The sequence below is a fragment of the Mixophyes fleayi genome, chromosome 5 (assembly GCF_038048845.1).
Source record: "Mixophyes fleayi isolate aMixFle1 chromosome 5, aMixFle1.hap1, whole genome shotgun sequence".
NCBI classification, from domain to species: domain Eukaryota; kingdom Metazoa; phylum Chordata; class Amphibia; order Anura; family Limnodynastidae; genus Mixophyes; species Mixophyes fleayi.
Window position 1 is genome coordinate 36,685,679 of NC_134406.1, and position 72,089 is coordinate 36,757,767.

The 72,089-nt window shown below is 39.5% G+C and overlaps 1 protein-coding gene across 2 annotated transcripts; it reads right to left on the minus strand.

The window, feature by feature from the left end:
• Window positions 1-2,253: 2,253 nt before the first annotated feature.
• On the minus strand, window positions 2,254-56,261 carry EPC1 (enhancer of polycomb 1). 2 transcript variants are annotated; one of them, XM_075212048.1, is made up of 14 exons: window positions 56,048-56,261; window positions 22,191-22,350; window positions 21,587-21,732; window positions 21,278-21,484; window positions 20,234-20,382; window positions 18,281-18,428; window positions 17,822-17,992; window positions 16,384-16,473; window positions 16,096-16,244; window positions 15,271-15,623; window positions 7,219-7,337; window positions 6,514-6,655; window positions 6,056-6,431; window positions 2,254-3,832 (listed from the first exon to the last, which is right to left on the minus strand). In XM_075212048.1, exons 2-14 carry the CDS (start codon window positions 22,327-22,329, stop codon window positions 3,760-3,762), a joined length of 2,262 nt encoding a protein of 753 aa, XP_075068149.1. In that variant the 5' UTR covers window positions 22,330-22,350; window positions 56,048-56,261; the 3' UTR covers window positions 2,254-3,759. The 2 variants fall into 2 exon arrangements, with proteins under 2 accessions (XP_075068149.1, XP_075068148.1); XM_075212047.1 differs by lacking the exon at window positions 56,048-56,261 and adding an exon at window positions 35,248-35,732.
• Window positions 56,262-72,089: the final 15,828 nt, after the last annotated feature.

Genomic DNA, 72,089 nt, shown 5'->3' on the forward strand with positions numbered 1-72,089 from the left:
CTATGAGAGGAAAGCAGCTGAAAACTGGCAGGAGATTCAGTACCTTTTTCTATTTTTAATAAAATAATAAACAGTTCATCCAATTTGCAGATCTTCAATTAACTGATACTCAGATGCAAACTGGGAAGTATTGTACATAGAGGTGCAACTGCTATTTGGCTAAAACAAAATGTGTAATCACTGCCTCTTATAATATATTCCAAGATTTATTGTGAGTGCAAACAATATAAACATTTTATGTGTTTATTGATAAACACACATAAATAACAACTAAACCAAATATATTAAAGCTGCAGTGCATACAGTGGCCATAAGTAGTATTAAAACCCTGTGGCATTATCTGGTGGTCGTGCCCGGTCATCTCCTTCTGGGAGAGGATTGCTAGTCTCCTCTCCTCCATTAGGAAGGATCCGTGGTCCTTCCTCCTGTTACCCTATACCAGACCTCGATCCCTATTCAGCAAAACTGGCTTCACATGTCTTAGCGGCTGCCAGGTGTCTGACAGCTAGGTCATGGAAGCTACAGAACCTCCCCACATCTCTTAAGTCCTATATCTGGTGTATCACCAATATGGAGAAAGTTACCTCCCACTTGCATAATAAGGAAGCCAAGTCTGGGCTCCCTGGCTTTGGAGTAGCCTCTCCCCCCCAATGTTATTATGGATCTACCGGTTTTCGAACGTTTCGTGACTTAGCTCTGGCAGCTTCCCCAACTGTAGGGTCCCTACTTTCCCTGGCATGCAATAACGGATTACCAATTCCCCCCTCAACTTACATTGCTATAGCTTAATTTAGTTCCCTTGTATTATCGTTTACTTGTTTTACTACAAATAGCACTTTTACTATGAAATGTGACACTGGTTACTACTATTTCCTTTATACTTGTTGTCAACCTGTGGCATATTTGGGGGCTCCCCAAGGACAGGATTTGGGAAAAACTGAATTAGTATTTTAAACAAAATAAGCAAGAAAGCAGAACTAATGCAAATTTATTTCGAACATAGCGTCCATCCACTATAATGGAACATCTGTGTGAGATATAATTTTTATGGACTCTGTAAGAGGAGTAGAGTTGCAGACTTCCATGGCAGAGTTGGGACAGCTATAACTCAGGCACTTTACTATTCCTACCATGAACAATTGTGGCAGGAGCAGAATGCTTCCGTCTCATTGTCTGGAAAATTTGTCAAAATAGAGGACAAAACAAATGGAGCATGATGCAGAAAAATATTAAGAGACCGATTACAGTCTACACAAGACATAGTAGAACATTTATATTCCAAGCCAGACAACTGCTTAATTTGAATGACTTAAATATATACAAAACAATGTTCTGAGGTGACCTAGTCAAAGCCCAGACCTCAATCCTATCAAAAATCTGTGGAACGATTTCAAAACCGATCATCACCAATTGTCCCAATCAACCGCATGGAACTCCAACAAAATTGTAAGGAATGGGCGAAAATTGCACTGTCGTGATCTGCAAAGCTGGTACTGAATGAAGGTGAAAGCGACTTTAGCTACACTATGTATTAAAACAAGGCAGAGGGGAGTAGGTTTGAATACTTAAATTTGATTATTTGTAAATCAAGAAAAAAAAAGAGGCTTTAGAAATGTTTTGACAATACAGAGTATTTTGCAGTGTTGACCAGTGGAACAAATGTCTGAATAAGTTCATTTTGATTGCATCCTCACTACAATGGTAAATGATCAGTATATACCATACAATACCTTGGTAATCCTGTGTTTTTGTAAGGGTTCACATTATCTTTGAAAAGACATTTTCATATGGCTCATTTTAGGTTTAATGACAATGTAAAGTAGTTCATCACAGATTGCGGAAAGGTTGGGGAAGGACTCCATGATCAGCTGTTTGATCGGTCAGTTCTAGGCATTTCTTTCTTCTTCCCGATTCCACAAGGTAAAAGATATTTATAGTCATGCTGTACACATAGGACTGTGGATAAATATCTTGCTAAATTGTAAATAATGTGTTGTCATATGAAACAGAGCTTTGCACAAGCGTTATATACCATGTACAATGAAGCCATTGATTAAGGCAACGGGTGCTTCTCCAGATGTTGTGGAACTACAAGTAAAAGCAAACATTGCCATGCAGAGCCTACCATAGCCTTCCTCGACTTGTAGTTACAGAATTCAGAATGCAACAGATTACGTTAAAATGATACAATGTTGAGTCCCCTTCAAATGTTAATAAAGAAGGCCATAGCAACAGCTAAACACAACTCATTGATTTGTTTTTTTTTACGTATTTTAATATTTCCTTAATTTAGTGGGAGCTTTTCTTTCCTTCCATTTAAGAAACAAGTGCAGAACATTGAATTGAAATGGACAATGAACTTAGAGCAGAAATTAATACAGAAAAAAAAAAAAAGAAACATCACCACACATTTTGTTTGTCAACATGTAATGCCCTGGGTTTAATTTTGTGACAATTCATTCACAATGTATTTCCAGGCGGGATTAAAAAACCTCAAGGATAATGTATGCCGGTGGATAGGGCATTCAGACTTCGGTACTGACAAAGCATTAGTAGTCTGTAAAGTACCATGCTCTTCACAGAAGAGAGCTCATATTTCCAAAGGAAGGCACCCGATAGTTGTGGTTCTGGATCTGCAGCCTTTTGGAGAATCGGAAAAAGGAAAAAAGCTGGCTGTTTTTATAGAAACTGGAATGATGATACACGTACAGCAATTACTGCATTCTTCTCCCTTATATCCTTTTTTTTCTTCCTTAAGAACAAGTAAAGAATGAAGTCTTTAACAATTACACAATAAAAAAAAAATTTTTAAAGTGTTTTTTTTTTCTATTTTTTTCTTTAAAAAAAAAAATTAAATAAAAAATAGGGCAGACAACATAAAAAAAAATAAAAAAAATACAGTTGGATGGACTCCATTTGCATACTTGATTTAACACTTTTTGGTGTAGGAGGAGATGGGGCAGGAGGGATTTGTTTATAAAGCAGCAACAAAACCTTAGTGCCTGAAGTACCAGAAACCACCCACATGGTGTACAGGTGAATAGGGGATGGGAAGATTCGAGAGACTTCATTATTATCTTGTAACTTCTGATAGTAAAACAAGGAAGATCCCTAGTAGTACATTCCCCATTTATAAATGATGCCTTTTCTTAGATTCTGTATGTATGTCACCATTTCTTCACATGATACACAGAGAACTCAGGGACCCAGTGGGGAACCAAGTTATGTTATACCATTTACAAAATACCAAGGAGTCCACAGCTACCTAACACATTTACTACAGCACAGGAACCAATGAAGGTACAGTGTACAAAAAACTGTAAACACGGCACAATAAATAGATAAAACAGCAGGTTCCGCACCATGCACATGATGTGATGACACTTCTCATCTCTATACAATCTCACACTCTTACTTTGTTGCAGTTTGTTTCCCGTCCCACCCCCCCCCCCCCCACCCCACAGTGCAAAGCATCACAAATGAACAGTTCTGTATTCAAGTAACATATATACAAGGGTATTACAAATATGCAGTACTGTACAGATAATTGCTGTATTCATAATTTACAGATGTTTATTTTTTCCTATTAACAGTACGAAAAAAAGAAATCAAAGCATGAGAGATGTGCATTGCTGTTGAGTCCCCACAGCTGCCATGGAAACGCAGTGTGCCGCTTCCCACCATCCCTTGCATTCATAATGCTACTGATGCATAGCACCTAAACAAGTTCCCAAGGCTGCAGCCCCGTTCCTGTGGAAACTACGTCACTTCCATAGCTACTGTGTTGTCTGTTATACTGTTCAATGCTGGCTTTTCTGTTTCATGGTTTTCCCTACAAGAAAAAGAAAAGGCATTAATGACACATGTAGATCATATTGAGTATGCATAAAAGAATTAATGAGAAGCAGCCGTGGGTACAGTTGGCTTATGTGGCATTAGACCTATTAAGTAAAAGGATAAGCAAATACATGGATACAGCTGAATAATTGTAAAAGATAGCTTAGAGACATGATTAATGTAATGGAAATTACACAAAGGCTGAATTTGTAAGGTCTATGATGGTTGTAGGCCCTGCAATCACACTGCAACGTTACACATCTGATAATAGTCTGACACCCAGTTGAGCAAGTAGCAAAGATCAGGTGGTAGTATCGCACATAACAGCTAGGCAAATCAACGCATCCACATTAACTTAAAGGTGTGTTACACTAGGGTGTCCATGCCTCTTGCATTAAATCTGAAGCTGGTTATGTCTATGTTGGCCATGTAAATTTTGATGCACTGAGTAAGGAGTTATGTTCTGCATCTGCACTCTTAGGGGCATATTCAATTAGCTTTTGGATTCGCGGTAACGCGCCGGAACAGCCGCGAAACGTAATACACGGTACCGTAATAACGTGGATTTTCGTTTGCAGCCCATAGGGTTGCGAACGAAAATCCGCGTTATTGCGGTACCGTAATACCAGCAAGAACGCGCACTTTTCGCGGCAACGCGCGTTACCGCGAATCCAAAAGCTAATTGAATATGCCCCTTAGGGTTTGTACACACACGTGCCATTTCCTCCGTCATAGCCGTGTTCATCTAATGGCAAAACTCTGCTTAACTGGCTCTTCATATAGTGGACAATGAACCCTACAAGTAAAGTGCCAACGACAATACACACAAGCATTCAAATTGGCCTCTAGCCAAACCCCAGATGCATTGTATCCTATTTTCCAGAACCCTTCCTTCCTCACTTGGTCCAATGACACCCATCTGGAGTGCCATATGAGCCATGCTCACCAAGCAGTGACTGCATGAGCTCTTTATGCACTTTTTGACAAACTTATGCTTTCTGCAGGATTCAATGGATTCCGCCTGAAAGCATCAAAACGCATGTTTATCATGAAGGTCAGCAGGACTCCCTTAATTCAGTTGAATACTGCAAGTAGCTGACTCCACCTCTCTTCCTTACTTCACTGCATATAGAGGAAGCACATTTAATGCTACCTTTACAAAAACTTGTTTTCAAGTGTTCTGTTATCTCAGTAAGCAATGAGACTGTACTACTTAAACTGAGGAAATAAAAAAAAAGGACAAATGGAAAGAAACTGCAGGGAGCCTACAATGGTTAAAAGTGGATGATAGCTTGTACTCCACAACATAGACAGTGATCATACAATATGAAATATCTCAAGTCTATACATCATAAACTTTAAATATATTATGTTCATACAACAAGATGCTGCATATTTGCTCAGCTTGTATTTCATGTTTACAGGACATTTATGTAGTATTTTAGAATTTCCAGTCGGTGATGGATAATGTAAGAGGAAACAAGAGTGAAAATGAAAATGCAAAAAGGATAAAATTAATGGAACTGGAATGGTGAAAAGTGCTGTAATGTGACTGGTGATAAAATAATGGACCTGTGTAATATAGATCATTGCAGAACAAGCCAATACACATGTAACAATGAGGTCATTCCAAAATTATTTTAATTTTTCCAGGTAATTTCTGTTATGAATAGATACATTTTTGAATGGTTTACATAATATTTTAAAGCGGCTCCTTAGTTATTTGAAGAGTTACCAATAGAGTATAGGCACACAAGCCCTGCTTTACTGTAGCCTAACAATCCATAGTGGTTCTACATGGATGCAGGTATATGCAATTTTGGTAAATAAATCAGATAACCAGCTATATTAGTCATAACCTTATGAAAAACCATAAACCTGCACCCCTAATCAGCAATAAAGTAACAGATCATTAATGGTCTTTAGTATAGTACAATGTATAGAAGCCACAACTTTCACTCCTGTGTCTAATCAAAATGTCCTTTCCTCTGTTCAGTTACAAGTGTTCATTCCCTTATCAAATGCAAGTTTGTTTTTAGTGTCAGAGGTACATATTACCTAACCCTCAACAGCAACAAATGCTGAAAATAAGGAGGAAAAGCAACCAGTGGTAAAAAAGAACAGTAAAGAATCTGTCCAAAGTGAGTGAAAAAATAAAAATAATGATAATCTTAGTGTCTAAAACAGCAATTGATCACAATCTGACAGTGATTCTTACCTTGGTACTCCATCCACAGAAGATGCTGCTGGAATCTTGGGTACCTGACAATTTGCTGCTGCTGCGGCAGCCAGCTTTAAGGCAGATGAGGGAACAGCACTTAAAGTCCTAGGTAAATGGCGTGCATTTAGGGTGTTTATAGAGTTTACAGTGGCAACGGAGGAGGGTACAGTTAATCGGATGTTATTCCCAATCAGGACCTGAGTTGTTGCAGAATTGGCAGCAGTTACTTGGTGACTCAGAGTGCTGTGGGAACTAGCAGTCTGTGTTATATTGGAAGGCTGTAGCAAGGCTGAACCAGTTGATGAGGACGACTGACTTGTATGTACGAGTGCTGCAGGCGTATTACTACTGAGGTGTAAGCCCTTGTATACTCCTGTTAAATAAAAAATATATATAAGTACAATAAAACACAGACACGATAAATTGAAAATTTATTTTTTTATTTTAAATCGAACCTGAGGCTTGAAGAATGCCATTCATTCCAATGCCAAGGACAACATCCTCCTTCATTTTGAAGGCCATCAGCTGTTCAGATGTTACCAAAGCTGTAACAGCAAACTGAGCGCTAGCAGAGTCTAAAGTTTTGGAAACAAAACCCTAATAGAGAGAAGAAAAAAAAAAAAAAAATAAGACTGTTAACTGTGCAATAGTGTGTGTGTGTGTGTGTGTGTGTGTGTGTGTGTGTGTGTGTGTGTGTGTGTGTGTGTGTGTGTGTGTGTGTGTGTGTGTGTGTGTGTGTGTGTGTGTGTGTGTGTGTGTGTGTGTGTGTGTGTGATCTATTTCCATGCAGTAGTCACTTCAAACGTCACATCTGTTTCTGCGGTCTTCAAATACAATTGAGAAAAAAGGAATTAACGTTGTACACGCCTGTGTATGCAATCAATATATGTAGAACTGTAGCACTGAATGCTGTACATTCTATGATTATACGCTAATTATAATTTTTGCTGCCCTATTGCTTGGAAACAAAACTTTGCATGTCCCTTTAAGAGAAAAGCAACTCATTTGGTCTTACTTTCTCTCTTAAAATAGATCTTCAAAAGCTTAGCAAATGCTAACATCCAGGAATAACTAAAACTTAACTGCCAAAATATTTTGGTTTATGCTTAAACTAAACCAAGTGTTTGGCTACACAACATGAAGTTAGAAAACTGCATTACCTGTGAAGTGTTGGCAGAGGAATTATTATTTGCCTGCTGTTGATGTATTTGAGCAAGCTGTTGTTTCTGCATTAGTGCCAGTTGTTGTTGATGTTGCTGGTATTGTTCGGCTGTAAATGCTGAGAATAACAGTGCTGTATTAGAATAGGTGACCTTAGTAAATTGTAGCCCTATTTCAGAGTACAAGGAATGAAATCAATCTGTTGTAGTACACTAGTTCAAGCTGAGAAAGAAACAAAATTGGCAAATTTATGTTGAAATCACACATTTCAGTGTCTATCGTTATGAGCAGTTACAAAAAATTAAACACTTTTTTAAAATAAATGTAAAAAGACTACAGCAGCAAATATTTAAATGCACAATATTCACCTACTACATCCACAAACTGCATTCATCATTTCACTGTCCTGTAAAATGCAACTTGCTAATTTTATTGATCATTACATTTTGTTTATTTGCCATGCTCCCTGCCATTCATTTTCAAACCACTATCAAATCCCACAATGTTTTACAAATGGTCTTGCGCCCCCTCTGTGGAATTATATTTAGAATTACAATATCATTTGCACAACATGGGGCAGCAGTGGCTAGCACTTCTGCCTTACAGCACTGGGGTCATGAGTTCAATTCCCAACTATGGCCTTATCTGTGTGGAGTTTGTATGTTCTCCCCATGTTTGCGTGGAGAGATTATATATATATATATATATATATATATATATATATATATATATATATAAATTTAGACTGAGCCCCAATAGGGCAGGGACTGATGTGAATGAGTTCTCTGCAAAGCGCTGCGGAATCAGTTGCGCTATATAAATAAATGGTAATAATCATAATAAGCAAGCCAGTTAATCCATAATGTCCCCTCAAACTTCATCTTATTAAATTAGAACTTATTTTATTTCTTATTATCTTGGGCGATATGAACATCCCGACTGATGATGCACCTTCCTCCACCTCCCTCAGTAGACAGACTCTTCTACACACATCATGATGGCCATTGCCCTGATCTAGGTTTCTCCAGTTACAATAAATCCTAACACTCCTTTACTTTTCTAAGACCATCTTACTACCTGCAAGCTCTCCTCCACCAGTTTAACCTCTGTCCAACTCAACCAAGCCTTCACATACCTTCAAATATATCAGTTCTATTAATTTCTTCCAACTGTCCACCTCACTGGTGAATGTAAAACATGGTGAGGGAAGTTGCAGATCTTGTCTGGCAGTCCCACATCTTAAATCACACCCTAGCAACAGCCCTTGATCAAATGGCTCCAGCAATTGTCATCTTAACCTCAGATGCTCGGCCTTCAAATACTGTCTTGCAAATTTGAACGTCATTTGCAAAAGTCTCATACTTCCGATTACATCTTCAAATACACAGCTAAATCTAAAGGCCGCTACTCTCTTCTAACTTTTCTTGACCGCTCATCTGCATTTGATGCTGTAAACTACTCATCAATCCTGTTACTCGCATTATCATCATCTTTTATTTATAAAGTGCCAACAGATTATGTAGTGCTGTAAATTGAGATCACGACACAAATAAATAGCATACAATAACTTGAAACAGAAGGAAAAGATGGCTCTGCCCATATGAGCTTACAATCAAAGAGGTATGGGGAACAATTGGTATATAAGGTAGTAGAATAACAATTGTAGCTGTCTGACCATTTAGTAGCTGCACGCACACTCCACAGTCAGCAATGTTTAAGCTACCATTGACAAATGGTATTTCTGTACCGCTATGGTTTGGTTTGAATGAAGAAGTTATGGACAGTCAAGGCTGCCACGTCAAAAATGACTAGTGCATCTTTCAGCTTAACAAAATCTCTTTCCTCTTCTGTTTCTGGAGAAGGCTTTCCCTTTTGTGCATGGGCACTCTTCTGGGTATATGCACAGCAGCTATGTTGCCCAGTATTGTTTTTCAATGGTATGCTCACTGCCACAGAGTCATGGTAACAGAAGTCGTGGTGGCAGCTGCAGAAATCACACAGGTGGCAACAGCAATAACAGGTGACCTCAGTAGGTCCAGCAGCTGAATGGAGATGGTTTTCCAGTACATCTAAGAACTATCTCCAGAATATGCATGCATCTTGATTCTGCAAAAAAACTTTAAATCATTCACTCAATCTACCACATGATCTACTGCAATTTCCTTCTGATTTTCCCCTAACCAGACTTCACCCATACAATCAATTTTGAATACAGCATTTAAACGAACTTTCCTTCCCAAATGTTCCTTCTACCGCTTCTCTGCTCTACCTTTCCCTACCTTGGTTGCCTGTACTTTACAAAATCCAATACAAAATGCTTTAAACATTCAAAGCTAATAAAACTGAATCATTGTACTTAGAATTCCAACATCTTTAGTGGTTTCAAAATATCTCCCAACTGAATACCTCTGGTCCTCTCAACCTGTTGCATTACAGCCTCCCGGTCACATGACTTATGAGGGATGGACTGCACCCACTCTGTGGAATTTGTACTACAAGCCTTTCCCCTAAAAACTCGCCTCTTCAGGCAAGCTTACCAAATTCCCAAAACATCTGACCCCCAAACATACATTGCTCTTCTAATGGACTATATATCCCCACTAAGCACAATTTCCCCCATTGCAATCTGGCTGGACCAATACAAGGTGTCAAACTCCTATTTTACTATAGAATCAGGGCAGGGCCCCCATAACTCGGTTAACGTTTTTGTTTTACTACAGCGTTTGTTCCCAAATGTAAAGTGCTGTGGGTATGCTGGCACTATACAAATATTTACACATATTGTGGTTTTGAAATACTTTGTACGCCCAACGGTCCTATGCTGGTCACATAGGCCAAAAATGTCATTCATGCAAATGTCTGCAAATCAACTTTTTGATATTTAATCTGGATGCTATCCTAAAGAATTGGGAGGAACTTCAGCTGTCTGAAATATACTTTTTTTTTTTTTCAAAAAAGAGCTGCATTGGAATTTCAGGGTAAATCAAAACTATGGATTTTACCTTAAGTTTTCAAATAAGAATCACAGCGTTTTGAGGTTTTGCATATTTTAAGTTTGAATAACTATATATTATACAGCCCAAATTGCCAATGCGATATAACAACCATTGAACTTAGAAAAACAAGATTGCACCTACCTCACCAGACCAGTGTTTCTTAAATCTGGTCCTCAGGACCCCTAACTGCATGTTTTCCACCTCTCCTTGCTTTAGCACAGGTGTATTCTTTACTGACTGACAGATCCACATGTGGTAAAATGATTTCCCTTGTCACCTGGAAAACCTGCACTGCTAGGGGTCAGGAGGACTGGGTTTGTGAAATACTGCCTTAGACCTTCCTTTACAGACTACAAGCACATGAACAAATTACATGCACAATTTTTTTTTTTTTTTCTTTTAAAGCTGCCTTGGTAACTTGGCAACAGGAATTTGTACAGCGCTGATTTATATAGGCTGTAAGACTGGGTATTACAATGCAGCATAATGCTCCTAGATTCACTAGACACATTAATACTACCATAAACATATACACATGAAAGGGGGTTAATGGTTAAATATCAATCGCTTGACAAACAAAAAGCAGCCATACTAAAACACAGTATATTGACAGTACTTATTGCTTCATTATAACAGGTTGTGCTCATACCCTGCTGCACACTATAAGTGGACAGAATAATAAAAACCATTACACTCCTAGATCAGCATAATTGCTTGAATACTGATAATTATCTATACATGCAAGAATGGCCGAGGTGGTCTACATGGAAAGGATGTGTTTATTGTTGTGCTCATTTCCTTCTCCAAACATTTTCAATCTCTAGTTCCCTGAATTAATATCACTGCAATTACAAAAAGTAACCTGTTTACAGTAATTTACAGCTGTTCATAAGACAATAGGGAGCTGATAAGCATGAAGCTGCAAAACTTGCAGTTTACAAACTTACGAACATTAGCGAGTATGGGAGTAGTACATAATGTGGGGTATCTGGTTGGAACGGACAACAAACGGCATACTTGCAGGTTGAGGGAAATACTAGTAATCTTTGCGAGATCATACCAATACTAAAGATATTGAACAATGAAACAGACATTTATAAATGAATACAAAAAGAAAAACAGCACACTGCACCGCGCATAAAATCTCTTTACAAAAGAGAGCAACAGGAAACTTGCAGATAATTTCTTGATACTTTAGATCATTGCAGCCCATACGATTAGGAAGAAACCAAGCAACCACAGTTTCAGACACATAAAGACATTGAGCCCTTCAAGAAACTGTTCTAGCAGAAACATGAAACTTTTAAAGTAGTCAGTGTTGGTCCTTTAAATTATAAAAAAAAAAAGGGAAAAAAAAAAAAGGGGGTGTTAGGACAGTATGTACCTCTATGGCAAGTATCTCTCTTAAATGGATCACTATTTGGCAGTCAAATGTTGCAACAAAAGACCTAACATATCTACACTCCCTTTAAAATGCTCAAGAATAACCAAATAGGCCTGTGAGTGTGGTAATTTTCCAACTGCACAATAGGCCACAGAGAAACCAGGAGAGATCTGTCCATTCAACGGTCATATACTGTACAAACTGTACAGATTTTGTTACTTGGAGAGGTGTGGCCTGCATTGCAGCTATATGTAGTAGCTTCAGGTGCCTGTCAAACCAGTTGAGATAAGGCTTTGATCATGGGGTGGGGCGATTCACTGTCAGTAAACCCAGTGCAAAACACTGCATTCAGTCTTTAAGAAAGTAATGAACAACACAGTTTACTGTGAAGAAGATAATCTTACATACAATATCAAGTAGTTTGAAATATTCTTAAGATTTTTGAATCACTTTATGGTTACACAGAAGAAAAAATGTTGTAAAGACAGTGCAACTATCCCTAAATATAATAAATTCCACATGTTTTTTCAGAAAGTGGTTTTGACATTCATCAGACGCCACTGGGCAAATGTCAACAGCTACATTTTGAGGGTGACTGGATAAACTTCACAAACTAATGCTATGGTAAGTAATGAGGAAGGTCTACTCAATTAAGATCTTCTCTATAATCAAGGACATATAGATAATTTTGATCTGCCTATGGCACATTTCATTTCTTTGACTCTGGATGTAGGAGGGGTGGTGGGTGGCCACAAAATATAAAAAAACAAAAAAAAAAAAACTAGGTAAACATGAAATGATGAAAAACATCCACACTACCATCCCTTTCTGTATAATAGCAGATTAGCAAAGTACATTTAGGTTTCATGATCATATGATGGGTTTTTGTTAAAGATAAACATAGAACATTAAAAACAGAAGCATTGTATACTCAACTCAAGCAAAGACTAGCTATGGAGAAGGGCTCAATAATAATGGAAGCAAACAAAAGAGATGACAAAGAGGTAACAAATAATCTTGGTATTATAGAAAATAAGCAGCAAGTAGGTACAAACGCTCACTATACGTTTCCCCCATATGAACTATAGAACTCATAGGGGGGTATTCAACTGACGGCGGGATCGCCGAAAATCCCGTGCTCAAAGAATATTACCGTTAATACGGTAATCCTGCGCGTAAATACCGTTAATACGGTAATTTACTCAGGGAGCTGCGAGCTGAAATCCAGCGAGTAATTACCGTATTAACAGTAATATTCTTTGAGCGCTGGATTTTCGGCGATCCCGCCGTCAATTGAATATGCCCCATAATGTACAAAAAAATTAGTAACATTTACTGCTCATGATCACAATATTTTTTTTTTTTTATTAACCCTGAAACAAGTATTGTAGAGTCCCAAATCTTGACCAAATAAATTACTTTTATGAGGAGTGCACTGAATTTACAGCACACGTTGTAATCAGTCATCCATTCAGAACTACGATGATAAACGGAGCTATAGCACATTGTGTTTAAGTGCTCTCTTATAGCATCACTTTATCAAGTTAACAAACCCATCCCAAACCACTCCAGACTTTGAAGTACTAGAAATGTAAATGTACCATTGTCAAAGAATTTAAAAAACAAAACCCATTTTACACCTGTATGGAACATTGTTTGGAAATGCATACTACTGAGATTACAGTATGCTTATAGTTAAAAAATTACTTGCAAAATGATTTCCAATTTTTTATCAAAGCAATTATGCTCATTGGTTATAAAATATGGATAATTGGATTTATCTGCCATTAGCAGTCCATTGTTTCTATGTAATTTAGAATGGATTGTTCTCATGCAGGGACACAAGCATGTAGCACGCATTAAAGACGTTACACCTCTCTCATCTAGGTGCTTAAATAGAGTTCCGCCTTCCCAGTGCATTGCTCTTCAGCTGCGTGCTGCAAGCCACAGCAGGCAAAGTTTTAATTCTGGTAATAGTGGGGATTTAAAAGAAATTAGTGATCTCAATAGCTTAGCAGGAATGTGTCAGACACTACAAAAAGAAAGAAAAGGTGTACTAAAATAGCCTTCAACTAAATACTTTTTTTTTTTTATTAAGCATAAGTCACTGTTTGCTTTGGAATCTATGCTCTATTTTTCATCCTACTATCTATTTGAAAGATGGTGTACTTTCTTTTTGACTATACTTCAGTATATTGCTCTCTTTTTAATATATCTAGTCTTGAAATTTTATAAAACCTAATCTCATGTGACAAATGAGATTCAACAGATTTTACTTGCACGTCATTATTTGATCATGGAGTACAGAACCTGTGTCGGTTTAATCTAGAGCATTCAGGTTTGTGTTAACACCATGATAAGGAGAAAAACATCTGCAATGATCTCAGATAAAAGGAGTTGGTGTGGAAATGTTATTACTATCCATTCCAAACAGTTGCATTATTCTGCAGTGAGAAAAAAATATTTACAAATAGAGAACAGTGAAGACTATTGCCAAGTGGGTATGGCATAAATTTACCTAGAGATCAGCCCGTATGATGCTTTGGGGGAAAAAAAACAAAAACAAAAACAAACAAAACCCCACAAAGTTAGGTTCCAGAATCTACAAAGTCTATGTAAAGAAAACTAAAACGATGAAGGTTACAGACTCCTCACCATCAGAGAAAGGCTGAACAAGGTTCTTTCCACAGCTGTTAAGGTCTCAACATATTAATCATTGAGCCCAACATGAACTCCTCTTTATAACAGAGTACTCTAGAGGAGAGTGTGAGGCTGACAGTGGACACTTGGCATAAAATTGATCCTGCCGCAAAACCATGAGCTGAAACACACCAGCAAGTCTACAACCGAATGGCTGAAAAATGAAAAGAATCAATGTTTTTGAATGACGTAATTATTTCCAAATCTCTACCTTACTAAGATGATGTCCTCAAACATCTATAACTGAAGCAGATACGTCTATGTAATGCAAGAGCCTAATAAACTGATGCAGTTATTAGCGCCAATGGTGGTTCTACAAGCCACCAAACCATGGGCTATCCTTGCTTATTCCCGATTGCTTCATCATGATGGCTTATTTTTTTGTTGAATAATGAGAAAGTAACAATCATTATATTTTGTCACCAGATTAGTTTTATCAAATTCATCACTTGTGAGGACTACATGATTTTAATGATGTTCTGACATGTACACTTTCAAACAATGGTCTCCACTCCTCATTGAGCACACCTTTCACACTAGAAGACAGGTTACAGCACATGTTGCATTAAGAAACAATGAGAACTTTTTGTTCTAAACCTCTAAAATAAATGCACAACATCCAGAGCTCATGAATTAAGTGCCACAGAAGCACATGTGAATCTGCACATTTCCTTGAGTGGCAGTTGTCCACTTGAACCTTGATTTTTATTTATGTTATGAATTTAAATTGCAGCTTGTGCTCAATTAAATATACATGAAAACAGAATGAGCCAAGTGAAAGCCGTTATTAGCAGATGTTTTAGAAACAAATGAGTATGAACAAAGATTATGGAACCAAACACAAAAGATGGATAAAAAAATGTAATAAAACATTTTTTTTTCTGTGGAATACACAAGTTGACATTCATCCCTGGCGTCACATGCCTGTTTCCATGGAAATGACTGTATAAAGAGAGTAGTAGACCACATACCAAAGTGTGCTGAACCACTGCTACTTTTACTTGATGTCGAGGTACTGCAAGTCTGGGTCCCAGGTTGTGCTGTGCCTGTTCGAGTTACACCCTTGTGAAACGTTCTACAGGAAAAGTCAATAATGTCACTGTCATGTAGGGATGTTGTCCGAGGCCTAAAATGGCGCCACCTACATGATTTTATATTGACTAATATCTGGCTGAGGTCTTTAGAGAAACATTTATCCGAGGTATTTGTTTCTGAGGTATTGGCAAATAAATTGATTGAAGTGTGTTCTGGAGAGGAGAGCATGTCAACGTCCAACTGAGGAAAAGCATTGTCGTAGTCTGAACGCGCTCTGTCGAGGAGCACCCTGCAGGGAAAAATCAAATGAAAAGGATGAACGTTACATTGCAAGGCCAAGAAAACTCAGACCACATCAAAAGCGGCATTTTCCTGCAGTAATAATTCTATGTAGGTTCCTGTACAAGATATCAATTACATCCAAAGTATTTGTCATCATAACCTGCAACCACCAAATGGATTTAGCTTTTATTTTAAGCTAGCAGAAAACTGTGGCAAAACACTGAACTCAAGAAATAAGAAAACATTAAGTTCAATAATTGTATTCCTATATTATCATCATCACAGATTTATAAGGCGCTACAGGCCTCACAGTAGTGTACAGTACGGAAACCTTTATTAAGTGGATGCGCAAAAAAAAAAAAAGTAAAATGAGAAACTCATCCAGTATGTTTTTATGTTTTGTGTGATAAAATGTGTTATTGTGTATAACAGATTTTGTAACGATTAATAATGAGTTAAGAACAAACTAACAAACTCACCTTCCACCACGCCCAACCCGTCTTCGTGCAAACCCAATACACTTGCGGGGTACAGTGAGGGTAGTGAGGCAGTATCTATAGCGAATATCTCCTAATCCTCCTTGCTCTGGACTACACCATGGCCAGTTGCCAGTTTGGTCCAAATGTGGCTTGAAGAAATACAAAACAAAAAAAAAAAAGTCAGATGACATAAAAATAAAATTAAAAAAAATAAAATAAAATAAAAAAATGAATCATTCGTTACAAAACAAAAAACTTGCGATGAGTAATAATGAGCATTGTACTTACAGCATAGTACTGACAGCCAGCTTTCCTACGGAAAGCAAAGGAACCATCTGGATCATTCTCTTCTTCGGCTTCCGATGAACCAGACATGACCTAATAAAGACAAGAGCCAGAAATTTTAAAATGTAATATGTGTTCAGATATATATTAAATTCTGCTCTTGAACTTACTACAATATTCAGTGCATACAAACACTATATTATAATATACACTATATTATAATATACAGCCCTGAGGTATATTAAACTTTTAACATACACAAACCTCTCCTGCTTTAATTGTAAGATCAGAGAACAATGTTTTAGTTAACAGAGTTGCTTACAATTAGGATCATCCACAACCCGACGGCTGGAGATTGCCTACACCAACAAATATTTTCCACAACCATAAAATGACATAAAATGCTTATGCAGGGCCTAAGTGTTCAGGCTGCTCTAGGCCAATATGCTCGTTGTGCCCACTCGTCTTCCACACCTGGCTAATATATGGTTGTTAAAAACAAACCCCCTTTTATAATAAATCCAGCTTCACCACCCACTACTAATGTTTATGTGTCTGTTTTTCGAAAGTCAGCTCAGCTTTTTAAAAAGGGTCACGCAATGTCACTTATTTTGTTTGCATTAAAATTAGAGCTGTATAGCAGAGCGGAGGCATGAATGAGCGCTACTGAGGGTAAAGATGTGAAGGTAGAGGAAGCGGTCACGCCTGCATCTGTCACCCAAGGATGACTATCTTTAGCCTGTACCATGGGAATGCGTCAAGGTTAAACCAGATTAATACTTTAGTACACTTTTCTTTCATGTTTTCTTTTTACTTTGGAGAACAACTATTCTATTTTAAAAAGATTTTCAGTTTATACACAATTATGCACCCCCAAAATCTTTGTGCCCTATGCTAAAAGCTTAGTCAGGCCCTAAAATGAACCATCACACAGTGTATTAACTTTACAGATATGTAACAGACTGGCAGAAACTTTAATGAAAGGATCTCCTTTCTTCATTGTTCTATTTTATGCCTAGGATGTGGGATTTGATATACTTAAATTCGTATGCTTTCAGGTAAAAGGTTATGCTTTTTTTCCTGCATTAGACTACTACTGGACTTAAAATGACAGAACTTTCTAAAGGGCATGAATTATTTTTTCAGATACACTAGTACAACATAATTCACGAATACACGTATGTAAAATAACTACAATTAAGTATAATATGAGTAATGATCTAGAAATTACAGGTTGCACAGAAAACAAATATGAATTATGTGCGTATGAGTAAACAATCAGTATAGCGATCACAAAGAATTCAGTGTAGGATAATAAAAAGGGAAATAAGGTAGATAGACAGAAATGAGATATAGGGTAAAGAGAACCCTGTCCTTGAGAGCTTACATTCTAGATGTAGGGGATTAATGCTTTCGGTATTCTATATTAAAGATGACATACCTGCGAGAGAGGCTCATCGTCAGAGCTGGGAAAATCATACTGATTCAGATCCTTAGCATTAAACACTGGAAGTGCAGCAGGGCTTGTCTGTTGAGCAGCAGGAGAGGAGGGTAAGACTTTGGGCTTCTTCTCATATTTTCGTTTAGGTCGTACAACATCAGATTTCTCTTGCTGCAATACATTTGAAAATGGAACATTTATAGTTCATTAAACATGTTCAAATCAAGTGTAACCTATGAATTAATGCATATCCCCATCAGTTTCTAAACATCCTACATGTGCATAAAATTGGAAGCCTTTAACAATATGTCCAGATCAGTAGATTAATACTAATACGTATGACTTGCGCACATTAGCCAAATTAAACTAATTAAAGCAATTGATGTATTTTTGTGAATATAAAATAAAACATTCTACAGTAATGAATTGTGCACTATCAATATCAGTAATCCATCTTACCTTGTTAACCTTAATCTCTATTGTATCCTGATGTTTAAACGGACTACTAGAAATAGGCATGATGGGGATGGCATAGGTAGGCTTCAAAGGCTGACGCTGTGCCATTACCTCTGACACTATCTCTCCATTATAGTCACCTAGGTTATACCTGTAATCAAGTAATGAAAGCATTAAATTGCATTGATATGAAAGCAATGTATCAGCATTAGTGGCATAATTTTACAGGGCAATATGTCAATTTACATATATATTTAATTATAATTAAAAAAAATAGAAACAAACTATGCAGCAAACTCTCACACGCAACTATTATTCCACAAAATCTACTATGCAGAACACTTTGGACTAAGGGTGGTGTCACACAAGAGCACCTGCACGCTGTGCCTGTTCAGCTAAAAAATAGCAGTGTTCATAAGAACTCAATCACATCCATGGCAACAGATTGAAGTAAAGGGGGAACGCTCCTCCCATCAATAAATAGCGATTCACAGCTGAAAACTTTAGAAAACCTTATTACTTTAAACATGACAGGAGTGTTTTCCCTTCAACTAGTTAGTTAATGTTGTGCTTTTCGATTTAGAAAACAGACTTCCGGATAAAAGAAACCCTACTTGTACCAAGACAAATCTGTTAAGAACTTACAAAATCACTGCTTATAACAAGAGCAAAATGGCACGACACACGTGGAAAACCTTGTGAAATGTTTAAGATCTGTACATTGTCTGGAAACATTTATGTTGGCCCAGAAAAAGGTTTAGTCAACTACAACCAGCTTTAAAAGTTCAGAATTGAGAGCAGACTCTGCAGCTAAAAGCAAACAAACAACAGCTTTACACAACTCGCTACACTTACTTCTATTATTAACTCTATAACACGTTAATCCAATTCGAAAACTAGTTGGCAAGATGTGACTTAGTATTTAACGGTCACCTAACACACAGTAAAAGAGGAAGCCATTTTACGGGCTACGTTCATGTAATTGTAATCCATCAATTCTCTACGGAGAACACGAAGGTAGAGAGATCACAGACATCCTGCATTCCAATTAGTATTGGTTCAGCTTTAAGAATTGCTGCCTCCTTTCTGTAGTTTTGTACGTTACCAAATTCAGTTCTCACAATGGTGAACAGGATCAATAAACACAAACCATAAGCTACTGTTTTGTAGACAAGGAGAAGTTCTCTTGAACTGTGGGGTTCCCTAGCATGAAACCACCACTGAATTGCTACCAGTTGGGTGCAGAAGGGATTCTTATATGGAATCACCAATTAATGTTTACATTACAATAAAGTGGAGGGTTAAAAAATATATACACATAATGCACCATCTGGCAGCATTAAATATAAATAAATCAGAAAACGGACTTCTTTGAATGACCTGCATCCTGGGGAACTACTGCATGGGCTACAAACACATGGATGAAAATGGGGTTTGATCATTGTAAACAATCGTATTTAATGAGTCTTCTGTGCCAAGTACAGCCATCCTTTGCAATTATACAGAGATCAGAGGCTACACTATTACAGGTATGCAGATAAGTATTTTCAGACTTAACCTAACCAAAAATATAATTAGCCATTGAGTTCTAAACATTTACAGATCCATTAAGAGATAAAACACAACAAACTGCATTCACAAAAAGTAAAGGAAAGACGATTTATGTTCCAAAAGATCTTTAGCAGAACAGTTTCTTATTTTCATTATAAAGCACTAATACTTATCTGCAATTTTAAGGGCAAATATAGAAATGTTTAATCAAGGTGATTTCACAAAATTCTGTCTCACAAATCTTTGTAAACATGGCTGTGAGTACTTTATTTTCTTTAACTAAAAAAATGCCAAATTCATATTTAATTGTTGCTTCTAGTTATTCTACCAAATTCAAGAAATATCTTTGCATCTCAGTCATGAGTATAGGTTATGTATTATATACAATACAGATTTATCACATACCTCTTTTCCATTATTTCCAGTGTTAGATGCAGTAATTCCCGTTTGCTCTTTTCTCGCCTCTTAATCATTTCTAGTATCGTCACGGCTCGGCTGAGATCCCGACGTAACTTTAACATTTTTTCATAAGAAGCTTCATCGTTCTTTCGGTTCTGTGTAGAATAAAGATAAAACAGAAAAAATTGCAGTAAAACCTCTCTGAAGACAGTTTAGATTCTCAAATGTAAATGTGTTAACGCCTACAAAAATGATTGTTTAGCAGACAGGAACATTGAACCTAAAATACAAGTTGCCTTTTTATAAGAGTGACAATAACAATATTACAAACATTGTACTTATGAGGGGGGGTCAATGCAAAAAAAAAGCCTTTCAGAGTAACAAGATTACCGTTACACAGGAAATGTAAATCTAAGCTCCAACATCAAGTTTTTACAGAGGTATGCAAATTTACTTATAATATTAAAGACCTCTTCTTTTATTTGGATCAATATTTTAAAGTTCACTGTCTTTTTTTTATTTATGACCTCAATTCTGTATTGTACTGATTTCCATCTCCCAATGCATCTTCGCTATAAATCAAATATGCAGTATTTCAGCCAATAGGAACATTTCTGCAAGTGCAGAATTATAGATTTTTTTTTAAAATCAAGAACACAGACGTCTATCAGTTAAGGCTTAACCTGATCAACTCAGAAGTAGAAGAGTCACTTTTGTTGTGAGGCATGTAATGCAGGACAATATATACCTAGGTTACTTTATTAACCAGTAACAACAGAAGTGGTATTTTGTGGACCAAGTTACTACCTAGAGAGATGGCACAGCCAGCTGTGCCAACTTAACTTGTGGCTATCCCCACTTCTGCCAAGTTTTTGTATACTCAAAGTCTGAGGATTAAGAACGGCAACTCTTCTCTGAAGTGTTTTCTACTTGATTCCACGATGACAAATCAGAGTACAACACTACAATTCCAGCCTACTTGGTGTCTGTTTACATGAGAAAAGAAATCGCTTTGAATGCTGCAGTCACATTTGGACATGGCTAACTCACTTTCCGCGTTTGCATCTTCTCCGTACGCCTTCTGAAAGCTACGTAAGGATCGCAGGTGCTAGAGCCATCCCGCTTCTCCTGTTTCACTGCTGGTATAAGGGTGGAGCCACGGGAGTTTTTCCTTTTCTTAATCCAATATTCATAAACCTCTGTAATTAAGTCGTCATCTTCCTTCAGCAACAGTTTGGCCTCTTGGAGATTAACTGGCTGGAAGGAAAAAAGATATTGTAGACATTCCAACAATTTTGTTATATTTCAAGAAAAGGGCATTAATAAAGAAAACAAAATCCAAAACACACAAAAACTTACGTGCTGACCACTCCCCTTCTCTAAACGGTCAATCATCTCTTCAAACTGGAGAGGAGAAATCTCCATTTTCTTTTTAAGCTTGTTCACAAAGACCTCATCCTCAGAATCCATGTCATAATCTGGTTGCTCTGCATCCAAACTAAAAGCTAAATGACAGGAATAAATCAATATCAGAAAAAGAAATATATAGTATTTTTTTATGAATGGCAAAAAAAATAAAAATAAATAAAAAACATGAAAAATATGAATTACACGCCACATTCAAAATGGACTTAGAAGTTGATTAAAATTGACAAACTAATGTCAAACTGAAGAGTGACCATTTTACATCTGATTCTGCACTACGGAGACAAATGAATTAAAAAAAAAAAAAAAAAAAAAAAAGATTGCCGGCTATTTACATTATACTTTAGAAGCAAATGTGTAGTATATTCATTAAAACCATAAAGACAAAAATAATATCCACCAATACAATAAAACTGATTTTGTAGCCATCCTCAGCTCTCATAAATAAAGCAATGCTTTTAGGATATTCACATAACCACGTAACAATGTCAATAATCCAAGAAAGTCACATCAAAACTAGATCACAAGTGTTACTTACGCTGTATGTGAATGAGCTGCTTTGGCATCTTAAATTCCCCTGGGTACACAGATTCATAATAAGCAATATTACTTTCTGCCTCCGGGACTGGAATAACCATGTTATCCCGCTTCTCTCCATAAACCTGCAATGCTGACATAGCTCGCTGGAGATGATGTTCCTAGAAACAGAACAGATAATATTACTATTGATATTTCATGTCAGATTCTCATTTTAGCACAACAATTAAAAAAAAAAAAAAAACAACAAAAAAAAACAAAAAACAGTATTATACTACACAAATGTTATACCAGGAAACATCCTATATAATGTCATTTTCATGTACATGAACGTGTGCTGTGAAGAGCCTGCTACTTCAACTAAACTGTATACAATACAAATTAGAAGATTATGGTGAGATGAACACAATTCAAAACTCCAACCATTCTAAATACATTACAGCAATAATAATCTTAAAACAGAAGGTATTTAAATCTTATTTGAGGAATTGTGGGTGGAGATATGCAAATTGTTCCTGATGACCACATACTCAGAACTGCAGATTTATAGCACACAGGCAATTATGCAGAGGTATATTTTCCACTTGCAGACAACCATTTCAAGTTTAGATTCTAGTTGAGATTTATGCATTTTTATGTACAAATAGAAATGACAACTCCTTTGCTGGTTATAGCAGTGTGCTGGGGGATTTTTTTCTGTATTTGTTCATCCCTGGATAACACCATCATTTCAAGCACCTGCTATGAACCTATAAATTGACTGAGCAACTTCTGTATTGACTTTTTCAAGTTTGTTAGTTCTCACCAGTAAAAACTATGGTACTCCTCATCCTAGCTTACAATTTTATTCTATTTGGATCCATTAATAGTCTCATCTATATAAAAAAAGTGAAGTAATTGTACCATATTTTGCAACTTGAATATAAGGTTATATTTCATTAACATGGAATTTTTAACTATTTATAAAAAAAAAACCATTAAAAAGTAACAAAAAACAAAAAAAAAAAACTACAGCACAAATTTAATGCATATAAAAACACAAACATGTACGTTCTTAAAGTTAGTTTAATAACTTCCATTGTTGCAGCCATTTCCATGTACTTAATTTGTATGAGATATTGAGCACTTTAAAACGCTACATTTTAAAGGCCAGTGTGTATGGCTCTGCATACTATTGATTCTCAACATTTTAACTAAGTTCAACTGTAGATCTGTCTGCACCCATGACATTAAAAAGGACACTGCCTCACCTCCATGGGGTGTTTTAGTCTCCTAGTCAACATGGCAATGAGCAACTGAGCGAAAGATGCTAGCAAGAACATTACAGAGGGCAAGATGCCTGATCACGTAGCTCTCGCGTCTATAATCACCATGGACTTTCCGTACAACTTTTTAATTCTGCTTTTCAGCTTGTTCGTAAAACGCCAACCGAACCCTATGAGACATTGTTCTGATAAAAGTTGGAAGCACGTTTCACATAAAATATCTTGCCTCTACAGACTTGGCCTTCAGGGTCATATTAAGGGTTCCTCATCTCCGTTCTCAATTCCATAAATAAGGATTAAATCACTAAGTTTTTTTGTTTTGTGAAGGAATACTGTTTAGCAAATAGATGTTAAGCATTCTATTTAAAAGGAGGATATTGGCAGTCGACTTAAAATTTATTAGCTTACATATATTCTTGCAAACTTTACTAAATACATTACTTTTTACACCCTGACTAGGGTGCTTCTGACTATCCGGCTGAGGCAGAAGTGTAACCAGTACTATGGGAATATGGGATACCAAACTTCAGTCACACAGAGGTCCTTAGTGAGAAGGCTGCACAGTTCCACACACACACACACACAGCTATATTTCTCATCATACAGATGATCACTAATATCTTTGGTAAACATCTTCTCCATACATTGTGTCAGTGTGCACACTGCACCAACTACAGACGGCATATTTATCATTAAGATCAATGGTCTCCACAAAGACAGGCATTCTAGCTGTGTCAACCCACGCTATTGTTTTACCAAGTGTGTATAAGGCTTCAGGGCACGCAAGTGCAGTCTTACTGCTAGGAGCAGCAGGCAAGAGCCAGAGCACGAGGACATCAAATAGGTCTGGGTATAGAAAGGCTGCATTTACTGTCTGGCAACAGCAATACACCAGACCGAAGTGTTCTGTTTGGAACATTGCAAATATACAGTCTGGAGGCAAAAGTTTGAAACCACTTTCATAAGGACTTGTTTTCCCATGTGAGAGAATGGCTTGTAGAGGCACTGCAGCTTACTCCTTTTTTAATTATGTGGGCGCACACAATAGCTGTAATGTGTTTCGAAAAAAGGTGGTTGTTACAAGCAAATTTAATACCAAAATATAAAAAAAACAACTCAACAGAAGACCTACGGATAGGACCAATGAATGCATCATAACTTTACATTATACGGTAACTTAATGCATGTTCCTTTTTAAAGTGATGTATAGAGATTAGTGTGCCTATAGATCTGGAGTACCAAACTACCATATTGCATTGCTCATAGTAAAAAATAATTTTAAAAAAAACTAAGCAAACTAAGAATGACCAGTAAATGCCCAATTTCAACATCGATAATATGGTCATTAACCAAGTAAACTACGAATAAATCAATCTTAAATCATTACCCAACATGGCAAAGTATGGAAAAGATTTTAAAAAAATAAATGTATTTCACAAACATTCATTCTTAAAAATGACGGGTAATGTTGAACTGCATGTTGCTGCAGTTCCACGCAAGCAAACAGGGTTTACAGCAAAAAGTAAATATAGGACTACAAGCTTTGAATTCATAAATAATGGAGAGGGAAAAAAACAACAACAAAAAAAAAAAAACACACACCAAAATAAAAACTAGTATCTCTCAAACGACTTCGACTCCCCCTACCTTTTGTTTATACCTTGTACACAGAAGTATTCAAGAAACACAAGATACATTAAAAATAGAACAGAAGGAGATCATACAATGAGACAGTTGGGAGTTTTCACACTATGGTGCAATACAAAAGGCACATAATAATGTAACACAAGTAAAATTGCATGTGTTCTTGTCCTAATAATGTGCATCCAGTTTTACCCAACAACTTCTTTAGTTTAATATTCAAACTTATAACTTAAAGTTCTTATAAAACAAATTCGTTGAACATGCTGAACCTAACAGAAGTATGAAAGCAATAAAATCATTAAAAAGGTTTTCATGTTAAACAGCAACATTAAGGGCATTTAACTAGAGAAATTACCATGTACCCTACCATAATGTAGATTTGGGTTCAAATATTAGGAGTTCATACAGAGAAGCACTTCTTCTCCCCCTGAAGTGCATTAAGCTGTACGAGAATGAAAAGGAACACCAATTTAAATGGTAGTGTAGCTTTAAGGAGTTCCACAATGGTGCATGAATGCACAAGATAATCTAGGTGACCATAAGACTGATGTTCAAACACCAGAAACACTGCATGCCAAATGAGAAGCCTATGTAATCACTTCCGGGAGGTCAATGGCGGACAAACTATGGACCTCAATGCATTAAACTACAAAAAAAAAAAAAAGGGAGCAGGCTGCTTCTGAAAGAGAAACGGCACAACACCAGCAATGCTCTAGACTGCAATTGCAAGCGTGAATGGGTAAGATGACATTAGAAACAATTGGTTCCAATAGAAGTCTCAATTACATCTGTTGTGATTGAGCTTTAAAAAGCTTGAAGATGCATGTATTTTGATGCCTGTGTTCGGCTGCTGGTCTGTTAACCTTGCAGAACAGATGACAGAGGTCTTCACCTATAGCAGCCACCTTTCCCGTAGAGCTTTATGTGCTCACAGGTACTCCGATGCCCCCATGACTTAACTCCCAGCGTAGTGCAACTTTGTTAACACCGCAGCAGCAGGTCAGAGGAGGCTGAGTAGATGGTAGCGGATGGTCAGACGTAAGCCGAGATCAGGGGTCACAAAGCAAGTAGAATGGTCAAATAACACGCCAAAGGGTGAGGGTCACAAGCACGACAGCAGAATCCAAGAACAAGGCAATAAGGTCACAACAGGAGGCCCAATAGTAAACGGGCAGAGTATCCACAGGAAAACTGGGACAAAGCAGGAACAGGATGGGAGCAGGTCAGCAACCAATAGAATCCACACTATAACCGGCAGGGAGGCTAAGCCCTCCCTGCCTTAAATACTGAAACTAGCCAATCAGGGCTTTGCCCTGTAAACATCCCCAGACACTGTTTGATTAATTACTTAATTAGCCCACAGGCTGTAGCGCGCGCCCTGCTGCTCTGTGTTGCCGGGGCGCAATAGCTGTTAATACTGCGTCCAGCCGTTGCCCTGGCAACGGTCAGGCCGAATACAGGAAGTGACGTCCCGATCGTCATGGAGACAGCCAGGACACCAGGAGCCAGAAGTGAGTTGCGGCGGTGGCCGCATCCCCCAACAGCCTGTGGGTAAGAGACCTAAAACTAGAGGACCTTTCCTTTCCCCTTTCAGATAAACAAAAAACAAAAAACTGAGGCTTGCCCCAGCAGTGGACTGCTCTTCATTATGAAAGCATAATCAGCAATCTATTCTTCTGTGGAATTAGAAGAAAGCCAAATAAATGCAAACTTGGGCATACAGGATTGTGATCTGTAAGCTCTTTTGAACAGGGCCCTCTCTTATGCCTGCAGCTCCTTCAGTATTATTTCTACTTGTTTTTACGTGTGACTGGTATCAGAGGTTTTGCTTTGCCGTCTTGTGGCGTTATACGTTTTGTTTTTAAAGGATGAGGAGGACTTTGAAACAAGCTATTTTATGAGCTAGGGTGGACAAAATAAAACTAGTACTCAAGAGCCAGCAGGATCTTTTGAGGAACAAGGGATAGAGATAGAGATAGATAGAGAGAGATATTAAGCACACTGACTGCAGGGCTACGTCCATAGAAAACTCCTACTGCATTTTATTTTTTAATAAACCCAGTAATCATCATCATCACCATCTATTAATCTAGCGCCACTAATTCCCCAGCGCTGTACAGAGAACTCACTCACATCAGTCCCTGCCCCATTGGCGCTTACAGTCTAAATTCCCTAACATATACACAGTAATGTTTTACAGTGAACAAAATGACCACTAATGGAGACACCATGAGCATCAGAAATATACAATGTTATTTATAACATTATCTTGCGAAACAAAAAGGGAGAATAGTTTCATCTGAGCAACACATAGCAGTAAATAGGATTCATCTTGATGATGTGACATTTTAGTTGTTTTATCACTATACTACAGGAATATAGCAAGTTTATTTTTTATCATGTTATGTCTTCAATCAAAAGAGTGTCATCCTTTATGAAAGTATTACAGGCAAATTATTGAAATCATGACATTTAAGAAAACTTTTCAGATTAAAAAACAAACAAACAACAAAAAAAAACACACAACTCAAATAAGGACTCCAATGGTCAAAAGACCCAATATCTATATCCTTATGTCAAGGGATTTTTCACCTTTACAATTTTTTTTTTTCTGTTCATTTTAAACAATATTTTATTTGAAGACGCTAGCCATTCATGCCTTTAAATCAGTGCTGCATTTTCCTGTGCTCTGATTCTCATTCACACTGCTCTGTTAGAATGGTGCCAATTGGCACATGAAAGATTGCATCAAAAATAGTTTACATTATTTTTACTTCCATCTTTAACAGAAATGTGTATCAAAATCTTATAGTTGTTCTCATCACAGAACACACCCTGAATGATTTGAATGCTTGTTCATTTTAGAACGGGCTGTATACAAAGAAATTTAAATATAAAATTATACATACTAATATATATATCTTTCTCTCTATAACTATAATGTGTCAAGTATACAGGAGACCTATGATCTATGGAACAGCAGCAGATGTGCCAAAGGCTCCAGCTATGGGAGGAGTATGGTAGTAACATTTTTAGTGGGTGCTAGTGCAGCTTTAAACTTCTTGTTTCTTTTGCAATTTTAACATTTGAACAGCTAGGAACCCAAACGAAAGGTGTAAGGAACAGGACACATTGCATATTTACTTTAATTGCTACATCAGACTGAAAAGCAACAATTTAAATGCTCAGGAATTAATTTGTTGGTCTCCTGGTAGCATTACAAAATAATTGTGTTACTAAAAGGACACAAGAAGACAATTCTAGAGTACTAAAAAATCCTTTAAGAGAAAAGAAATAATTGCTTAGGTCACCAAAATATAACTATTAAGCTGTTACTCACACACACCAATCATTATTGAAAATAATGCTCATCAGAGCAAACAATTCAACTCCTATAGCAATATTGGGGCATGTTTTAAAGGAGCTTCAGAGACCAAGACAGCTCATTTTGCCAATAGTCTAAGCTGATGTGAGCATGGAACTCCAAGGTACAAACACCACCAGTAAATGGTCCAGCAAGAACATTAGAGCAGAATATCATAGTCAACCTGCATAAGCTGTTCATCACACCTGGCAATACATGTTTTCAAGACATGTGGTGCACAGGCAATGGACTACCAAGATGATTTGGTTCAATGAATCATCAGGCAGACAAGTATACTGTATGTGCCAACCTAAAGAACTCTATAGAACAGACTGCTTCATTACAACAGTGAAGGGTTTGGCAGTTCCATAATATTGTGGGGCATATTTTTAGTTTGTATGCAGTCATTCCCTAGAACACAAGGTAAATGCTATTTAATGGTGCTGAGAGATCTTTAACACAGAACAAAACAAAAAAAACCCCCTCACACCACTGGACATGCAGACTTAGGCAGAGAGAATATTTGCATTCACTGACTAACAGAAAAGACACCCGGTAGCGCGCCAGCAGCACCTTGTTACTTCATTTAGCTCATGGAACTTGTCCAGCCGTGTGCTATAGAAAAGGGCGAGTTATATTATTCTGCCTTTCACTGAATGTCAGAACACCGAATTAGTAAGTCATAGAAGTTATTCGCTATTTAAAGACATATTTATGTCAAAGTCCACTTCATATCAGAAATCTGATCAAAATATCTACAATAAATGCTACAAAGAACACACACTATATATACTTTTTTTTTTTAACTTTTCACAGAAATGTATTTGCACTCTGTGTATAAAACATGGAACATAACTTATAAGAGACATTCCGTATATCAGCCCACTAACAGCAAAATCCTAGTGATGAGAGTGTAAAAACTTTTTAAATGGAAAAGAAAAAAAATATGGTGAAAACAAATGAGTCAGAAAATTACTTTTAAACACAACCAATCAGATGTGGAGCTCAAGACATATAGACATACAAAAGTGTGATTACATGCTCAGTGCAGCCAATGAGAAGAAGTGAATACAAAAAAATTCAAATAGCTATACATTAAGAATAGGAGCTAGCATTCTAATTGAGCAAGGGCACAGCTGAAACAAGAGGGAACATGTGTGGTTCTGAGTTGAGATTGGGACAGTGTGAGGGTGCTTTATTGTGGGTAGCAAAGTTGGGAATAGTGCAAGTTCTAATAAAGGGAAGGGTTTTCAGAGAGCATTTAACTGTTGAAGGCTGAGCATGAAAGGTGGTTACCAGAAATGAGGAAAGGCACAGGTGAAAAGGTAGATCTTAGAGGGAGAGCATTTTGAATTAGATTTGAGATGTAGTTATGGGCTTTGTGGGTAAGGGCGAGTAATTGAATTGTATTCTGGAGGACACCAGAAGCCAGTGTAGGGATCTACAAAGAGGTGCGACAAGAGAGGAAGGTCAGTCTTGCTGCAGCATTTTATGATGGACTGAAGGATGGATAGACAGATAGATAGATGGATGAGGTTGCAGTAATCAAGGAGAGAGATGGAAGAGTGAATACAAATTTTGGTAGCATCTCGGGTACGATAAGGGAATGTTCTGACAATATTTCTATAGGTGGAGGAGACAGAACTGGGAGAGCTACTGAATAAGAAGAATAAAGCAAAGGGTTTAGTCAAACATGACACAAAGGCAGTGGCCTTGGGAGATCAAGAAAATTGTGGCGTTATGGACTCAGGGAGATTTGAGAGGAGGTTGAGACTATGAGAGTAATGATGATGAGCTCTGTTTTGGACATGTTGAGCTTTATGCAGCATTGGGACATCCATGTGGAGCTAGAGAGACAGTTTGTTACACCAGATAGTACAGAAGGGGAGGGGGTTAGGTAGGAGCGAAGAGGTGGTACTGGAAGCTGAATTACATACACACAATCTCTTGTGTTTTGATTTGCCAGCACACAAAAAAATAAAATAAAAAAAATAGAACATTTTAGAATGTTTAAAGCTCTACAATCATGTTTAATCAGTAATTCAAATTGCATATCAATTCACTGTAGGCTTTTGAAATAATTGCACACTTATGAATTTATTTATTTATTTTTTTAAGAGTATTCTCTTTCAATGTAATTTTTTTTAGCAGATTATGAACATAGCAAAAAGCTGAAACAGACACCCAAAACTTCAAGACTAGAGTGCATCAAATGACGCAAATTGCAGTTGGTAGCCTGGGGTCAGTGAACAGCAGTTCAACTACTTGCATGGGGAGGGGTAGGAAATTTTATTGTGGAGTGCTCCTTTAATCTGGGAACACTGCAAGTTAAGGGGTTTTGTGAACTGCCAAATCCAAAAGGTCACTTCTCCATACTCATCCTCCTTGACCTCTCTGCGGCCTTTGACACCGTGGACCACCCCCTCCTGCTGCAAACTCTTCTTTCTCCTGGCCTCTCTGGTTCTGTCCATGCCTGGTTTACCTCATACCTGGATAACCGCTCCTTCTCTGTATCCACGTCTGGCTCTTCCTCCATCCCCTCCCCTCTCCCTGTAGGAGTCCCCCAGGGCTCTGTTCTCGGCCCTCTACTCTTCTCGCTCTATACTTCCTCCCTTGGTGCTCTCATCTCCTCGTTTGGTCTTCAGTATCACCTTTATGCTGATGACATTCAGCTCTACATCTCTTCTCCTGATCTTTCCTCCTCCCTCGTGTGACTGACTGCCTCTCAGCTATCTCTTCCTGGATGTCCTCACGCTTTCTTAAAATTAACATCTCAAAAACTGAACTTATTGTCTTTCCTCCGCCCAGACTCCAATCCCACCACGACCTCTCTATCGTTGTCAATAACTCCACTATCTCCTCTGTCACCCAACTCCGCTGCCTGGGTGTCACTCGACTCCTCTCTCTCTTTTGCCCCTCACATTCAATCCCTCGCCCAAGCCTGTCGCTTCCAACTCCGTAACATTGCCCGCATCCGTCCCTTTCTCTCTCAGGATGCCACCAAAACCATCATCCATGCTCTCATCATCTCCCGCCTCGATTACTGCAACCTTCTCCTTACTGGCCTCCCCCACTCCCACTTTCCCCCCTCTCTGCTCTATACTCAATGCGGCTGCAAGACTCATCTTTCTCTCACGCCGCTCCTCCTCCGCCTCTCCACTCTGTCTCGCCTTACACTAGCTCCCCTTCCCCTACAGAATCCTTTTTAAACTCCTTACCACCACTTACAAGGCTTTCTCCCAGTCTACTGCCCCTTATATCTCTAACCTCCTCTCCATTCACACTCCCTGCGCTCAGCCAATGATCGCCGCTTCTCCTCCACACTGATCACCTCTTCCCACTCTCGAATCCAAGACTTCTCCTGTGCTGCCCCCCTTCATTGGAATGACCTCCCTCGCTCCATCCGTCTCTCTCCCAATCTGTGCTCCTTCAAACGGGCACTTAACTCACCTGTTCCTCAAGGCCTACCAACCATCCATTTAACCTCTCATCTCTTCTGCTCATCCTCCCTTGACCCCTCATCTCTCTCCCCTTTGATTCACTGGCTCCCTTTTGTGCCTGACTTTGTTTACCCTCCCTTAGGATGTAAGCTCGGATGAGCAGGGCCCTCTTCCCTCCAGTCTCCATACCTGTTCTTCTGCTCCGTCTCTACTGTATCTGCCCTCCCGGAGTTTCTGAAGTACTGGTACTGTGTTTATTGTTCTGTACTGTTCTACCCTGTATAGTCTACTGTTTGTACTATGTGCGGCGCTGCGGAAACCTCGTGGCGCCCTACAAATAAACGATAATAATGATAATAACTGAAGCTTCACTGCAAATGCAATTAACTAAATATTGCTTTGCAAATTAACAGACTTAAGTAAACAAGAGGTATAAGTCATCCTGCACAGAAAACTCCATTTCTGCATATTTGGATTAATGGGCTCATATGAGTGGGAGCTTTTATATAGCGGCCTTGCCAGATATAAGAGACAAATTCCAAGTACTAAAATGAAACAGTGCACTTTACCACCAAAGCTTGGGGAGAAAGAGAAATATATCATCATCATTTCTTTATATAGCGCCAACATATTCCGTAGCGCTATACAATTGGGGACAAACATAATAAACAAACAGGGTAAAATAAACAAAGAAGTGAGAAAGCCCTGCTCGCAAGCTTACTATAAAATATATATATATATATATATATATATATATATATATATATATATATACACACACACACACACACACACTCTGAGGTCTTCGTGTAGAAGCAGTGTGTGTTTCAGTCAGATAGTGACCTTCTATAGTGCTGTGGACACTAGCTGGCCGAATGACAGGCTTGACACTTGTGAAACTAAGCCCCTTTTTATAGAAAATAGATACCTATTTTCTACAAAATAGGTATTAAATTGTGATCTATATTATTATTGCAGTACATTTATTAATAACGTTATGATAATATTTGTTATCACCCAAGCCTAGGTGCCAACAGTAATTACTTTTTATGAACCTCCAACTCTTAATACTAATTTCCCTGATTGCACTATACAATTTATGTTTCATGCAAATGAACATAAAATTAAGTTCAGCACATGTAAATGGAAAGTTTGTTGGGGAACTGGGAGTAGACTGCTGGCCAAAATAAAATGGGTCATGTCACAATGGATGCATTAAATAAAAAACAGGAAAAACAATTCTCACATGAACATGAGGATCAAGCAAAAAATAGATTCCTATAGATCAATGAAAAGCTCTAACTAAAATCTACTTGTTAAACCTATTGACACCAAAAAAAACTATCATAATGTATGTTAGAGATGATCAAAGGAAAGTACCCCAACCAAAAGTAAAGTCTATTCAGTCTAAGTTTAGTTTGTAAGTACAGACACAAAATGGTTGAATGCAAATGCAATTCTAATTTGAGAAATTATAGCTTGAACATTATTTTTCACTTGAAAACAGTACAATTTTGACACATCTCTAATTATAGATCCCTTTGACACACATATGCAAGTTGTAAACCATGTGTATTTGTTATGACAAGTAAACATGCCCTTGTTAGGTTTTAAGCACATCTGTAGATGGTTTATAGAAATAGAAGTTGGGCACCTACCATTCCAAATTTTAACAAATATACCTTTGAATATGCAAGACAACCCATTCATACAAACTTCCTGAGCATCTATAAAACCCCGAAAAACTGCATTTTTTTTGCACGTATGAATGAACACAAGCTTCTTCCATACATCTGTACTACTACACTTACAAATATTTTTAAGGGGCATACTGAACGATTCATCTGATAATCAAAGGTACCCATTTAACAATCCTTAGGTATTTGGTGTATTTACAGTAAACAGGACACCATTTCAGTGACCAAATGCTGACAATGACAGATAACCTTCTTCTGTCAATTAAACAGTAAAAGGAAGTGTAAATAAATAAGGCCACTACACTGACACAAACATGGGCTGATGTTGCAATTTTGAAAGTGAAACTTAAAAACTAACCTTTCAAGCCACTATAGTAGCTCAGATTACCTACAGGTGAAAATATTTAATACTGCTTAAGAGGCTGACTGCTATGTAAACTAACTGTAAACTAACTGTATAGTGTGCAAGCCCAAAGCCAATATTAAAAGGATCCACAAAGATTATATAAAATAGATGTAGCATATAAAACTATTACATGTGGAAACACCATGAAACCTAACCAAGGCTCTTCTAATTAATGCCAATATCCAGACCAATAAAGGTTTTTTCCCAGAAACACAAAAAAATGTATGTCCTAAACCATCTTGCTTATGATATTTAATATTGTTTAACATAAGATATTTTAAGCTATATGATTGTAATAAACTCATTTACTTATTAGTAAAGCAAAAAAGTAACAATCCCCACAACACGTCTATTAAACATTTGTAACTGGTTAAAGGACATGATAACACGGATATACGTGGGTAAAAAAACCCTACAGGAATTAATTTAAGAATAATTTGCTACAACAGACACATTACACTTGTATACTGCTATATTAAACTGATAACTGTCAAAAAGTATTAGACAAAATATATCATAAATGCAAAATGCTCCCATTAATTGTATGCAGAGAAAAGAAAAATGAACCAGTATTTTCTTTATTACATGTGCAGGTCAGGAAAGCTGAAAGAAAACAAAACTAGCAGCTGATGTCCATGTGAGTTTTAACAGTAACAGATCATCATGTTGCAGGTAGTACTGTATATGCCAAATATTGCATGTCACTATAGTGGCAGTGCTGCACTTTGTGCATTATATAATAGCTTGCACGGGAATATAAATAATCTCTCCCCATTTGGATGAAAGGTGTTCACGGCCCCAGCTCCCCTCCGCTGTCAACACTGGATGTACACAAACAATCCCACAAGGTGAGCACAGCCTGTTCTCGGGCTCCCCCTGCCGGCCGCAGCAAGCCCCTACACCTCCCCAACACTCACAACAAGCCCAGCCCAAAGACAGAAAGACACACAACAAAATGGCGGACCGCGGCCCCGTCACGTGACCTCTTTGTGCCTTCCCGGGCCAAATTATCCCAAATAAACCCCCCAATCCCTAAACCAGAGGCACCTACACACCAGTGAGAAGCCATGCTACCTAACCCTGGGGCTCCTGGGGTGTCACACACGCCGGGAGCGCCATCTGCGCCACGCCACCCCTCCAAGGCGGCCGAGAAAAGAAAATGGCCGCCATTTTGTGCAAGCTTGCGCAGAGATGATACCGGGGATGACAGAGGGGGGGAGGAAAGAAAATGACAATCATTACCGACTCCTCTTCCTTCTCCATGCCCGTTGGCATCTGGGGCACGGCCCGGTTGATGGAGGCATACTCGTGCAGGTCCGGGAGGTCCTCGCAGCGGAAGACGGGTAACGGTTTGGACGCATCCAGCGCCCGCGCCCGGAACGATAATTTACTCATTTTCCGTCTACCACAAAGCCATGCGACCGACGAGCGGGGAAATCCTCCCGTGCCGCCTTCTCATGGGGGGTCTCCGTGCTCTCTCCCGCCGCCTCCCCACCGACCGCCGTGATCAAATCGGCGCGTTTCCCGGTGCTCCGGGTGTCCGCAGCTCGGTTTGGGGTGTTTTTTCGTGGGGTTCTCTGTGCTCCGGTGTCTCACTCTCGCCCTCCCTCTTCAATACGCCATGGCCAACATGGCGGACATTAAAACTCCGCTGTCTGCTCCCCCAGCCAACCCGAGCTGCGCAGCCATTCCCAGAGTGCATCGCGCGCCTGCGCGTCGCCCGGCCCGAGCCGCAGCGGTCGGGGGCGCGCCTGGAGTGGACCCGGTTACAGAGCCAGAGCGCGCCTGACACAGGAGACAAGTACTAGTGAAACACTCACACCCCTCAATCAATAACATAATGTGAGCAAGAGTACATCATTATTCCTGAACTGAGATCCTAGCAATGAGGGTAGTTCCTATTACTCCATTCTCAGTGGGCACAGTACAAGCGTCCCAAATGCAGTGCATATAATGCACACAATCACCGCTGCATGGTCTGAGACATCTGACAGTTGCAGAAGTGCTAATGCATCCTTTACTTAAACTAACATTTTGCTAGTAAAACTACTGTTCCTTGAAAATCAGAAAATCAATGCAAGGCTGTATTTTGCGCTACCATATGTATGGTGATTGAACCCAAATTAATAGTCCTGCACCCTCTTCCACATTATTTTCACTGAAAACAATATAGGATGTTGGTGAAGATTAAGCAACAGTAAAATAAAGTTTCAAAGGAAAAGTAAATAAGATGTAAATAAAACCATTTATTTGCAGTTCTCTAAACAGTGCTGTCATTTTGCAAGTTTGTATCTCTGCCAAATTATACTTTTACTATGTCTATGATTATCACAGCTTTCTTATGTTTGGGTGCCAAGTGTTGGGCACCTTAATGGTAAATAATGTAAAAAAAACAAAAAAACAAAAAAACAAAACAAAAAACACATTCTTGGGCCATATCATCACCATTTATTCATATAGCGCCACTGATTCCGCAGCGCTGTACAGAGAACTCACTCACATCAGTCCCTGCCCCATTGGACCTTACAGTCTAAATTCCCTAACATACACACACAGACAGAGACTAGGGTCAATTTTGATAGAAGCCAATTAACCCATTAGTATGTTTTTAGAGTGTGGAAGGAAACCGGAGAACCCGGAGGAAACCCACGCAAACACGGGGAGAACATACAAACTCCACACAGATAAGACCATGGTCGGGAATCAAACTCATGACCCCAGTGCTGTGAGGCAGAAGTGCTAACCACTTAGCCAGGTCTAAAGATCTCGGATACGCGCTCCCACTGACAACATGTCGCCGCAACATCGCAGATTTCTGTGTGCACCCCATAGGGTTGTGAAGGGAAATCCGAGATGTCACTTTACACTTGCAGACACGTGTAATCACGATCACGCAACCTACTTGTATATGCCCCTTAATTTGTTGTAGCTTATGAAAATATGCATAAGACAAGGCTAGAGAAATTACATGCATAAATACATTCACATGTATGTAATTTCTCTAGCAATGTTTTAGTACTCTGGATGTTAGTGTTCTAAAACATTGCTTTTTTTCCCCCCATAGTGGTGCCTGGCAAAATAATAGATGTTTTAGGTACCGTAATACCCGTAATTACACGCAGAAGCAAATCATGAGCTCTAACAGGACTTTGTGCTGAATTGAATTGCCGAACCATTTATTAGAATGAATATGGTAACCAAATCGGCAAGTGATGAACAGGTGTTAAATTAAAAACATGGACATGACCAATACGTCCAATGACATTTCCAATATAAGAACAATAATGTGCCATCCAACTATTTAATATAGTGAATAGAGTTATAAATGCTACAGTCACATCAGAATTGTTTAAAATGTATGTTGGCCACTTAGTGGTAGCTTATCTACCGAAAGGTGGCACTATGGCATGCGTTTACATACACTCAGGAGTTTAGTAGCCATCTGTGGTTATGTTCAGCCTCCCGGGGATGCAACATTCCTATCCCCTGGTGTGTGTAATAATTGTAGAGAATTACACACACACACAATTCATACTGAATCATTGTCTCTCCAGGGGGGTATATTTACTAAACTACGGGTTTGAAAAAGTGGAGGTGTTGCCTATAACAACCAATCAGATTCTAGTTGTCATTTTGTAGAATGCACTAAATAAATAACTAGAATCTCATTGGTTGCTATGGGCAACATCTCCACTTTTTGAAATCCGCAGTATAGTAAATATACCCCCAGAACTCCGTATAAACTGCATCAGTAATCCCCATTTCAAACAAAGTGTATGTGGTGTTCATCATGCAGCTGGATATATATATATATATGAATGTGTAAGATTTAAACTTTATATAGAATTACCTTGAATAAAGGTAGAGATAATTGCCAACTGAGATGAATAAAAATAAAGTATATCTGACTAAGTAGGAGTCTAAGAAGGGGAATTCAGTTCTATGCCATTATGTCAAAGGACATCACAGCAATGCCCAGCTTCCCTCAGTACCGGGTACTACATTATCAGAACATCGCTAATTTTCCTGCGCACCTCTCTTGGGTGCAAAGGCTCAGGCTGAAAAGTGGCACAGTATATATATAGATTTGTCAAATAAATTTGACTATCTTTTCATTGAATGACTAAAATAAGTTGGAGCTGTACATGTATCTAACATAGATTTTAGATAGGCCTTTGACATTGCCCCATATCAAACACTGGTCAATAAATTGGAATAATTGACATCAGATTCAAATGTGGTTGAGTGTCGTCTATCCCTCAACCAATATCGTATCCAGAGTTGTAGTTTATGTAATACATGTAAAAGAGGAATATGTTACCAGTGGAGTACCCAAACAATCTGCACATTTGTAGCAGTCCTCTTTCATAACTTTATTGATAACATTACTACAAGTCTTGAAGTTATGCCTTTTACCAAATGACAAATATATGTAACATGGTAGACACACCAAGAGGGGTGATCAAAATGATTTAGGATCTAAGTAGTTTATAGGAATAGTCAATTATAGTTCAAGGGCAAAAAGTTTAAATATATATATATATATATTTATTTTTTATTACACATACATACACTAAATTATGCACTCAGGTCTCAAATATCCAAAGACTAACTACATAGTTACACAAAAATGGCACCTACTGGCGAGGAGGGAATCTAGGGGGGATATTTATATAGCAACCAATCAGATTCTAGCTGTCATTTTGTAGAATGATAACTAGAATCTGATTTGTTGCTATAAGAAACATCTCCACTGTTTCAGACCCGCAGTTTAGTAAATATACCGCTAGGAGTCATCATTTCAGGAGGCTTAAAAAGGTATGTGGACAATGTAGCATAGCAATGGGGAAAGCCAGTCGGATGCTAGGCTGCATAGGAAGAGAATTTGGTGGCGATGCTACAATATAGGTCATTGGTGTCATTACACATAGAATACAGTGTTTAGATCTGGTAACTAGCTCTCCAGAAGGATATAGACTAGACGGAACTTCTCCACCGTCAAGTTCTATGGGCAGTTTAATAACTAGGAATTTGTGAACCCTGTACACATCATGCAGTTTTAATAACTAAGGAAGTTTGTACCCTGGACCCGGAGTTTTATAATTCTCCTTCCTTCCACTTTAACAGCATGGGGAAAGACAGTGCACCTTCTAAACTGACTATGCAACCCAAGGCCATGGCAACTTTGCCATGACCCTACCATTTGCATATCGCAGCAGAAATAGAGTATTCATCAGAACGGGCAATGTTTTTCCCAATCTTCAATAAACCAGTTTTGGTGAACCTGTGCCCACTGTAGCCTCAGATTCCTGTTCTTAGCCAATAGGAGTAGAACCCAGTGTGGTCTGCTACTGCACGTTCAGAGACACTTCTCTGTATACCACTGTTGTAACACATAGTTATTTGGAGTTACTGATGCTTTCCTGTCTGCTTGAACCGGTCCGGCCAGTCTCTATTGACTTCTCTCATTAAACAAAGCATTTTTGCCCATAGAATTGCCACTCACTGGATGCTTTTGTTCTGTTCACCATTCTCTGTAAACTCTAGAGTTTGTCGTGCGTTAAAATCCCAGGTGATCATCATAATCAAACCACCCATCCAGCACCAACAGTCATTCCATGGTCAAAGTCACTTAGGTCACATCTCTTTCCCATTCTGGTATTTGGGCTGAACAACTGAACCTCTTCACCATTGCATGTATTTATGCATTAAGTTGCTGCCTGATGATTGGCTGATTAGATATTTGCATTAATGAGCAGGTGTAAATAATAAAGCGCCCATTGATTGTATGTATAAAGGTATACATATTAAACACACACACAAACAATTAAACAATGTATTTATTTCTGTACATATGGACTCATATTGCAGTTAGAAACCACAGGGTATCACCCTTTATGTTCTTCCCCAGCATACGAATACCTGCCTGTTAACTCACCAACCTACCAGGGATGTCCGCAGGAAGCGGACATCTGCACAATTTGTTCTGGAAGGTAGTGAAAGAGGAGTCAGAATTGAAATTGTGCCCTCTCCAACTTCAGTGAGGAGATGACCCTCATTGTTTGGTGCAGCAACCTTACCTTAATTAAATCAGGGACACCAGGTATGTAACAAGCTAGGGCAGTGCTGCTCATATTTTTCAAAGGAAGATATTTTTTTATTAGTTACAAATATTTGAATGCTGATCAAGGAATACAAAAAGACGACAGACTGCATGTACTATATTTACAACAGCAAAGACATGTTATAGTTGGTATTCTCTCAGAGGGGCACAACCATAAACAGAGGTTTGGAATTCTCAAGTGGGATCCTCACTTTTTTTTTGCTTTTGGGGGTCCTTGGAAGGTTAGACATGCAATACATTACACTGGGAACTGCTTTCTGAGGGAGTCCCAAAATAATGGCACAAGGACAACTTGGGCCTCAGCTAAATAATTTTTAATGCTGTTTAAAATGAGCGAGAGCAGGTTTACTGCTTGAGGTACTACAGTGCCTCCCAGTGGCCAAATTATTTTGAATGATGGCAGTTTAGCATAATAGAGCAGAATTTTAAAATGAATACAAGTTAAAAACTTGTAAGAAGAGACGTACAAACACAGTTTTAATTTGTAAATAAAAAATAAGCCCTGTATCTATGTTTTACACACTAATATATATATATATATATATATATATATATATATATATATATATATATATATATACACATATACACACATTTATATATAGATATGCTCTCTCTCGCTCTCTCTCCACACATACATATACATATATATATATATATATACACACACACAAGCTATTAGTCACATACAAAGTTGTTTTTTTTGTATTTTTTAGCATAAAATTACATCATCACTTCAATAGGCAGCATGGTGTCTACTGACAACCTTCTGCCAGCAGGAGATGAAAGCGAGGTGTCAGGGGACCACCAGATATCCAGAACGACAGGCAAGTAAACTTTTGGAATCAGGTTGTTCATAAGATTGAGCTTTGGGTGGATTATCTTAAATATAAGCAACAGAATCCAATGGCACAACACCCAAATTATCATAGAAGCCTAGTAAGAACCAATAAACTCATAATTTGTCAAATATTACGAGTATTTAACTTGCATTCAGCAAGAAGGGGCATAAAACCAGATTTTTAAAATATATAACTTTGGTAAAATGTTGATTTAAATACATTTTTCAACTATAGGGATTTTTGATATATCACTTTTGCACAAACATTCATAGGGAAGAATTCAATTCCCGGCTGGACATCATGGTGAGGTCAGGCTGCACTAGTTTCTGGGGCAATGTTGTCTGTTTTCCTGCGCACCTCAATGGGTTGCAAGGGTAAAAAAAAAAAAAAAAAAATGAAAAAAAAAACAAAATCAGAAAAGATATATTGTCATGGAGTGCCTTCCGGATACACTACCCTGTATATTGCATGGGTAATTAATTCCCTTTTAGAATAGAATTGAAACATGAGGCATACAGTTACAGCATACAGGCAACTCATCTATCTCCCCTGTTCCCCAACTCCGCTGCCTAGGTGTCATCCTCGACTCCTCTCTCTCCTTTGCCCCTCACATTCACTCTCTCGCCAAATCCTGCCGTTTCCAGCTTCGCAACATTGCCCGCATTCGGCCCTTCCTCTCCCAGGATGCCACCAAATCTCTCGTCCACTCTCTGATTATCTCCCGCTTGGACTACTGCAACCTTCTCCTTATCGGCCTCCCCCTCTCTCATCTCGCTCCCCTTAGATCTGTACTTAACGCCGCTGCTAGGCTTATTTTCCTCTCTCGCCGTTCCAATTCTGTATCCCCACTCTACCAAGCCCTTCACTGGCTCCCCTTCCCCTACAGAATCCTTTTCAAGCTCCTCACTCTGACTTACAAGGCCCTCGCCAACTCCACTGCTCCCTACATCTCTAACCTTATCTCTATTTACACTCCCTCCCGCTCACTGCGATCGTCCAACGATCGTCGCCTCTCTTCCCTCTGATTACCTCCTCTCACGCACGTATCCAAGACTTCTCCCGCGCCGCTCCCCTCCATTGGAACAAGCTCCCCCGCTCCATCAGAACTTCCCCTAATCTGTCCTCTTTCAAACGAACATTAAAAACCCACCTTTTCCTTAAAGCCTTCCAGTCTCATGCCTAAACTCCCACCGGTCGGCTACCTCTCTTTCTCATCCCTTCTCCCCCTTCCTCGACTCCGTCTCCGTTTCTCCAGTCTCTCTGTCTCATCCATGTGTCTGTCTGTCTTCCCCTCTCTTTAGATTGTTCGCTCCTTTGAGCAGGGCTCTCCTCCCTTATGTTTCCATCACTTTTAACTGCTCTCTCCAGCTAATCAGCTCACCTCCTCTCAGTCCCTCTGCTCTCTGTCTCCTCTCCGCTCCCCTCAGTGACTCTCAACCTGTCATCCGTGCCCACCCTCTTGGGCCATAGTTACCTGCCTATACTCACTTTTCCCCTCCCTCCCTCTCTTTCATGCTGTGCCTGAGCCCCCAGAGTTATAGTGATTACTGTTACTTGTATTGTGCCATTGTGTGTCCTTGTACGGCGCTACGGATACTTTGTGGCGCCCTATAAATAAAAATTAATAATATTATTATTATTATTATTATTATTAATAATAATAATACAGTTCTCATATTTCTAGCCTTTATCAAAACATTACTATATACTAAAAACACCAAATCTGACCAAAATTACAGTGGTGTACTCATTCAGGCCAAAAGTCACAATAATTTTTTTGACAGAACTGGCTTAAACATGAACGCCTTGTTCAACTTTTTAAGTCTAACATGTTTGAGCTTAAATGGCTAAATTCTATAGTCTGTGTACTTGCATTTTGCACACATTGTAGAGGTGATGAGAACTGGACACAGTGTTCTGGTCCCATGCAAACTTCCAGACAAACAAATGGATACCAAAGGCTTCATGCACTGTGCAGCCTGCCAAGGCTTGCTTGCAGAAAGTACCTGTGGCGAAACATGAAGATATGCAAGCTAAACTGAAGGGCCAAAAGCCCACACCTGGCAAAAAAAGAGTCCAGTCTCTGTGAGCCTTTGCTCAGCCTGTTCCACCTGACATCAGTGGTGGCTTTTGGTAGCTCTTGAGTCACATGTCACCAGATGAAGTCTTACTTGTAGTCAAAAATGACTGCTGCATCATGCAGATAAGGCAGCAACTCTTCAAATCGGGTTGGTTCAGATGTTGGCAGGCATGAGTACATCTGTCAGAAGCTTAGAGAAATGGGCAGGCTACTGCTACAGGCCAGAAGAGCTACCTCTTTGGAGAGGATGGAAGACTTTACCATCCCATCAAACTTTCTGTACATAGACACTGTGAAGTTCGTACCTGGTTATGATGAGGAGACAGGTACATTTGAGATACCCTCGCTGGCATTCAAGGTCAGGTACGGCCTGCAAAAGATAGCAAGCATTGTGGAGTGCCGGGCCAGGATGGAGGGCTGCAAACACACAAAACTTCAAGAAGATCTATGAGGCGAGAAGGAACGAGTTGATCTCATCGGCTGCCTTGAAAACTCTTAAGGAGTCCAAGTGAAACTGGGCATTGCTTGTAAAAGTCACCCTGGCACAGGTGATCTTCTTCAATCAATGAAGAGAAGGAGACATTTCCAAGATGTTGCCGACTACCTTCTTCTCAAGAGATACTTTGGATCTCCATAAAGAGGTCACCCTAGCGCTTTCAGAGGTTGAGAGGAGATTCTGCCGGCACTTCACTCGTATTTATATCTGGGAAAAACTAGGGAGAAAAGTCCACATCCTGCTGCCACCAGCCACGCAAGGCGCAATGGAACTTCTCGCAAAGAAGTGTGAAGAATGTGGCGTGGATAAACGAAATGTCTACACGTTTGTCAGTACAGCTGTCTTGTAACACTTCAGAGGCTACAATTGCATACGACTGTTTGCTTGAGAGTGTGGGGCCAAAAATCCCCACGCGCTGTCTTCCAAGGAGCTTCGAAAGCATGTTGCCACTCTCACAAAGGTCCTCAACCTAAATGACCGAGGACCAATTGGCGGACTGTTTTGAGCATGGCCCAACATCAGGGTGCACCAGCAGTATTACCGCCTCCCAGAAGGTACCTTCCAACTTGCGAAGATTGGCAAACTGTTAATGGCTCTCGAGAGTGGCAGACTGGCTGAATTGAAAGGCAAGAATTTGGACAAAATGCACATTCATCTGGACGGTGAGTTGGAAATATTGTTTCTGATGTAGGCTTTTGACTTTTACCTCGGCCATTTACATAGGTTTCTTTTCGGAACCAGTCCAGCTACAGAACGACAAGTTGGATGAGGAGCAATCCCCTGTAACAGAGGGACAAGTGGTCAATCGTTCGGTCAACACTTCGTCAGAAGAGAGGCGGGACCCAGAAACACGGGACCAGTGTCCAGCCAGGGGTCGGTGTAGAACACAGAAGAAGAACTTTGCCTTTTCTGTATTTCGCAGAGTCGTAACTGAGCGCTTCTACTTCCTTTCAGGTTGTAAAGAAGTGTGGCGAAAAACCTCAGACAGAGAGTTAGTCAAGTTCATCCAAACATGCCAGGTGCCCGGAAAGCGTGACTGTGTCACATGCCTCATAGTTGAGCCATCAGCACGTAAAGATCGGAACCGATAGGGGGTGAAATTCTACACAAGGAACAGTATAACAGCTTTAAAAAGAGGATCAAATGTGTTGAAACTATACAGTGTTGACCACGGCTGTCACCTTCAAGGCGAGGTGGCTGTGTATGCGGTTGTCCCTAGATGGCCAAATTACATGAAACTTTCCCCATTATTGTTATGTATGGGAATTTTAAAAAAAAACTAGACATTTAAGCTCAAGACATTTCATAATTTAAATAATGATTGATACTCAAATTAGCCAAATTTTATTGAAATGATTAAACTACTTGAAATCATTTGAGTACCTCTACTAGCCACAGGCAGCAATGACTTCAAAATATATTCCTTACACAAGGGAGCTTTTTCTCTGTGCCCATAGCACCAGTGTCACGTAATTTAAGCGGTGAAGACAGCAAGAGTGAATTGGCACAAGAGAAACACCCAATAGATGGTAGTACGTAGATCTGCCATGGTTAGGTGTTGACAGAGGTAAGAGCGGACTTGAGGTTAAAAATCCGTTAAATGGATCAAATGTAACATTTTTGTATCTTTAGATCAGCTCAAATAGAAGAGAATTTAAATTGCATTATGAATATTGTGTAACACACTTACAAACAAGACATTTCATTATCCGGCATACTTCTTATTTATACAAGAACCATGTATGTTGGAGAACAATAAGTTCCATGAGAATTCACACATATACATACACATTATATATATATATATATATATATATATATATATATATATACACACATACATATACATACATATACACACACACACACACACATTATAGTTTTGCCTTCAAGAGAATCGCATTACGAAAAGTCCTTCAAAATAGAACTTTTTTCTGCAGTTGTTTCTTCTGTAAAGAGTCTGCCCTCTTAAGGCATTTCATGGAATTGCAAGGGATACTTAGCATTACTTCACTGCCAATCAAGTAGAAAACTATGAAGCCACGCCTAAACTCAAGAAGCTTTATTGCTTCAAACATTGTTTATTATTATTATTAATGTAATTAATGAGAACAAGTAAAAAAACAGAGAAACTAAATTACATAATTTAAGCAGCCGTTCTAACAAATCTAAGGCCAAGATATTCTTTTTTATAGTAAGCAAGCTTCATAACAGGGCGTGATCCCACTTAAATAAACAAAAACAACATATTTTTTAATAATAAAGGCAAAATGTATGTAAGTTTTGAATGAAAATTCGGTGCTAAATGCACACAATATAAAATTGATGTTCTACTCTAGAGCAAAGCATTCAGTGAAAGGGAGGGGCTGTGTAGATGATTTAAGCCAGTTTGTACATAAATTGACACACTTTTTAAACACTCCAAACCCAAAAACATTGCATACACCTGCACACCTGTGTACTCCTCCAAGCCTTTCAGCTTACAAAAATCATGCAATTCCAACAAGCCGACACAGCAGCACCAGATCCTGTGTCATCATCTCCTTGGCTGCCCCCTGAAAAACCCTGCCCCAATTTCTCAGAAATAGACTCCTATTTATAGTGTTATATCACTTGTTTACTTGTAATCACCGACTTTATAGAAGCTCTATTAATACACAGCGTATGAGACCACACCTGTGGAACACGGGTGTGGTCTCAAAAATATGCAGAATATAACTATATACTGTGTCTAATGCTACTCCCAGCAATCTACTAATTTTTCATACCAGTAAAATATGTAGCTCCATAAATATTATCCTGGAAATAGTAAAAGTCTTGAATCACTGACACATTAAGGAACAGTCACGGGGGCACTCTGCGCACAAGTGACCCCCCCTAAGATTCACAAATATAAATGTCAGTTTCAGAAACTTATCAGAACTTTGGATATCGAGAATAACGTAAGCATTTATTTCCCTATGCTCATCAGACTTCTTATTAATAACCAAACTGAAGAATACTGCAGGGAACTTCTCCAAGCCTAAAATGACAGTTAATCGAGGATGAGCAACAGCTTGTAGTAAGGTAGATCACAATAGTACATACAACACCAAACATGTTATCTCTTGATGTGCAACCGTTACATATAGATGAATTAGGTTATATTTTAGCTTCTGAATCAGCTAAGTCGTCCACTCTGGGATAATTTGCTCTTTTTATGTACCACCACCCTGTCTAGTATTCCGGTGGTGGTCTCTTACTTTAATCCCCACCATTACCCTTATTTAAGATGTTGGGACAGTCACTGTACACAAGGCTACATGCACTGCTGTCTAAAGAAAGTGAAGATTGGGGCAGTACGTGTTGGTATTCAGGGAATACTGATTGGATTAGACAGCCATCCAATCAGGTACCACCATTCCTATCAAACAATTCTCAACAACCTTCCATACAATCACATTACATGTATATTGTACAGGGGACGTATGATTATTTTCCCGTCATTAAACAGATATTTTATACATGATAAACAGTTTATGCCAGTCATTCATTTTGACAACATGATAGATAACATATTTCATCAGGTCATTCAAATTCAAACTCATTCTCCCACAAAACCATAAATCAGTTTAATATTTTACAAAAACTCACACTGAACCACTGCAGAAATTATGAACATTCAAAGTTAAGAATGCAAAAACATTTATAATGCCCAAATATAGTCATATTTTGGTTTGCTAATCTGGACACTTTAACCTACCATTTTACCTAAGTGTAATCAAAAGAATTTGCCAAACCCACTCAAAATCTGTTTGATCAGAGATGGCAGAAAACTAGGAAAATTAATATGTAGTTTATTTATATAGCGCCTATCATATTAGCGCTGTAGAAAGAATATGTAATCATTCACATCAGTCCCATTGAAGCTTACATTCTACATTCCCTAAACTACACACAATTTGTTCGAAGCCAATGAACCTACCAGAATATTTTTTTTTTTTGGACTGTGAGTGGAAGTCATAGCAGCCGGAGGAAACCCACACTCCTTGGTTGGTATCGAACTCATGACTGCAGTGCAATGAGGCAGCAATGCTAACCACTGTGCTGGTCCATATTTGTGGTCTTACCATTTGACCTGGAAGTGCAGGTAGCAAACATTTTTTTGGCAACTGAACAATTCGATAAGTTCAATTTAGCCTTCAAGATGCATGGCCAAACTCACTGATCTGGTCTTCAGTGGTCATGCCGAACAGCCATAATATTTGTGGACATCCCAACATCCGAGCACAATCCACTACTAGTTAATGTAATAACAAGTTATATAGGTTACATTGTTTACTCCTTTTAATAATAGCAATATATTATTTAACAATAATGTGTAATAGAATTGTCTTTTTTTTTTATTTGCATAAATCCACTGTTTTACTTCCGTTTGAAGCATTAGATTCTTGAAGACTTGTCACACCCAATGTGATTTTTTTTTTTTGCACTTGCTTGTTAAATTTATTGCAACATTTTTGTCACAATAAACGTGAGATACTTACCAATCCAGTATCAAACGCTAGTATTCTGCTGATATTGTCTTTGTAACTTATATCTTCTATATACTTCTTTACTGCATGCAATTTTCTGTCTTAAGATACCCAATATTGAAAGTCTTATGTGATATTACCTCATCTTTCTTAAAATGCCATGTTACTTATTTACTTCCAGTCTTTATCACAAACAGCTAACCTCAAAATACTAAGACATGGTCCAATATAGAGAAAAAAGCTCAAACGATAAAGCACAGCATGCAAGTTATGCTTGCTGTGACATCACTGGGTCCTTTTCTTGTAAATGAATTCACGGATCTGGTAGGTCCTCTGCTGCCAACATGCACATACTGCAGGAAAAAATTTATTCACTCTCTATTCATGGTTAAAAAATATGTAAGAGTTGCAATGCTTAAAGTTAAAAACAGAGTTAAAAAATTAATAAGTATACTTACCCCTGGTGGTCTAATGGGAGAATTAGTCATCATTATGCCACCACTCTGGTTCCCGTTAGCAGGAATCTGAAGCACAGTGGTTTCAAGGGAGCACATCTCTTGTGGCCCAGTGCCACCGACCCCGGACAGCCGTGTGGTGGCACCAAAGAGACTACTAATAGCACCTCCTTTATTCAAATGAGTACAGTAAGACCACTGCCCCAGGTCTTCGCTACAAAAACCTTGGAGCTGACATCGGCTTGGAGGCGACATTAGTTGTCGATGCAGTCCAGACTGAGCGGGGCCAGCATGGAGAGGGGCCCCTAGCCCTGGCAGTGCATAGACGGGGGAAGGACAGCTCCCATGCCTTCCTTTCGTAGTGTAATGTTCCAGATCATGCCAGATAGAGGAATCAACCTGGACTGATTAGAGCGACATGGGGACTGGATTATACCATCCTGCATGTGTGTAAAACGGTTTATTAAATATATTTTATGAACTGTTTCTGAGCAAATAAATATCACTACTATCAATAGATCCTGCGAGACATCTTTACCTGCTGTATTCCTGTGACTACAGATAAGAGCTAACACTCTAAGCCATTCCTTGGCTCTCCTGTGGTACCCAGCAGTCCTAGTCTGAAGGTAGCAGTCCGGAGGATCCTGCCAGGCTAACCAGCAACAAAGAGGTGCAGCAGTAGGTACACACATTGCTCAGAAGCAAGTAGTTTCAAGTGCCAGTGAAAGAGCCCCGACAGTGGCAGCAAATATTCTCCTACAATTGGACGCACCAAGTTGGTGCGTAGTTCACACGTACAGTTGTTGAATGCTGCTGTTTTAAGTAATCATGGTTCTCTACAATCTGTAGATACCCAACCAATTAAGCCCATTCTGTCACAAGTATTAACATAAGTTAAAATAACCAAATGTGTTATTTAACTTATTAATACAAATGATTGATTAATTTCTATAGCTCTCCAAAATTGTCTCTAGTCATTATTTAAAATACAATAGGATTCTATTGTTCCAGTTGTCATGTCAATGGGTGTACTGCACGGTCCAGTAATTGCTCTTCATGTGGTATGTAGATATAGCGAATTGCCAGACCAGTGTAAGTTAACTGCTACGTCGAGATAAGGTACAGTTTCCTTCTTCCTAGTGTCTTTAGGAAAGTGTCACTCTTAAAAGTATTTAAAAAAACGCCACCATTTATGAGTTCCGCTTCAAGGAGCAAATATATATGACATTAACATACATCAAAAGCTGAATATTACCGATCTAAAAAATGTAATCCCATCAAGTATTTAAATAATATTTAGCACTACAAGACTAGCATGCTTGCTTACACCCCTCTGCAGCAGGGTGCCATGTTTGGAGAAAGGTGCTTCGCTAATTTAACAGGCCGTCAGAGACTAACAGGTTGTAAACTTGCAATGCACTGTGGGGATTTGTACAGAGGGACTGGGCCAGTGATGTCACATGACTGAAGTTGCTGGTGTTTAACCTGTATCCATTCCCTTTAGGACACAGTTCCATACATGTGGGAGGAGCTCTGCAATGGAGTGAAAAACAAATAATTTAGTATGTAAAGTAGTTGTAGATGACAGGGTAACACTGAACAAAGTACTTTACCTTCATGGTTACTATGTGAAGATTTCAATATTGAGGTTTTTTGCTCCTTTAAGGATTTTAATTAATGGGATGGATTGACTATGCCAATGTTTATCAGAAATTATGAGATTACTTCTGTATCTTGCGAAAGATGTCAATCCCTAAACACAATGCAATAGTACAGTTGTGTCCATATAACAACTGTATGGCAAACTGAATTACTGATTTATAGGTGCATTGTTGTTCACAGAGGGAGAGGGCAGGGCTGCGTGAAACCACTCTATGCAGACTTACTGTATACTTACTGACGTGAGAGACATATCTGCCATGACACTTGCTGGGAAAAGTTCCCGTTGTAACGTCATCAATATAAATCTGTTCCTTCCACTGTGCATTGAGAACGTTGCATAGCCCAAGCAGAACAGAGAACAGGTTTAGCAAACATTACATGCTGCATGCTCATGTAATAAGTCTGTGCTTTCTGTCATGCTGGACATAAATAAGTGTTGTATAATTGTTGACCTACTCAGGCTGAGATGTGCCTTTAACTCCATACATTTTATCATAAAAGATTTAAAAAAAACAAAAACCACAAACAGATCTCTTTTTGAAGTACCACTAAATGTTATTTTTACCAACCATCATAAAAGTAAAGCCTACTCCTACCTCTTCTCCTTCTGATTTACCATGGCATTAGTGAAAACCAGGAGACCTTCTTTGGCAGGTCAAGTGGGCTAGTTATCACGAAATGCCTCTCTCTCGTCCAGTCTTTAAACCATAGGAGGTGGTGGATACCATAACTGCATGCTGCAGGACAAAACTTGACAGAAATTGCATACTTCAGGGTCATGAAGTCCATGCATTAAATCTCAAGTGCAACTGCATATCAACTGATGGAAAATTTTAATCTATGGCCCGAACAACCAGCTTAATAAAGAACAATCTAAGATCTCAATATTATTGTTGTGTTGCAATGCATGAACCATTCATCACACCTGGCAATGCACATCTGTGAGTTCAGTGGTGTAAAGAACACCGGTAATGGACTACCAATCAGAGGAGGAAGTCGATATGGTCCAGTGAATCATCCTTCACCAGGTTCTCAACAAACAGATGAATGCGCGTCTGCTGCAAACTCAACAAATTCTACAGCCTTGTTTCCAACAGTGAAGGGTATTTGTGGTCCCATAGCATTGTGGGACATATTTTTCTGGTTTGGGTGCAGTCATTCCTTTAGAAGTTCAGGTCAATGTGCTGATGGCTACTTAATGGGACCGAGTGATCATTTGTATCTCAATTCGCATCATTTGTTTCCAGTTTGGAGTGTTGTCCTACAGGATAACAAAGACAATACTATTCATAGGTCATTGTCTTCTCAGCCACCAGGTGTCAACCCAATCGAGCATTTATGGGATATTCTGGAACAACGCCCGTGATGGCGTTTTCAACCACAATAGCCACACAATTGAGTGACTTTCTTATGAAATAATGGTGCTGCATCCCTCCCACATACTTACAGACATTGGTAGACTCAATGAGAATGCACATAGTGGCCCAACACCCTATTAAGTGATTTTACATTGGAGTTTACATTGTTTTTATCCTCTACCTCTATGTCCAAATGTATGAACAGGAATTAAAATATTATTTTAAGAATTATTACTGTTTTGAAGGAAAATATTGTGCCATGTTAGCTGCCAAGAAGTGAGAGGAAAAAAAGGAAGGCGACACCTCATATCGGCTAACGGACCAGATTTTAGATGCACTTTCAAGATTATGTTAATTCATCAGGTAAATCCAAGAAAAACACAGAATTCCATGCTGATAAGAGCAGTCTAAGAAGTCTTCAAAGCTAATAAAGTGCATAATCTTCCCCCTTTTTACTGCTTATATCAATACCCTTAAAAAGATAAAAGTTTACTGTTATTCAATATCATCAGAAACATTGCACCATAGATATAATCCTGAAAAATTAAATTAAGCGTTACTTCACTGGAATTAGTTAGGGTCACTTGTGTTCTGATTTTTTTTTTAATCATAGGTGGATGGCAGATAGTTAAGGGGTAACCTGGAGACTGTACACTCTGGAATTGTAAAGAGAAAAGGAAAGGTATCTGTGTGTGGATAAAAGTGGATTTAATTCCACTATTTTTAAAGTAAAGCCTAAAATTAGACTTTATATAGTGCCGGACTGTATCTTCTAGAAAAAGTAAACAACTATACACTGGTGTCTGCATGGTAAATAGAAGGATAGAAACATTTCATTGCATTCCTGTTTGTGTCATATATTTCATTGCTGTCCTTGTGGAACATATTTATAGAAGCTACTAGAGTAGGTGAACCATCCAACAGTGACTACCGAGGGCTTCCTGGAGCTTTGAGGACATTGTGGAAATACAGAACTGTAACAAAAGAGTCAATTCTTACTAATACATACATAACCAGGTTTGTAAAAAAGCAAAAAATTAATAAAAAAATAAAGCAATACAAAAATTCCAACAAAGCCTCCCATTAATACGGGACACTTTGTCCTTCATTCCTCAGTTATATCACTGGTTACAAGTGAATTGACAGACTGGGTGTGGCCAAAAAAATTACTTTCTCCAATGGCATGCAGACGAGAGGTACACCTTCACCATATCACTATTGGGCAGCACAGTGGCTTAAGCTGGGTACACAATACAGAAATTTCGACCAACTTTTTATGCCGAGCGATTTTACATGCGATCGATGGTCCGATCGCTCGGTCCATGGACTGCATACACACTAGCCTTGTTTAGAACGATAAAGGCATGAGCGGACGTCCCTTTAGCGACTTTTTACAGCCATGTTGTCGTGAGCAATGACTGTAATTTCGTACTCACTGTTGTGGATCGGTCGGAAATTTATACACACTGCACAGCGGAAACAAGATTGGAACGAAAATATTAAACGGTACGACCAACCAAATGAGGTGACAATCGTCCATTTGGGCAGACTTTCGACCATCGTGTCACTGCACACACTGACCCGACTTTTGAATGAACGGTCGTATGTCGGCTGTTTGAGCCGATTATTGGACGAAAACAGTGTAGTGTGTACCAAGCTTTAGTGGTTAGCACTTCTGCCTCACAGCACTGGGTTCAATTCCTGACCATGGTCATATCTGTGTGGAGTTTGTATGTTCTCCCAGTGTCTGCATGGGTTTCCTTCAGGTGCTCTGGTTTCCTCCCACACACCCAAAAACATACTAGTAGGTTAATTTGGCTATTATCAAATTGATCCTAGTCTGTCTGTGTGCGTGTTAGAGAATTTAGACTATAAGCTCCAATGGGGCAGGGACTGATGTAAGTACAGCACTGCAGAATTAGTGGCGCTATATAAATAGCTGCTGATACGCGAATAAAATAATGAAGTATTCAGCCAGTCAAGTCATGAAGAACTTTTAGAGAGTCAACGAATAGGTGTGTCCGTTGACAGACAGGAATGACTCTCAAATGTTAAGTGCCTTTTTAGAAAAGGAAAGATATACTTTGATGGCAGTGAGTGACATTTGTTGTATATTCGTAATGGTAGTTGTGAGCGGGGAATAGGGTTCAATAATTTTACAGACAGTGAAATGTCTATCTGTGACATTATAGACTGAAGACATATTAAAATACAATTCTTGTATGAATAGAACGATGGCCCAGGTACTGTGACTTTGTAGAGTGGAAAGTTTATTGAAAAGTTCCTTGTTCTTTTTAAAGACACAAGCAACCATCTTTAGTGCACATTAAAACCACATTCTACGCGTTAACCAGCTCTTTAAGTAGGCTCCGATGCAGAACGCATTACAAATTAGGTTTGTAAAAATAGTTTCATTATCAAGTAAAATAGAATCCTCAAAAGTTCTGTGTAACTGTGTATGAGAAAACTAAAAAGGCAAGGTTTCTAAAATTACAGGTACACTGTAAACACCCATCGTATACACCCTTTCACTAGGATTTTCCAGTGCTTTTGCCTGTCTTAAATTAATCTCGGGATCACACTGGTTTGAGAAATTCTCAGAGGATTTCAATTAAAAGAACAGCCATTTTGTCTGCAGTAGTGACACAAAGCTTCACAATAGACTTAAATCCTACTTTACAAAAACAATCTTAGTTTTCCATTATAGTTAGAAGTATTGGTACATTGTGCTCCAGTATCTGAATAATGAAAAAGTAATTACATTTTTATTTTTGAGTAAAAGGAGACTAACACATTAGGTTTCACTTATTAATCCAAATGTATAAAGTATAAAGTATAATATATATATATATATATATATATATATATATATATATATATAAATAAATGTGTCAGATTTGAAACAAACAGTATTGTGTGCTTGAGCGGTAACGTAAGAAAATTATTAATATATTAAATTATTTTTAAAAAAATATAGTTTACTACTTGAAAATTCAAGAAATGTAATTACAATGCGGTGGACTTGCCACTTGAAAGGGGAGGGGGGGGGGGGCTTAGTGGTTATCACACGTAAACCTTACAAAAAACTTTTTTTTTTTTGCTGGAATTTTCCATGGTCTGCAGTTTTACATAGAAAGTGACAACTTTTTAAGGGACAAGCACTCGAGTCTTTTGCCAGACAGTCCCTCCTAACCATGTCCCTAGGTTCAAAATTGCTTTTTATGGTATGTCTAATAAGATTTTGCAGATAGATATATTACAACAATAGAAGGACCATAAACCAAGATCGAAAAGAAGACAGTCAATTCTTATCATACTCAACCCACTTAGGTGACATTGCTAAGCAGCCTAAGAAAATGGATCACAGACTGTGCTGGTTATTATTCCTGCCATTGTTTAATAAAAAAAAAAAAAAAATGCCGATGAGATCAGCTGCAGATTGTGGGGTTTGGAAAATGAAGAGAAAGGAACACACAGCAACATTTGTCTATTATTAACTTCACTACATCTCCGGCACCTGCATTGTTACACAATTACATAGTTATAGCATAAAATGTAACACAGATCATCAGATCAAGCCTTGCCCCACCTCTATCCCCTTTCTCTTAGTGTAACTGACATATAAAATTGGTTAAGAGCACCACAGCGCCACCAACACAGATCAATGTATTTAATAAGAAAAGAAAAAAAAAAAAACTCCCACCGTGTGCAAAAAAAATTTGATACAAATAAAAAGGGGACATTAAAACAGTAAAATAGCTTCCTAATTGTTTCCTACTGGATTCCATTTAGAAACAGAGGGAGTTACATGGGCAATATATCATCCCACCAGTGCCATACGACACCCGGTGATCGCCATAGAGGGAGCTGATCTTCACAAATGAGAACAGCCACCATTGAGTACCAGCCATAACTTAGAATATAATAAACCTCTTGTGTCAAGTCTCCTCCTTCTTCCCACTTTGCATTAAACAAACGATTCAGATCATTTAACAAACTATGTACACCAGATGTTTGGCTACAGTTAATCTGTTGATACATATAATTTAATTTCACCGGTGCTTTAAAAAAATAAAAATAAAATAAAAATAAATAAATAAACAAAAAATGTATTCTTGGATAACATTGCAGTTGTTTTGTACTGTATCATAACCTAGCCTATAAAAATACACAACAAAATATTGTGATATACACACACAGTGCTATAAAACACACAAATTATTTACAGCCACACAAAATATTTCTACAACACGTAGGTACAAAAAAAAAATATTTAAACAAAACACATGTACACTGTACAACACGTTGGCCGCAGACATTTCTATAGATTTCAGAAGGTAACAATTAATAATGTTTAATTATATAAAACACAGAGTAATGATAATCTGCATGGTTATATCTAAAAACAGAAAAGAAAGCTTGAAAATAATACACATTTACAAAGCACTCACCCACTTTTTCTAAGACTTTGGGAGAAACTTGAATAAAATTGATATGGATGATGAACTCACCTCTTGAGCAGGCGGTTAGGGTGATGACAAGCCATAGAAAGGAATTATTAAAACTATATAAGCTGAGGACTTGGGCTCTATCAAACAATCTCCAAGCAGCAGATGGCTTTGCAAACATCTTGACATGGAAAGGCAAACACGAAGTCCTACTTAGTTCCATGGTGTCTGATTAGACAGAGGTTTTTCTTCCTCAATCTGCAAGCTTTGTAAGAAGAAAAAAAAAACCCCCAAAGAAGATTAGAAGCGGAGGCAGCCACAAGACTCTGGGGTTAACAACTTTGCAATGGCAAATAGGCGGATTGTGATTGGATGGGAGGGCAGTGTCCCTCCAGTCTGCACTATCCCCCAGCTCACCCCCCTCCCCTCTGCAGCCTGGAAAAAAAAGGCAGTGTGCCATTTTAAACTCATATCATACAAACACAAACCTGCTTTTATGTGCAAGCTAAACTATGCACCTATTGTGCAGATAACGTTTGTTCAATAAATAAATCCAACCCATTCTGGAGGGCAGATTGATCTCTTTACTTGAAGGTTTTAAAATCACACCTCCGTAATTTAATCAGACTGAAATGATGTCATGGGGAATGCAAGTTATTACAATGCAATAATATCTGATGGATTGTCCTGGCATATCTTATTTGACATATTAGGGCTTTTATAATACACACTGAGGCTATGATCACTTACCTTGCACCCGATGAGCAATACGAACCCGTTCCAATAAATCCAAGAGTCTGATATATAAAATAAGGATACTGTTGAAAAAGGATCAGTTTACACGTACTGGCAAGATTATAGCATGCTGCCCACAAACAAAATGGCCATCTTAGTGAGTCCTAAAGGACTCCCACTGCCCCTCCCTTTCTCTCCCCGGGAAGTGGTAAAGATCAACAATATGATCAACCCCCCACCACATGAAAAAGTAAAAAAAAAAAAAAAGCTTCCAAAAAAAAAAGGTCTGCTGCCTTGATTCATGCACTGCTGACAAGAGCCATTGTGAACCTCAAACTTTTCAGAGACTGATCATTGTTCTGTGAATGTGATCAGCTGCCAATCATTGAGGATTTACATAGGCTATGCTATCTAAAACTTGCTGCTTTGCATATTTATGAGGTCTTTCACCTTTCTTGGCAGCGTTTCAAATCAAGTGGGCTGGTGAAATGTGATGCCTATGTGTCTTTTCATTGCAGAGCTGACTCAGACGCTCTCTGTGCTGTTGTAAATGGGAGTGTGGTTTCCTATGCAGAGTGAGAGTCTGAGATGCAAGTTAACCTTTAGGACCTTGGTCTCACTCTTTCTTTTTGATTAGTCCAAGTAACTGTTAGTCCTAAATTTAATAGTTTAAACATGTTTTTTTGTTGTTGTTTTTTTTATTTATTTAGATAGAGAAAACAATGAAAGGATTTTTTCTTTGTTTCAAAAAAGCAATTTTTTTTTAAAATTTTAAATACGTTTACAGGTTAACGGGTTTATGCTGCATGCAATGGTTAATTTAATAGCAAACAAAATTCTGCAAAGGGCATTTACGAAGTTGCAGAATTTTATGCAGGCTGCTTAAATGCAGTTTTGTAGTGTCGCGTGCCTATATTTTGCCAAGAGGTCGGCTACTGTGGGGTTACAAAATTTTGCTGGTTCTGGGGGAAGGAGCTGGGCGGAAAGGCCAATGTAGGCTAGATGTAGAAAGCTGCCTAGTATTATGCCCACATAGAGAAAAAAGGTTTAGTGTTTTGGGCCAAGATATTTAAACAACCTTAAATGACTGGCGGGTGAGCATTTATGGGGTGTTCCTGGTTAAACGGGTGGCCACAAAGGCATCTTCTGCAGAAAAATATTATTACTCGTCTCTGGAGATATCGGACATTGGGCGTTACCCATTACTTTCAATGCCTTTTGCACCAGTCAAACACAGCTTGTGTGGGGAAATCATATTTATAGGCCCAAATATTGCCATCTAATTAAAACATTGAAAAGTATAAATGCAACACATGACATTTAAAGAGTCCTAATTTTCCTTTTCTAACATGAATTTTTAAGACAAAAAAGAGTATTATTAAGTATTCAGGCTGCAATCTGGGACCACAATCCCACATATAGTCGCCTAAACCATTTTTCATGGAGGCGCTACCCAAACGTGTAAAGTGGGCCTACATCTATGTATGTGCAAGACAGGTAAATAGGGGGGTTTGCATAAAATAAATCTGAAACATGATATAGTTGCTCGGCCTGGATGGCAAACAGTTTACATGTGCAGCCAAACTGAAGGTAGATTCTGACACTCGGTGCCCGAGAAGAGTCACAGGATTGTCATTTGTCTGGGTCATCAAAAAATTCTTCAAACGCATTCAGCATATCCAAAACAAACTCTGTTCAGAAAGTTAACTAACTCCTTGGGCATGCTCTGTGCTAAAGTCATGAGCTGCCTTCCTACAGCTGCATTCACCAGGGTATATTAAGCAGCTACTAGCATTTAGTAATTGCACGATTATTGTGCTATGGTACTTTGATCCTGCCTATGCCTATTCAATGTTTGCAGACCACTTGTTGTTTACAGGCCAACTGAACTCTGGAATCTTGTCCTCTGCTTCTAGTCTCTACATGGCATCCAGTCTTCACAGTTGTTCTGCATCTGTGATCTCATTCTGCTGTTTCCTGCAGGTCCAGAGCCACCATAATAATCTCTGTTTCAGATCAAGCAATTCTGCAAATCAGTCAAGAAATGCACAAATTAATAAATTGAGGCAGAATTGTCTCTCATTGTTAATGACTGAATCTTAAGTCTGACTTTCCAGAGATCTACTGCCTAACCAGTACCCAGACCTAGAGTGACGGTTCCAATGCGGGAAAGTTTTGTTGTAAATGGTCACTGTATTGACCATATTTAATTTGACTCACCATTGCCTAAATTTTGTTTGGACGGACTCCACAGATCTGTTAAAGGTTGGCTTGATCCCCAGTTTCCAGAAGGAGGAATTCATGGCCTTGACTTCATCTTATGGGGAAAAAGGTGATCCAATTCTTAACTCATTGTCTGGTTTACTGAAGGTCTGCTGTTTTCGATGATCCACATCTAAGAGGCCCTCTCTGTAATTATGTAGCCCATCAATATCAGTTTAGATTAGGGCTGAATGAGAAAATTAAGGATGAACTTGCTTGTATGGATCCTACTAATGATCTGAAAGTATTTATTGATAGATGCATTTCAATCAATATCCACCTTGCCGATCACAGATCAGAGGAACTCAGACCATCGATTAACTTACTGTACTCTGGTTCCACAATCAGGTCCTCTTTCATCTGAAGCTCAAAGTAGAACACAAGCACCATAAGGGATATATTTCTGGGTCAGATGATTAATTTATACCGCCTTAAGAACATTGTGATGGTTCAGATGAAATTCTACAATTTCATGTACTTTCATCTCCAGCTCTATCTGGAGGACAGGATGCTTACAACTATGGGTCTCAATGACATCAGGTCCATGGAAAACATTATAGACAAGGACAATAGTTTTGATGGAGATTAAAGTGCCAATTCATGTAGAAACAATCATGGTTTTCCAATGACCTCCGGGTTTGTCAACAACACTGCCTTTGCCTATTACTATTTTCTCCAGCCATCACGAACATCTTCAGTTTTGTTGACTTGTCATAATTCTGAGATCAATTGAATAAAGAAAACTGAAGGCATCTGTTTGTGTTGAAAATTGTTTTCCTCAAGCTTCACCTTCAGTCCTGCCTTCACAGGGTTGTCATTGTCACTATGGATTTGCTCACTCTAGGTGCCTGATGCCTATGTAAGCTACACAGATTTTGTTCATTAAGAAGCAGGCAGACAAACTACTAGCCCATCAATCGTTTGTCTGTTCATCCAATTTATTGCCTCCAACTCAAAATCCTTTTGGTCAGATCTATTCTGTGGCGCAGACAGAACTCATGTTGCTGGATGAATATATTTCAGAACATCTGAAGAAGAGCTTCTGTGACAGGATGGACCACCTATGCCACCTTGTCTGTTGTTGCTGGAAACTGGCTGGGCTTACTTTGCCACCGTTCCCTATCTTTATCTCAAATGCGATCTCTAACCGCAGTAGGAGGGGCTTAAGCTGCTGCCACCACTGGACTTCTTCACGGCATCCAAAACCGCGTTCCTTCTGGGTACCTGTCGCTGCTAGTGTATCCCCTGACTGGTACCCCTGACTCCTTTCTATAGATCAGGGTTGCAGTGGACGGATCCCCCCTGGCCTATCACACTGGCCAGAGCTGCTGGGTAGCGGGCAGAGCGGTGGTACCAGAAAGCTGGGTCCAAACCTCAGAATAGCCAGAAACGGATTAGAGTTGGGTCTATTCTGTAGGTCACAGGAAATTGCAGCAGTGAAGAATTTGTCAAGCAGGTCTTGAAGCAAGTGATGTTTATTTAGCTCAAGTGTCCTGACAAGGACAGATCACATTGGTTGAAGGTACCAGTGATCAGAAAGTCAGATGGAACAAACAGCTCGCTTTTTATACACATTATTTATAGTATCAGGATACAACATGTTTTCCCAAACATGGATTTACATGCAATGCAAAATTAACAAAATTTATACTCTGTTATATCCTAACTTGCTGCTTGCATTATTTAAAGGGATCTGAGAATCAGCCACCCCAGACAGAAAGGCATCGGCCCCCCTGTTGTGTATACAGGCTAAACAGACGTATTGGTCACTTCACATGATTAGTTCTAATTAACATCAGTCCACAGGTCTCCAGACAGTCACATAATTAGAGATGGTCACTGACCCCCGTGTTTTGGTTTTGGATCTGGATTACTTTCGTGTTTTGGTTTTGGTTTTGGCAAAAACGCCCTTGTGTGTTTTGGTTTTGTTTGGTTTTGTTTTGCAAATTGTTTTAAAAATACCATTTTATTGGTCTAAAATAACCTAATTTAGTGCTCCACCTGTTTCTTGGGTAAGTGAGTCAATAGAAATGCCCAAAGCATCTTTTCTGTTTGGCTCTAGAGTACACCCAAACCTTCTTAGTGCAAATTATGAAAAATACAGTTTAATCCCCGGTAGGCCGTCCTTAATTCTAACACTTGCCTGCAAATTATACAGACTAGCCTGCTTGTCTTCCTCTCCATCTTTGCCTATTGGCAATGTAGCCATCATCTTTGGGTGTATATTACACCCTACACTTATAGTTAAATAGAAAAAAGCCAGCCAGCATAGACTGTACAATAAAATAGAAATGGACAAATGCAGTTTGGTGTCTGTCTGTATAGGACCCCCTCCACTTGTAGTTAAATAGAAAAAAAATCAGCCTGCATAGACTGTACAATAAAATAGAAATGGACAAAGGCAGTTTGGTTTCTGTCTGTATAGGGCCCCCTCCACTTGTAGTTAAATAGAAAAAAAGCCAGCCGGCATAGACTGTACAATAAAAATAGAAATGGACAAAGGCAGTTTGGTGTCTGTCTGTGTATGACACCCTACACTTATAGTGAAATTTACAAAACAGCAGCTTTGAAAGAATGTATGTGAAATAGAAATGCCCCAAGTCCCTTTCCTGTTTGGGGGTAGATTACACCCTACACTTAGAGTGAAAGTTTTAAAAAGATGTTGTCGTCATCATCTTCAGCATCATCCTCACCCTCATCAGTGTGTACAACATCATCACAGACTATTAATTTATCTCCACTGGAATTGGCCATTAGAGAACTGTTAGTGCTTGGATGTCTTTGATGGTAAAGGCCTTCCTCGTAGAAGATGTAGTTCATTTTGATGAACATCATCTCTTCCACATTTTTCAGAAGTAACCTCCTACGTCACTCACTGACAAGGTTCCCGGCTGTGCTGAATACTCTTTCAGAGTACACACTGGAGGGTGGGCAGCTTAGGTATTGCAAAGCAAGTTTGTACATGGGTTTCTAAATGGCTTGCTTTTCTTTCCAGTAAGGAAAGGGACTGTCTGACATTTCCATATCAATTACCTCATAAAAATAATCCTCCGCCATCCTTTGCATGTTAATAGTCGGATTGGATGGAGTTATGGGCAAGGTCACACATTTTTTAGTAAAATCTTTCAAACCAGCCCAGATGTTAAACTGTTGTGGTCTGCCCCCTGCATCATCCCTGCTTTTCTTTGGAAAGTTTATTTTTTTCCGAGCAGCATTTGCCTGAGAAACTGAAAGAGGAGACGTCGTCAAGCCAAGGCCCAGTTCAGCGGACAGCTTGCTGACCAATAGCTCCTTGCAAAGGTTCACATGTCGCTCATTTTAAAGCAAAGAATCAATGTAGGTCTTAAACCTTGGATCAAGCACAGTCGCCAAAACGTAGTGATCCGAGTTTAAGATTTTAATGACTCTTGGATCATTGCGAAGCGAATTAAGTACTTGATCTACAAGGCCAACATACTTTACGGATTTGCTTTCTTTCATCTCCTCCTTCAGCTTGTCAAGCTGCTTTTCCAATAGTCGAATTAAGGGAATGACTTGGCTCAAGCTAGCAGATTCTGAACTTACTTCACACATCACAACTTCAAATGGTTTCAGCACCTTGCATAGCACAGAAAGGATTCCCCACTGTGCAAGAGTGAAATACATCCCCCCTCCTTTCCCAATGTCATGGCTTGTGCAATACGCTTGGATGGCTTTGCGCTGTTCCTCCATCCTCTGAAATATGTACAGGGTGGAATTCCACCTTGTTAACACCTCTTGCTTAAGTTGGTGGCAGGGCAAGTTAAATTGTTCTTGGAGCTGCTGCAATCCTGAAATTTTTCGGGCCACCAAAAGCATCTCCTGCACCTCACGGTTATTTCTTAGGAAGCTCTGCACCACCAAGATTACTGTGTGAGCAAAACAGGGAATGTGATGGAATTCACCCAGGTGTAATGCTCGCACAATATTGTTGGCGTTATCAGAAATGACATATCCTGGGGAGAGTCCAAGTGGTATAAGCCATGTATCAATGACATCCCTTAGTTTGCGTAACAAATTATCAGCTGTATGCCTGTTAGTGAAGCCGGTGATACAAAGAGTAGCCTGCCTGTGACAAATGTTACGTAGTGGTGTACATGCTGCTGTTGTTTCTGCTGGTGAAGGCGAATGACCAACCCAGTGGGCTGTCACAGTCATATAGTCTTTGGTTTGCCCACTTCCACCTGTCCACATATCTGTGGTTAAGTGTACAGTGGGCAGAATGGCATTTTTGAGTGCAATTACTACATTTTTACAAACTTTTTGGTATAGTTGCGGAATAGCTTTACGGGAAAAATGGTGTTGCAATGGAATTTTGTAACGGGGAAACAACACATCAATTAACTGTGAAAAACCAGCTGCGTTTATTGTGGATATTGGACGCAGATCTAACACTAGCATAGTAGCCATGGCGTCTGTGATTCGCTTGGCGACTGGGTGACTTCTGTCATATTTGCTTCCTCTAGCAAATGATTGTTTCACAGTTAATTGTTGTAATGTAGTACTGCTCTTTTTCTTGGCCTTCTTATGGGAGGAAGATTCACCCCCAGCAACAGCAGTAGCAGTGGGACTAACGCTTAAACATTCTTCAGAGGAATCAATTATAGTGCAGGAGTCATCCAGCCTTACTAAGTGGGATGCAGGTCTAACTCCGAGCACTACTGAGGATATTGATGAGGACGGTGTTGTGGGTGTAGATTGCAGCCGTTGGGATGTAGGTGACAGAAGGGTCCTAGCTGATGATGGAGTGCTTGTTATTTTTTTGCCATAACTTTCAGCTTTTCCCAACACTTTGCCATGAACTTTCGTCATATGGCGTAACATGGATGAGGTTCCAAGATGGTTAAGGTCCCTCCCTCGACTGACTGTGGCTTGACATACACTACAAATGGCTATGCAACTGTTGTCTGGATTTGGGTAGAAATAATTCCACACGTAAGAAGTGGATTTTTTTGTTTTATGCCCAGGCATGACAATGACCTTTTTCTTGTCACGTGTCAGAACTGCTGCCACTGGTGCAGGACTTACACAAACTCATCCTCATCAACATCCTCATTAGCGCCCTCGTCAGCTCCACAAATCTCCCCCTCATCCTCTCCCAATTCCAAAGTGGCATCCTCAATTGGTGTATCACCGGCTACATTCAGGCTGTTCAGGCACACATCAGCAGAAATGCTGAAAGGGCCCTTCTTTATGGGTACACTATCAGAATGCTCACGATTTCACATACCACTGATGGATGGACTCTCCACAGGGATTGGTGTCATTTCTGATTCTGAGCATACATTTCCCTATAATGCCTTACTGTTTTCTTGCAGCTCGTCTTTCACACGTAACAGTAGTTGTGCACCACTTTTGGACTCCAAATTACTTGGTCTTGCTTGGTCACAAGTGACCTTACAAGAAGAAGGCTCAGTGACATTTTTAGATCTGCCGCTAATAGGGAAAGGCGAAGGCCTCATTCTTTCTTTGCCACTGCGTGTGTAGAATGGCATGTTGGCAATTTTTTTTATCGGCAGTTAACTTTTCATCAGTTACAGCTCTTTTTCTCTTTAATGCGGTAAAAGCTATCTTTTGGTGTGTTTTTTCCCTGACTTAAAAAGACTCTGTAATTTTACATAGGATTTACCAGATGACGTACAGGGAAGACTATTATCAGGACTGGTGCCAGCAGCTGCTTGCTGATCCTGCTCACATGTGGACTGCTATGAATCCATTTTAATGAGACCCAAAACACTTGTAGTGCAAATTGAGAAATATATACTGCTGGTATATAATAATTTCTGCACCAGAAAAATTGATTTTTAACAGAGGGGAATATCTGACACCCCCAAACACTTGTAGTACAAATTCAGAAATATATAGTGCTGCTAGATAATACTTTAAGCACCAGAAAAATTGTTTTTCACAGAGGGGAATATCTGACAACAAACACTTTTAGTACAAATTGACCACTCCAAAGGGACAGGGACTGATGAATGATGGAATGAGTTCTCTGTACAGCGCTGCGGAATTAGTGGCGCTGTATAAATAACTAATAATGATGATGGTGGGCGTCACAAGTGACCCTCAGACTATTTTTGTAATATTACAGGGGTTTTCATTTTTAGGATAAGTTTCCTAAATAGTGCCCTGTGTAACAAGTAGGTGGGGATTCAAATCAAGCACAAGATTTTGAAAGCCTTTCATCAAACTATTTTAATTCTATGTAGAGATGAGCAAACGTGAGGCAAGACATCATTTTCATATGGTATAGCAATCTCACAAGCTTTTGACTCTACCTGTTTATAAATACCACTCCCTTGTGATGACAGTCATTTTGTCTTCAGTAGTGGGGTTGACAGCATCCCCAACAAATTGTTGCTAATTAATCAGAAATCAGAAAAACTTGACACTGTTAATGCGATTTATTTAATAGATGTAATTAAAAAGAGAGAGGGCAAAGAGGCAACGGGCAAAACAAACAAACACAGCAGTTATTACTTTATGGATAAAAGAGCAATTGATGTGATTATTATATGAGTAATTGAGCCCACGTGAGAAAGGGAGGCAGAGAGGAGCTAAGCAGTGAATTACTTTAATTATTATCAAAATTATATTGATCATGTCAGGCTCCCTTCTGATTCCATTGTCAAAGATGGAGCAATCATCGAACCACTGAACTCTGAATGGCAGAAGTGAGGTTTTAGTGCAGTGAGCCACAGCTCAATTAACAACCTGCTGCAGCTTGTTCATTACATCTAGGTAAACTGCATCAGAGACTGACTAATGATCTCCTTCTGGTGATCAAGTGCTAGTTACCACAAGCCTATATAAACAGCTCCCTGGAACCAGCAAACTACCACCTTATTGATCCTGTATTCATTTAACCTACCTATGCTTCTTGATTATATATTTGTGGATTGATTTACTATGTATAACCCTGGCTCAGGACAAAAAACCTTTCTGGCTCTTTATTCCTTGGCACAGGACCAGGGTCGGACTGGCCTCCCGGGGAGATGGGTATCCTCCGGTAGGCCCCAATCCTGATGACTCCCCTCTTCATTGGTGGGGGGAGTGGGTACCTTAAAAAAAATACTCATGTGATCGCAGCTCCGGCGCCCCTCCTCCCTCCTCTCTGCTCCGTTTGCACTGAATGAGGAGTGAGGAGTAGCACAAAGAGGAGTCGGCAAGAAGACAGAACAAGAAGAGTAGAAAAGAGAAGAAATAGGGTGATAGAAAAGGTAAGTGAAGGAACAGAAGTAAGGGGGAGCAAAGGCTGCATGGCATAGTGTGCAGGGGGGCCAAAGCAGCAATGCAGAGTGTGAAGGGGGAGCAAAAGCAGCATGGCAGAGTGTGAAGAGGAGCCAAAGCAGCATGGCAGAGTGTGAAGAGGAGCCAAAGCAGCATAGCAGAGTGTGAAGAGGAGCCAAAGCAGCATGGCAGAGTGTGAAGAGGGACCAAAGCAGCATAGCAGAGTGTGAAGAGGAGCCAAAGCAGCATGGCAGAGTGTGAAGAGGGACCAAAGCAGCATGGCAGAGTGTGAAGGGTGAGCAAAGCAGCATGGCAGAGGGTGATGAAGGGGAGCAAAAGCAGCATGGCACCGGGTGATGAAGGGGGGCCAAAGCAGCATGGCAGAGGGTGATGAAGGGGGGCCAAAGCAGCATGGCACAGGGTGATGAAGGGGTGCCAAAGCAGCATGGCACAGAGTGATGAAGGGGGGGAGCAAAAGCAGCATGGAGGGCGCAGTGTGATCATAAGGGGGTACAGCATGGTGATGAAGGGGTACAGTAATGTGTGTGTGTGTGTGTGATGGCACAGCAGGCTGTGTGTGTGGTAAGTGGTGGCTAACTAATGGGTGCTATTTTGTTTGTGGGGTGATAGTGAGGCAATTTAATTTTATAATGGGGACTATTAATTTAAAATGGGGTGGTTTGAGGGCTATTAATTGAATGTTGGGCTGAGTTTGAGAAGCCTGAGGTCTATTTATTAAATATTTATTTAATGGCATCGCCGGTTAAGGGAAATAGGTATATTTATTATACGTAAAGGCTATTAGTTTATTGCTGGGGCTGTTTAGAGGGAGGGAGATAGGTTTATTTATTAAATGGGAATACTATTACTTTAATGTTGGGGCTGGAGGAAGGCCTAAGTATTAATTGTGGGTCCAATTGATTTAACGCCGGGGCTGGTTGGAATTTTCTAAATGTACCCCTTTTTTTTCCAAATAGGGCCCCCAACATTCCAGGATCCAAACAAGCCGTAACTAAAGAAACCAGCAGCCACAGGTGGTGAAAGTGACATGAACAGGTAGGAGAGAGCAGGACAGTCTGTCGAATGTTCTGATTCTTGTGGGACAATCCCGATTTTTGGTGACTGTTCTGCCCAATCTAAGGGGCAGTTCAAGACTGTGTACTTTTTATATGCACACTGCATTCTTTATATACTACAACTACACTATGGTGCTAGCTGTCCTTTGTGTGCTGACCACTCCCCCTCTAGTGTCTGGTCTCGCCTTTATTATTGCTGGCCACACCCCCTCTGGTGGGCCCCTAGCGTTGCAATCCCCCGGTGGGCCCTTCATGCCCCAGTCCGACACTGCACAGGACAACAACTTTTCCCAACTCCATTAAACCTCTGGAGTTTCTGTGACATTGCTTGCCTTACTTCTTCCACTGTGGGCTTTGTAATACCCAAAAGGTACACATACTTTTCTGTTGTTATTCATGTTTGCACAGTTGATTACTTGATTTACTCCTTCCTTTTGGAACATTGCAATGCCAAAAAGTACAGAGACTTTTTGTGTTGATATTGCACTTTGCACATATGGTTCATCTCTTCTGTGAAAGTATTCCAGTAAAATATCTACTGTTATTTTACCAACTGTTGTATTGTCTTCTTCTACTTGGATCCACCCACAAACTCCATAGGGATTTGACAGAATAAGCTGGTCCAGAAAATGGAGCACACAGCTGACAATGTGCCTGAACCATCTAATTTCCACCTTGTTCAACAGGTGCAGACTCAGATGTGTTTAACGCAGGAAAAAATGGAGAAACTTTCAAGCACCATTACCAGCCCTTCTGTGTTTCCTCTGGGTGGTTAAGCAGAACGCCAGCTCGAGTATCTTATGATCTGGAAATTCAGTTGATGGTGCCAGAGAAATTTGGTGACCAAAGATAACATCATCACTGTACCTCAATTTCACTTACAATTTTTAATGAAACACAGCACCTATTCCATCGTCTCACTGAAAGTAGGTATTATTCTTACTCAAAGGAGATACCTAAGGTTGGGCCATAACCTACCTGGAATGAGGGGACCCTATAACAAATTTGCATCTTGCTTCCTCCAGCCTATTTAGAGACCTTTGAGAACCCCCATCACTGGGCTATGGCTGAAGCTACATTAACCAGTGTCCACTAATGTTTTAAATTTGTAAAAGAATATACCACAGAGGTCCATAGGTAGGTTGCTGTTTCGCTGCAGAATTTTACAACCAAACGTCACCAATCCACCTAGGTAAAAGATGAACTGGCACAAATAGACCCTGCTTCAAGGTTTTATTTACAGATGCATTGTGACTGACCCCGGCGAACAACAAGAGGAGAGGAGGAGAGGCTGTCATCTAACCACTTGGTCCTCTTCAGCTTGTCTGTCATGCCACCTAGGGCCAGTCCCATTGGAGGAAGATCCTATGTAAACACGTGGGGTACAGGGCCCATTGAGGGATAGGAATAATGTATACATATGTGTGCATGTCTGGAACATTTTCTACTTGATAGCCCCCTATGTGGGGCAGGAAAAGCCCTGACGCAGACATCATAAAGGACACAAGTCTGGATCTTACCAAATGTTTTTCTTTCATTATTCTTGGGTTGCAAACCCTAATCAGTCAATGTAGCTGATCCATCTATTTTCCAGCTAGTTCAACAGATGTGTCAGCAGACTCAGATGTATTTAATACAGGAAAAAATAGAGCACCAATACCAGCCCTGTTGTTTTTCCTAAGGGTGATCAAGCACTACCCCAATCAGTATGCCTAGATGATGTTTCCATAACCCTCCAGGTTAAACTCCATGGAAAAATGATTATCATACCAGCTATAACTGACTCCATTGGAAATTTGTTTGATCAAACTTTTTCTGTACGGCACCAAATTCCAATTGCAGAAATACTCTTTTCTCTTCCTCTAAAGACTATTGTTGAATCTACTATCATTTCAGGACCAATTACTACCAAAACTTGCCCATTACAAATATTTATAGCCAATCACCATCCAGAAATCTTTGTCCTTAACCTGGCACACTAACCTCATTGCTCTGCCACACTTGGAATGCCTTGGTTGTCTCTCCACAATCCCAGTATCAACAGGGTAATCAAGCAGATAATTGTTTTCTCTCAACTTTGTATGCAGAAATATAACTCTACAGGAAATCATTCTAGTTCGTGTCACGGGCACTAGGAGTCTTTACCCAGGGATCACCAGGTGATAGGCTTACCAGAGCAGTATAGGTGGTAATATGGTACTCTGGTAGCAGGGTGATCACGGAACAGGAAATAGCAGATGATGAGATGCTCAGGAAAGTCTATGACTAGCAGCACTGGCAATATGGAGGTAGTAATACACGAGGAACTGTATGGACAAAGGACACGTGAAGGTAGTCAGTGGTCTGCGGTAGCAAGTTGTACCACTGCTATAGTGAGGAGGAATGTCCAACAGAAACGAGGAGGTGATGAGAGTCAGCGGTCTGCGGATAGCAAGTTGTACCGCTGTCTGAGTGAAGGAATGGAATCCAAGTGGAGGTATCCGGGGAGTCAGTGGTCTGCGTTAGCAAGTTGTACCACTGCTATGTGAGAGGATACTGGAACAGGTGAAACTGTAAACAGGAGTCAGTGGTCTGCCACTAGCAAGTTGTACTACTGAATATATATGTGAGAAGGTGCACGGGGAGAGACTGCAACACAATATATACACGGGCACCTTGACTTTGATCCACAGTAATATGCACAATATAAATGTATAAATGACTGAACAACACTGCCAATATAGAAAGTCTCTTGAAGTAATCCGGCATGAGATAACACAGTCAATGATGGCAATAGACTCAGCGGATAGTACACTCCAGAGGAGAACCAACACAGTCCAGCAAGGTATGCAATACACAGCACAGTCAATGGGAAGTATGCATACCGTGGTTCAGGAGAAGGCAGTCAGACAGGAGTGCAGAGATACCTGAAGGGCAGGAGGCCAGCAGGATACAAGTCCCTGGATGGGTGAAGCAGGGGTCTAGCAGGTGCAGCGCACAGGTAGGTAGACCAGCAGGGAACACAGGAAGGCGTGGAGAGCGGATCAGCAGTAGATGGATGAGTAGCGCTGAGAAGTAACAGCAGCGGGTCTCTGCGGGAACACGGAGGTAACCAATAGCAACCAGCAGGTGCAGTAACGATGGGACACCGGAGCAGAGTTGAACTGGAACAGATGATCACGGAGAGTAGCGGGTAGCAATAGTGGCAGCAGACTCAAGGAAACACGGTAGAGTAGACAAGGACTGAAGACTGAAGCGCACAGAGGCAGCGGATAGGAATCAGCTAAACAGTCACGATGAAACACAGACGGGTTGCAGGTTGAAGACTGTAGTGCACGGAGGCAGCGGATAGGAATCAGCTAGCAGTCACGATGATGAAACACAGACGAGTTGCAGGTTGAAGACTGTAGTGCACGGAGGCAGCGGATAGGAATCAGCCAAACAGTCACGATGATGAAACACAGACGAGTTGCAGGTTGAAGACTGTAGTGCACGGAGGCAGCGGATAGGAATCAGCCAAACAGTCACGATGATGAAACACAGACGAGTTGCAGGTTGAAGCCTGTAGTGCACGGAGGGAGCGGATAGGAATCAGCTGGCAGTCACAATCATGAACAGGTGAGTGGATGTGGTTGAAGCCTGTAATGCACGGAGGCAGCGGATAGGCATCAGCTAACAGTCCCAATGATACATGGTAGAGTAGAAGTGGTTAGAAGACTGTAGTGCACGGAGGCAGCGGATAGGAATCAGCTCACAGTCACGATGATACAGTAGATGGTAGAAGTGGTATGGGAACCACAGTAGCAGAAGTGGTTTGGAAACCACAGAGGTAGAAGTGGTTTGGAAACCACAGGAATCAGCAGGGCTGAATAAACAAGGAAACACAGGAACACCTTCAGAGACTCATGGGGAATGAGACTCCAAGATCAGGCAACGTGGTGTTGACCACAGGTGCTTAATATAGGGAGGTTGCCTGATCTGCCAATTAAGTTAAAGGAACATACACTGAAGGTTTAGAAAGGGCTGCGCATGCGCAGTCCCTCAGGATGGAGGACGGCCACGGTTCCTAAATGTCCGGGAAGAAGCACTCACAGTCCGGTGAGTGACAGTACCCCCCCTTTTAAAGGTGGGCACAGAACGCCTGGAACCGGGCTTGTCCGGATTTTTGGAATAAAACTTCTTCAGAAGGGCAGGAGCATTAAGATCTTCAGCTTTGATCCATGAACGCTCTTCAGGACCAAAGCCCTTCCAATGAACGAGGAAACGGAGGACTCCTCGCGAAATTTTTGCATCCAATACCTCAGTAATCTCGAAATCCTCCTCCTGATGAACTTGAACTGGCTGCGGTGCTGAGGAAGGAGTCGAGAAACGGTTGATGATGAGAGGTTTGAGCAAGGACACATGGAAGGCATTGGAGATCCGAAGATTCTTAGGAAGAAGAAGTTTAACACATACTGGATTGATAACTTGAATGATCCTATATGGACCAATAAAACGAGGGGCGAATTTCATAGATGGAACCTTCAAACGAATATTTTTGGTAGATAACCAGACACGATCTCCAATTTTTAGTGGTGGAATAGCCCGCCTCTTCTTATCTGCGAAAGACTTATATTTGTTAGATGTCTTCTTTAAACAGGTTTTGACCTGAGACCAGATATTTTTGAAGGTCTGACAAGCAGTCTCCACAGCAGGAACTTGGGTGGGCGGGAGGGCAGGAAATTCCGGAAAAGACGGATGGTGACCGTAGACCACAAAGAATGGAGTTTTGGATGATGACTCATGGTACATGTTGTTATGGG

What these genes read in the sequence shown, in the direction of transcription:
- EPC1 (XM_075212047.1), bottom strand. Translation starts at nt 35,400, where the DNA reads ATGAGTAAATTATCGTTCCGGGCGCGGGCGCTGGATGCGTCCAAACCG. An exon ending in CAGTGGTTCAGCACACTTTG is followed by an intron (nt 7,338 to 15,270) that starts GTATGTGGTCTA and finishes TGTTATTCTCAG; the next exon opens with CATTTACAGCCGAACAATAC. An exon ending in TCTGTGGATGGAGTACCAAG is followed by an intron (nt 3,833 to 6,055) that starts GTAAGAATCACT and finishes TTTTTCTTGTAG; the next exon opens with GGAAAACCATGAAACAGAAA.